The 53,661-nt window shown below is 37.1% G+C and overlaps 2 protein-coding genes across 7 annotated transcripts; both read left to right on the top strand.

Annotated features, from left to right (window-relative positions):
- Positions 1-14,459: 14,459 nt before the first annotated feature.
- Positions 14,460-22,065, top strand: LOC104436157 (phosphatidate phosphatase PAH1). Of its 6 annotated transcripts, none has more exons than XM_010048917.3 (11): positions 14,460-14,801; positions 15,391-16,987; positions 17,076-17,674; positions 17,762-17,835; positions 18,390-18,474; positions 20,107-20,193; positions 20,584-20,656; positions 20,843-20,886; positions 20,993-21,121; positions 21,199-21,297; positions 21,419-22,065. In XM_010048917.3, exons 2-11 carry the CDS (start codon positions 15,457-15,459, stop codon positions 21,473-21,475), a joined length of 2,778 nt encoding a protein of 925 aa, XP_010047219.2. In that variant the 5' UTR covers positions 14,460-14,801; positions 15,391-15,456; the 3' UTR covers positions 21,476-22,065. The 6 variants fall into 6 exon arrangements, with proteins under 6 accessions (XP_010047219.2, XP_010047211.2, XP_039167374.1 ...); XM_010048909.3 differs by having other exon boundaries at positions 15,379-16,987; XM_039311440.1 differs by having other exon boundaries at positions 15,363-16,987.
- An 8,218-nt stretch (positions 22,066-30,283) lies between these two features.
- On the top strand, positions 30,284-44,687 carry LOC104436207 (GRIP and coiled-coil domain-containing protein 2). Its single transcript, XM_039317980.1, has 18 exons — positions 30,284-30,622; positions 30,999-31,220; positions 31,545-31,640; positions 32,264-32,316; positions 32,462-32,558; positions 33,307-33,380; positions 36,050-36,167; positions 36,889-36,999; positions 39,046-39,122; positions 41,452-41,518; positions 42,035-42,100; positions 42,341-42,448; positions 42,555-42,685; positions 43,297-43,363; positions 43,485-43,541; positions 43,605-43,715; positions 43,954-44,024; positions 44,108-44,687. Exons 1-18 carry the CDS (start codon positions 30,473-30,475, stop codon positions 44,463-44,465), a joined length of 2,034 nt encoding a protein of 677 aa, XP_039173914.1. The 5' UTR covers positions 30,284-30,472; the 3' UTR covers positions 44,466-44,687.
- Positions 44,688-53,661: the final 8,974 nt, after the last annotated feature.

Here is a 53,661-nt window from a genome sequence, read left to right as displayed (position 1 = left end):
CTCACACAAACAACTAATTAATTGAATTTATAGTATCTACAAGGCCTCCAGCATAAGGCCCACAGGCAAAACATATAACGACGGGAACAACCTCAAAAACAAGTTTATAAAAATAATAGAAAAGAAAGTCATAAAATTTTGAAGCACCTTGTATGGACAAACTGATGATGATGATGCACTTATTTTATATGTCCATTATTATGCGGCAAACACATATGATTTATGGATATGACACTTTCGTAGTCATTACAATTTACTATGCGTGGCATCCTACAAGACATAAAAAATTAAAATAATCAATGATTAACATTGAGTCGATAATTAACATGTAGGAGGTTGAAACTTAGAACCTCGTTGGATGGTCGGGGTCACCAAGGGCAAAAATTTGGAGGTGAGACACCTTAAGCTGTCTTTCTTAGTGATAATCTATGGCATTTGGATGGAATGCAATTGCGGACAATTTCAAGTCAATTGAGCCTCATCTTTTGTTAGTTTGGATTCGAAAGATTGTAAGAAGAAGGGCATTACTTTACTAAAAGTTTAGGCCTTCCCAAGAAAATATTTTATTGTTTATTGTATGGAGGCTTCCTTTCTCCATCTTTTCATATAATTAGTCTTTTTGAAATGCTAAGGGATTCTTATAAGCTTTTGTACCTTATCTAATAAACGATATTCACATATTTACACACCAAAAAAAAAAAAAACATTGAGTTAATATGATGTTATAGTGAATATATATTTATTGTATATGTATGTTACATTTCTTTATTTGAAAAAAGAAAAAGAAAACTTTAGCAAAAGCAATTGACTTCACATTTGTTTTAATCAGGTTGACCCAATATCTATAGAATGAAGATAAAGAAGATCTCTATTGACTTGCGAAAATTCGCTAAACCAATGTTATAAGCTGTCTAATGAAATTTTCCAAATACTTTAGTAAAGTACCTAGAGCAAAAAAAAATAAAAAAAATTGAGTAGAAACTTCATAAACTCGAAAAAGAAAGGGCAGTTGTAGGGAGTTGACTCATTAAATTAATATTTTTCTGCTTGCAAATATAAAGGTAAGAAGTCATGGGTAAAGAGCCATATACATGAAGTACAAAAATAACCTCTTCACGATGTTTGGCTATCATGGATGTCAGGCTGTTCATGCTTTATCCGATTCTCACAAATTTCTCCATCTCTTTCATCTACAAAAGATTGCCTTTGATCAAAAAATTGATTTTCTGATGATTGTTGCATTTAGGTTTGAATTTAAGTGACAAACAAATAAGGAAAAAGCCTTGTCTCTCTTTTACCCACCCTGCGATGGACGTGTTGGTTCGCGCTTTCAACCCTCATCCGGGAGGGGAGGGGTTCGAAACTTCGTGCTCTCATTGTGCGACTTAAGTGGGGTGCCGTGGGAAATGGGTCCTCGTGCTAGTGCCCCCGGGTTTTACATCGCTGGTTGTCAGCTGTACGACGGTTCTCGGGTCATAGAAAAGAAAACAAACAAACAAGGAAAAAGCTCTCTCCATGTCAATTTCACCGGGGACATTGGTAGCAAATTGTCAATGCTAGCATTCGAGGTAATAATGGTAGCTAAGAAAGGGCATTCATAATGGCTAAAAGATGGTGAGAAAGAGCTTTCTTGTTGCCTTTGTCATTTAAATTTAAACTTAAATCCAGCAATGGCCGATTTTGTTATTGAATAATGTGCGGTGACAATTTGGCATCCACACAAGCAACCTAGAATTTTTGACACGATTTTTTTTATGAAAAATTTAATGGATGTCAAAATTGTCTCCCGAGTCAAACATTGTGCTCTTTCGAAAAACTTTTGAAAAATCACGTTAAGAATGTATCATAAGTAAAGAATTGTGCTATTTTTAATTGTGCTCAATATAGATATCTACAAGACCTCCAGCATAAGGCCCACACGGCAAAACATATAACGACGGGAACAACTTCAAAAACAAGTTTACAAAAATAATAGAAAAGAAAGTTATAAAATTTTGAAGCGCCTTGTACGGACAACTCATGATGATGATGCACGTATTTTATATATCCATTATTATGCGGCAAATACATATGATTTATGGATATTACACTTTCATAGTCATTACAATGTACTATGCGCCGCATCCTACAAGACATAAACAATTAAAATAATCAATGATTAACATTGAGTCAATGATTAACATGTAGGAGGTTGAAAACTTGAAACTTAGAACTTTGTTTAATTACCCCAAACTAATTTTTAACCATAAAAAAAATCATAGACCGGTATATTTGTGACAATTTTACTCTCTGTTAGTTTTTGTTACCACGGAAAACTACAAATCGGTATACTAGTGACAAAAGGAAGGTAAAATCCCAAACTAGTATACTCGTCGACCTAATTCAATAATTTGACGATAAAATTTAATGAAAACTAACGAATGGTAAATTTTTTATAAGTGTACCATTTTAGGGGTTTTTTTTTTGTGATATTAACCATAAATATTATATCATGTAATATGGTGTATATGAACGAGGCAGTTGTTACCATCTTTATTTGCATAATTGCATTGCTCAATTTTGGAATTCGTGGACCTAATAATTCAAAATGATTAACTATACGTTTTGTCAAGATTTTCACAATGAGCTGAAGTTACCTAATTTTAAATTGAAATAAAATATCAATTCCTCCATTGTGTTAGAAACTACGTTATTCTTTTGTAAAATTTGCATGAAGAGTTCAAAATGAGAAAGGTTATAGGGTCTCATTTATACAAACTAACCATGGAGGAGAATTCAAAAACCAGAACTTCTCATAACTCTGTAATGAAAATGGTTGAGCTTAACTTCTACTCAGCCTATACTCCTTAGTAAAAATGATGTCATAGAAAGGAAGAATTGCCTTCTCAAAGAAATGGCAAGAACCATGATAGAGAGTGGTGTTCCTATCTACTTTCAACTGAAGCAATTGTTACTACTTGCTATGTCATGAATTGAGTATTCTCGAGACTATAGGAGCAAAAAGAGAGGGCTCTTATCCATGATGAACTTGTAAAATATTCTTGAAGAGATGTTAGTCTTTGTGGTGCAATGCCTCTTTTATGGGATTGTTCGGGCAAGTCAACGGTGGAATAGTAGGTGCAATAATAATTCCCCTTCATAGTGGCAAGCAAGGCTCATGTGTTTTTGTGATGGGTATCAATGCTTTGGTTGAATATGGCAGGGTTGTTTTGGCTGCCGCCGATCCTCCATGTTCTTCGACTGGTTGAGAGGTTGGAATGATCTTGCTCTGTGTTTCTTCAGTAGATTCCTTAGGTTGTTGTGTCAAGTCGATCTTTGATCGTATGTAAGAGGATTTCCTAAAGGATTTTTGGGAGACACAAGGCTTAGGACTCAATTTGAGAGAAATGAAAAGATTGTGTAGAGGAGAGAGGGAAATGGTTAGAGTAATATGCGGAGAGCGATTTGAGATAAGAGAAATGGGTTGAGAAGAGCAATTTCCACAAGGAATTGTCATGTGCACTATCTCCTTATAAATAGGAGCAGTTTAACCATAATTAGAAGGTTATTCGCTATTCACAATAACAGTAACTTTCTTATTAATTTTTAAATGGTTAATACCACTAAAAACCTTAAACTAATATACATATGACAAATTTATCACAAACTATTTTTTTAACTATAAAAGACCATAAGCTGATAGGGGTGATCGATTTCCGATCTAGTCTAGTTCCCGATTTCTAGGACTAGAAACCAGACTAACTAATGATGGAGCCGAGAATCGGACTGAACCATCAATCAGATCCGGTTCCAATTCTGAGAGGCTCAAGGAAACCGATGATAATCTATTTCCCATCCCTTTTTGAAAAAAAAAAAAAAAGAAGTATTTGCTCTTTACTCGTCAAAAAGAACAAAATGCAACCAAATTTGTGTGAAAGATTAAGTATAATTTCACACACTAAATAAATATTATACTTAATCTTAGCCAAAAGGCCAAGAAAGGCATGCTTTGTTTGGAGTATGACTTGGTTTTTATGCACAACTCCTCTCACATTCTTTGTGTGCCTATTTGATATGGAACTCTTGCTGTGTGGCTTGTCTCCCTAGTCTCTTGTGGTATCCAACCTTCTATGTAAACACCTTTAATGGAGGACTCTTAGCTTGTCTTTATTGTTGTGTATAGTGAATGCCGATAGTCTCACATCGAATGGGCACACAAAGAATGTGAGAGGAGTTGTGCACAAAACCCACCAAACCTTACTCCAACCAAAGCATGTCTCTATTGGTTTTTTGTCTAAATGATTGCATCTCAACAACATTTTGAAAACTCTTAATAAATAAGAGTTAAAATTATTTAATTAATCATTTTAAAGAAATAAAATTACATTTTTTTATTATAAAATAATCGGTTCAATTTGATTGGGGTGATTCCACCCCTAGCATTGAACTGAATTGGCCAATTCAGTTCAATATAGGTGGTTCTTTTTGCTTAGCCCTACAAGTTAGTACATTTATGACAAATTTAGCCTTTATTAATTTTCGTTAAATTTAATTTATATAATGAAAAATCACAAATTGGTAAACCTGTAATAAACAAAAAGTAAAACCCTAAAGTGTTACACTTGTCAACTATTGGGTGTTATCTAATTTAGGAATTTGACAAAAAAATTAACAAAAACAAACTAAGAATAAATTTGTCATAAATGCACTGGAAACTAATACACCCATCAAATCTTATTTCAAAATATCCAAATAATTAAAACATTTAAAAAGTCAATTCAACGTAAAACGGTAAAAAATTCCATATTTATGATGGTTTGATGTCAAAATAGTCATAATGAAGAGAGGGAGATAAATAGTACAGTAATGATCACTATTTCAATTTAGATTTGTACCTGATGTTTGTTGTTTTACCTAATTTTTTTATCAAATTTCAACAAATATGAGTGCTATATATGAGGCTTTGCATATTCCAGGTTTACTTCTGATGAACTTGATTGCTTGCTTGTTAAGTGCCTTAGTGAAGATATCAGTGAGTTGATATTTCAAATCAACAAAATGTAAGCAAATATCACCATTTTTCACATGATTTCTAATATAATGATGTCTCATATCGTTGTACTTGGCCCGTGAGTGCAATATTGGGTTTCTTATCAAGTTAATAGCACTATTATAGTCACATGGAAAGGGAATATCTAAATTTCATTCGCCAAAGTCATTTAGTTGTTCTTTCATCAAAATAAATTGAGCATAGCAACTTTCCAATGCAATGTACTCAGCTTCAATAGTTGAAAGAGCAATTGAATTTTGTTTCTTTGAAAACCACCAAATTAGCATGCATGTTGGTAATTGACAAGTATTGGATGTACTTTCCCCATCAATCTTGTGCCATGTAAAGCTTGTGTTTGAGTATCCAAGCAACATAGAATCTGAATTTTTTGGAATATCAAAGACCTAACTTTGAAAACGATCCAATGTATTTTGTACTTCATTTTATAGCTGATAGATGCGATTATTTTAGATCAGATCGAAAGCATGCACATAGACAAGTTCCAAATAGAATATCAAGTGTAGATGCTATTAGATATAGTAATGAGCCAATCATGCTTCTATATAATAGAGGATCATTAGACTTACCTTTTTTGTCATTGTCAAGTTTGATGGTTGAAGACATTGGTGTTTCAGCCTTTTCACAATCTTCTAATCCAAATTTTTTCACCAATTCTCTAGCATCTTTTTATCGATGAATGAAGGTGCCAGCTTTTGTTTGCTTGATTTGTTGACCAAGGAAGAAAATGAGTTATTTTGTTAAGCTCATTTCGAACTTGCTTTTCATGATATTAGCAAATTCCTTGCATAAATTCTTCTGAGTGGATTTAAATATTATGTCATCAACATAAATTAAAATAAGTAGCACGTCCTTACTCTCCTTTTTGATAAAAACGATGCATCCACTTTACCTTTCTCGAAATTGTGTTCGATAAAAAATGTGCTTGGTTTCTTGTACCAAGTTGTGTTTGTTTGAATCCAAAGAGTGTCTTTTTTAATCGATATACATCCTTTAATATGCTTGGATCTTCAAAACCTAGAGGTTGCTAAAAAAAAAATCTTTTCTATAATATAGCCATTTAAAATGCACTTTTCACATCAATTTGATGTAATTTTTGAAGTAAGAGAAACATGCATAAGCTAATAAGAATCTTATTACTTCTAATCTCGTAACAGGAGCATATGTTTCATCATATTTGATACATTCCTTTTGAGAATATCCATTTGCAATTAACCTTTTCTTATTGCAAATTACATTACCTTTGTTATCAAATTTGTTTTGAAATACCCATTTCGTATCAATAATAGAATGATTTTTGGGTTGAGATACCAATTCTCAAATTTCATTAACTTTAAATTGATGTAGCTCCTCTCTTATGGTCTTGATCTAGCTTGCATCAGAGATAGCTTCATCAATTCCTTTTGGTTCCAATCAATAGCTAGGGAATTCATCAATTCTAATCAAATCCCTTCATTTATCTTCCTAATGATTTGTTCCTTAGGATGATTTGTTTTGAATCTCTAATCCTTAGGAATTGGCATTTGATCTAAACGAACTCTAATCGGTTGCTAATGTTGTTTTTTTATCATCATTTGGTGCAGATATTTGCATGATTTCTTCACTATTGTCAACTTGTGTACCTTTCTGGTTGTCTTTAAACTTTATGCTCATAGATTGTTCTACTACTTGAGATGCTTTATTGAACACATGCTTTGCTAGAAGTTGAGTACCTAAGAAAAATATCTTCACTTGCTCTTGCATTAAATTTCCCAACATTGACATTTGAATTTTTGAAAATTTACCATTTGCATCCACACACATGGAAATATGAGAAAATGGGGGTTTTTTTTTCCCTTGAAGATTTTGTAGGAGGTTTCTCCATCAACGGTTCTCTATTCATGATGTAACAAGAAGTGGCAACTCCTTCTACCTAAAAGTAGGTGGAGACACTACTTTCTATCATCATAATCATTTGCCATTGTTTGTAGAGAGCAGCATTTTATTTTAGCAATACTATTATGTTGAGGAGTATATGTTGTAAAAAATATGTTCTAACCCATTTTCATCACAGTTTTAGCGAAATTTTGGTTCTCAAATTCTCCTCCATAATTAATCCTGATTATTGTGACATTGTATCCTTTCTCGTTTTGATACTTCAATCAAATTTTGCAAATGACTAAAGTGCTTCATGTTTATGAGATAGAAACATCACCTTGTAAATCATGAGTGAGCATCAACAATCGCTAAGCAATATCTTCTTCCTTCAAGACTCATGGTTCTTATTAGTCCAAACAAATCCATATGTAATAACTACAAATGTCTATTAGTAGCAATAGTCTTTAATGATTTGAAAGAAGATCTCACTTGCTTTACCAAAGGGCATGCATTGGAAGAGTCACACTTTCCATAGTTGATCTTTGGAAGATTGTGGACAAGATCTTTTGATGATACTTTGGAAATTTCCTTCACATTAATATGACCTAATTTGTTGTGTCAAATATCACATTCATATTTTATGCTCATTAGGCATTGGGCATCATCAAGATTTTTATCAAGCGGATAAATATCACCATATCGTTTTCTTGTAAAAAGATTGTGATTTTTTTTTTTTTTGGTGACCCAAGGAACCCCGCATAGTTGGCAACCGGAGATAAACCATTGGGGTGACATGTGCTAGCCACCACACATGTGTCATCGGGTAAGTCGCAAAGAGACTCAAAGCTAGCCTTCTTGCAACTTGCGTTGCAAGAGCTTCGAACACTAGACCTCCTCGATGAAAGTCTAGCGCTTACCCAACTGAGCCACCGCGGCGGGTGGTAAAGATTGTGATTTGTCTTTACTCATGCCAATATATTTAACTTCCTCAAAGCTGATTTTGTATCCCTTGTCATATAGCTAACTAATACTTAGAAGATTACGGTTCAAGCTTTTGACAAGTGAAAGATCCTTAAGGATTAGATTTCTTAACCTTATATTTCCTTTACTACTTATCTTTCCTTTGTCCTTTCCTCTGAAAGTAAACAATGCATCCATCTACTGTGGTAAGATTTACGAATTTAGTGTTGTCTCTAGTCATATATTGTGAGTAGCCACTATCTACATACCACTTAAGTTTCTTCAAAATCACCTCCAATCAAGATGATTCTCATCTTTTTTTGGTACCCACAAAAACTTGGATCCCTTCTTGTTAGATTTTGAATCAGTATCAAATATCTAGTGAATCTATTTGGGTTTCGTTTACTTTATTGGGTATTCTTGTCTGAAATGACCATATTCACTGTAGATTGAGCAATCTAGAAATTGCTTGCTAGTAGATTTTGTAAAGTGTCTTGCATAATGATTTTTATAAAGATGTATAGGAGGTTTGTTTAATCTCTCTTTGACTTTTGGAAAGGGATTCTTCTCATCATTATTTTCCTTATGTCCTAAACTATCGAGAGAATGTGCTGTAAAGTTTTTGAATCGAGAGAAACTTCAAGGCTGATTTTTGAAATCTCTTCCTTGAGAGTGCTATTTTTAGCTTGAGAAAGTCTACGTTCACTCATTATGAGGTCCATATTCTTTTTCAAGTCATCAAGAGTAATTTTATAACAAAGATTCAGTTGGAAGATCTAAAACCTGTTTTCTTTAAATCACAGGTTCTTTTTGAAGTCTTTTTGTGTTCTTCAAACATTTCCTTCAAAAACTCTTGCATTTCTTCATAAGATAGTTTAAAATCATTAAGCTCATTTTCTTCTTCCCTTTCATAATCGGCCATTTGGTAAAGATTTGCCTCAAAACTATAACCAGATTTGCATTTAGTGTCACTCCATATTTTAGCCTTCGATGCTTATTATTATTATTTTTTTCTAATTTTCCTTTTTTCTTTTAAGAGATGGACAATCCAGTTTGATATGATTTGGTCTCCTACGTTCATAGCCGACAATCTCCTACGTTCATAGCCGACAATGTTCTTACCTTTAACTTTTTCTTTGCTTTTGAATTGCTTCCCATCATCAAAAAATTTAATTGGTCTTTTGCCTTTAAAGTTTCCTCCTTTCTTAGAACACTTTGAATATTCTTGTCAATCGTGCCATTACTTCATCATCATCTTCACTCTTTGATGATGTTTGTTCACCTGCATCATCAATATTAGCATTAGAGGCTATATAGCTTTCTTACCTTTGGAGTTGCTTTCCTCATTCATGTGTCATCAACGTGCCTATTAGCTCATCCATTGAGACGGGTTGATGAATAGAGAGACTGTGTAGTAAAGTTCTTGAATTGAGAGAAATCTTGGCGTTGATTTTTGAAATCTCTTCCTTGAGAGTGCTATTTTCAGTTTGAGAAAGTCTATGTTCACTTATCATCCATGAGGTCCATATTCTTTTTCAAGTCATCAAGATCAACTTTTTTCTTTAAATAAGATCTAAAACCCTTTTTCTTTAAATAAGATATTCTTTTTGAAACCTTTTTGTGTTCTTCAAACATTTCTTTTCAAAACTCCTTCATTTCTTCATAAGATAGTTTAGAATCATTAACCTCGTTTTCTTCTTCCCTTTTAGAATTGGCCATTAGATAGAGATTTGCTTCATCACCATTACTAGATTTGGATTCAATGTCACTCCATATTTTAGCCTTTAGCGCTTGTTTCTTCTTTTCCAATTTTTCTTTCTATTAAGAGATTGACAATCTAGTTTTGTATGACCTTGTTTCTTGCATTCATAGTTGATAATATTGTCACCTTTTAACTTTTTCTTTGCTTTTGAATGGCTTCCTATCATTAGAAAATTTCATTGCTCTTTTGCCTTTAAAGTTTTCTTCTTTTCTGCAAAAGAACGCTTCAAGTGCCATAACTTAACACAAAGAGACACTGAAGTGCCATAACTTACGAAAGTGGAACTGGTGCTACTATCATTTTTGCTTACTTGAATTTTCACATGATTATGGGACAGTAAGAGCACAACAATGAAGATCACAAGAGTGGAACAATATCAGTTAGCAGTATAGCTCAGAGTGGAACAATATCATTAATCATGCAAGGAAGTGGGAATTTCAAGCACAATATAATCAAATGGGTCCAAAGCATCCAAGATGGGGCTCCTACAATTTGAAGAGTGAATGCAGAATGAGGGCACGGTTGGTAGTTGATTTGCAAGGAGAAAGAGTAAAATTCATGTTTCCATGTGTTTAAATGCATTTTCATCCTAGGTCTTTGGGTCCATTTGGTTCAACTTTGGGGAATGCAAAGCTATTTCCCAAAGTATCTTTGACTGAAAGTGCATTTGATGAAAATAATTGCGTTTGGATAGTTAATTTTTTGTGCATTGTTTGTAAACCAACTCTGAAATAAAATAAGAAAAAGTGTGGACGTGGTGAGCATTGGTAGAGGAGACGGGGATCATTCGAGCTTTGTTGGCAACTATCAAAGGCGACCGTCAGCCAGGCAAGCTTCGACTGATGATCCTTGTGGGAGCACATCTCGTCAACTAAAGCTGAGTGAAGCTTAGATGAGTTGTGGCCTTTGAAGTTGTACAATCTTGACAAGTTGACATTGTGAATCTGATCAACAAGGCTAGAGTGATCTAGTTTTTTTTTTTTTTAATTGGGGATTTACAACGTTGAAGCTTCATTCGGCGAAGCTTCATCGGCAACTTTTAACCCTCAAATCTAGAGCCTTGATAAACTCAAGAATGTTAACCCTTAGATCTGGAGCATAGCAACTAGCCTCTCCTCAACATGGCCTTCAAGCATGGCTCAACCTTAGGCAAGGGTACCATCCACCAGTTGGGCTCCTTGCCGTTTAGGCGCCTTGGTGTGCCTATCATCTCCACCAGGTTGGGTAAGGTGGATTGTGTTTCCTTGGTAAATTCTATCACAGCTAGAGTACAATCCTGGACCAATCGCTTCCTCTCCTTAGCAGGGCGTTTGCAGCTTATTAAGTCAATACTTCATTCCATTCAGGTCTACTGGGCAAGTGTCTTTATCCTACCCTCCTCGGTTCTCAATAGGATAGAGAAGATATTCCAGCAATTCCTTTGGAAATGACCAAATTTGGGTGTAGGGGGGGCTAAGGTTGCTTGGGGTGAAGTTTGCTTGCCTAAAAATGAAGGTGGCCTGGGGATTCGTTCTCTTCGTGAGAGCAACAAAGCTGCCATGCTCAAACACATATGGCTCCTCTTCATTGATAAAGAGTTGTTATGGTGCAAATGGATACATTCCACATTCTTAAAGTGGAAGAACTTTTGGATTGTCCCTCGTCCTAAGTTTTGTTCCTGGGCTTGGAAGAAATTGCTTGATCTTCGGGGTCTTATCTAGCAGCAATTTCTGTGGTGCATTGGTAATGGACTTTTAGTCTTGTTCTAGTTTGATCCCTGGCACCCGGGCAACTCACTTAACAACTTCTTCTCCAACTGGGAAATCTTCTGTTCCAGAATCCCTCGGCCAGCTTCGGTTGCTATTGGCCTTTCCTCATTGGCCACCCCCTCCCACGTTTTTACCTCACTTGCGAACTGGGGTGACCGTCTCCTAATCCTTAATCTTGACGATGACCGCCTTTTATGGCTTGGTCATTCTTCGAGAGTGTTCTCTGTTGCCTTTGCATGGAGTTTATTTCGGCCTAGAGGACAGGTGGTCCCCTGGTCCTCTTTCATTTGGAATGCCTCGCTGCCACCCCGATATCAATCTCACTTGTGGCTAATTACCCGGAATCGATTGCCAACCCAGGTACTCTTGCTTGCTTATGAGGGAATCCCGCATGCATTCTGTGCCTTTTGTTCTTCTCGGTCGGACTCAATCGACCACTTATTTTTTGGGTGTCCAAAAATTGGTACCCTTGTGCTTTACTAGGCGGCTAAGTGCAACCTCGCTTGACGGAATAGGTCTTGGGTTGAGAACTTAGATTAGGTTGCAAAGCACTTAAACGATGGAACTTTTCACCAATCTCTGGCTCGCTTTGCTTTTGGTGCCTTATGCTATCTTATTCGGAAAGAGATGAATAACATCATTTTCCGTAATCAAAATTTTTTCCTCTCGGCTTTAAAGTTGCACCTCCATAAAGCCATTCTAGACAAGGCTCTAACCTTCAAACATGTTTCGGACACTCCTAGAAATAGAAGACTCCAATAGAGCTGAGGAATCCATCCATCTATTTTTTATTAATCTTGTTTGCCTCTTTGGGATGGTGTTTATGGCGTCTCCTTTAGTGGATGCTACAAGCCAGGTCGCGGTTTCTTCAGACATAGTAAGAGGTTATCCCAACCCTCCTTTTTCTCGGAGGTTCTCCTTGCTGGTGTGGTTATGGATTCTTCGATGAAAGAGCTGCTTCTGGCTTGTCAGAGGCATTGTTAGGGCGAGTTCCGGCTATCTTGCTCCTTCAAAGTTGCTGTCGTGTGACCCTCAAATGCGGTGTTGTCATCCCCCTAGTTTACTTTTAGTCAGTGACTTGTTTGTTATGTGAGCTACCATTGTTTTGGTGGTTGCTTGCCTCTCCCCTCTTCTATTGTTGGCCAATGTTTTTAGTTGTCTCTTTGCTGTTGTTTGGCTACTTTGTTTATGTTCTTTTGCTGTTTGTTGTTTCTCGCTCTCGACACCCGGCCACTCGTCTTGACTTGTTATGTATTCATGAGTGTAAGTTTTTTGGTGCCGAGAACCCTTACTGTATAGCTGTATAGCTTCTTGGTTTAAAAGTCAATATATCTCTTACCATTTACCAAAAAAAAAAAAAAAAAAAACTTAGGCAAGGGTCATCAAGGTGGTGCGACCTTAGGTGAGGCGACACTAAGGTCTTGTTACCTCAGGTAAGCTTCATTTGGACTTCAGGCAAGCCAAGTGACATATTTGGACTCTAATGTCGCATGAGCCATGCAATGGGTAACTGAGGCCATGTGACCCTAGCAATGCAACATCGGTTTCATGGGGCCTCTTGTCGACGTTTATCCATCTCCTCCACCTCCATGAACTCCTAGATTTGTGAGGAAACGATGAATAGTCCCGAGGGCAAAATCGGATTCTAACATTATTAGTGGGGCCAATTTGGGAAAGAAGAGGGTTCATTTACCTCAAAACTTGCCTTCCAAAAATATTGAAAGCCTAAGGTAGGTCTCCACATGCCTTGAGCTTTTCAATGTTGCCAATGCTGATATTTCCCTCAAGTAGCCAAAGAAAATTTGCCACCCCCCTAAGCTTTTTATCAATGGGCTTTAGAGGCCCAAAGTCTATTAAGAAAGCTAAATCAAGTAGGACCTTTATTGTGTTTACTAGTTCCCATATTTTGATATTTGGCTAGTTTTCGTGTCTTTAAAGTTTTGTTTAGTTCTCGTGTCTTTAAAGTTTTGTTTAGTTATTGTGTCTTGATTTCTCTATAAAAAGAAGTGAATTCTCAAATGTATTGATTCATAATTGAATTTGATAATGCATTAGAATTCCTCCCAAGTGAGCGGATTTCCTTTGGGTTCTTTATCCAATTAGTTGGTGGTAAGCATTAGAATTTGATAATGCATTAGAATTCCTCCCAAGTGAGCGGATTTCCTTTTGGTTCTTTATCCAATTAGTTGGTGGTAAGCCTTGAGTTATTTATCCCTAGCTAGTAGATCATTCTTTTTATGCTTTGGTGGTGAACTTCATCTATCTTATCCTTACTTTCATCCAAACACATATCATAACACATTATCCATTTAGAAACTTCCCAACAACTACTTCTTCCCTACACTTACCCATCATAAATGCTTGACATCCTGTAATCCTTACCACGCATCGGATAGTGGCTAGCAAGTCAACAAAGAGATGTAACTGCTAGTTAGTAGAGCCGTTTTGAGATTTGTAAATAATTTTGGATAAATGTTGCTATATAATATGAGTTACCTAGGGCATGCATATAAAAACCGCATTGTTAGAATTTACATCGCTAATAACGATTGTTTCCAATATTGCTATACTTTTACTTTCCTATTCGAAATCGACCAACGAATCCTAACAACTTTTGCCATCCAATTGATCTACACTTCGTACATAACTATTTTGAGTGAAACACTACCAAATAAAATAAAATAAAATAAAACCAATCACTGTTGAGGAAAAATGATTTTCAAGGAAAGCAAATATTTTTCGACGAACATATCTTCCCCCAAACGAAGACAAGTTGTTCCCGCTCGCACGAGCACCTAACTCTCTAAGGCGGCTAGACTTGGAATTTGACCCCAAAACAACGGGGGGGCAGAAGGACCCAAGCGTTGGCACCTCGGCATATTCCCCAATTCCCAAGGCACATGGTCGCCGCTGCTGAGCAAATCACCAACTCCTCCACGCTCATCCAACGGTTCAAACCTCGAGGCATCCACGGCACACGCAAGCCCCCCGCGCGCAATGACGAAACTACCCCTGGCCTCACTCCTCCCCACTCCCCCCTCTCAAATTTTTCTGCCGAATATACCCCCTCCGGGACGACGGACTACACAAGGAGGAGACTCTCCGGTCCGGGCTTACCTATTTAATGCCTCCCGGCCATGGCGATTCGTGCCTCCTCCTCCTTCGTCGTCGTCCTCCTCCTCGAATTCTCTCCCCTCTTTATCCGAAGCAAGTCCACCGCCTCCTCCCCCCGAAAGCACGAAGCCTCCAATGAACTTCAGTGACCCACGTCGATAAAATCTACAATTCGCAATCGAGCGATTCTCTGTCTTTTCCTCCCTTTTTGCATGTGGGGGGGAGGTTCTCGAAATCCGGCTTCGTACCCAGGTGCGAGTTTTCCTTGCGCTTGTGGCGCCGGTCGTCGTTGGATCTTGCGAAGTCTTGCCTGGTGAGTTCCTCGTGGCAATTGATTATCTGGTTTTGCTTCCGCTATTCTGTTCGTTCGGTGGCAGCTTTAATTGACTTGGGTGGCGCTCGCGACCCCGATTTTTTGCAATGTTTTCGTGGGTCAGAGTCGTTCATTTATGTCGTGCTCTCTTTTCGTTCTGGGGTAGATATTATGCCATTTAACGTCTCGTTTGGCTGCCGGGGCATTATTGTGCGACAACTCTTGGGTAGGGACATTTATCTCTGGTCTTGAGGGCTGATTGAAACGGCCTTCGGGGGTTCTATCTTTCAAGATGAGCGCTTGAGCAGCTAAAGAAACTATTTTGAATCATGGGTAGTTTAGTTTAGATTGTGATTAGAAGTTCATCATTGGGTTTTACCTTCCGATGCTGTTGTGTGAGTTATATATGTTCCTCTATTTGGCATTTGCTTGCAGGTGGAGTCAAGAAACACGCTTTTAGTCTGGGACAGTGGCCCGGAATCTTCTTTGTATCTGCTGTGTATTCATCGAAGTAATTTATGATATTTAATAGGGATTGCTTGCTTGGTGAAGTCCTAACAGGATTGCTTGCTTGAAGAAATCGTAACAGGAATCGAGGATATTGTCTGCATAGTAAGCCCCAGTTATTTCGTGACGTTAGCTGCGGAGTGACCAAATGAATGTTGTGGGAAAAGTTGGTAGCCTCATTTCACAAGGTGTATATTCTGTTGCCACCCCTTTCCATCCTTTTGGCGGTGCTGTTGATATCATTGTCGTTCAGCAGCAAGATGGTAGTTTTAGAAGCACCCCTTGGTACGTTAGGTTTGGTAAATTTCAGGGAGTCCTAAAAGGTGCTGAAAAGATTGTTCGAATAGGCGTTAATGGCGTTGAAGCCAACTTTCATATGCTTCTTGATAATTCTGGTGAAGCTTATTTTATAAGGGAGGTTGATTCAAGTAAAGAAAGCAGTAGCAATGGGTTTGGGAAGGAATCAGGTAACATGGACATTAAATCGAGTTATGACAGGAACAAGAATGTGGTTGGAATGTGCAGACTTGAGCACAGCGTCTCTGATTCTAGCACTATTCAGTTGCGAGATGAATTTGACTCCCCAGGACAACTTGATCGGTCAGAATCTGATGGGGGGAAATTTTATGATTTCCAAGATTTCCAAGATGAACAATCTTCCCAGGATGGTTCGGTCGACTTATCAGAATATGGGCCTAACCCAAATGGAAGTTTGGATGGTGACAATTTCGCAGAGTCTCAGAGTGTGAATTCAGAAGTGGTTTTGATCAGTGTGGATGGTCATGTATTGAAGGCACCTCTCTTGGCATCTGAACAGGATACTGATAATGTTGAACTTGATACGCCTCAGTTTCATCTCGGTCCTGGTGAAGGCACAGAATTTGTTGAAGGCACCGAGGAGTTTAGTTCACATGAAAATGCTTGGGCTTCTAACTACCTTGGGAATATGAACACATCAGCTGTTGAAGTTGTCCGCGTTATAAATAAGACTGATAGTGCTTCTGGCTGTGACCTTAAAGTTTATGGTGGAGAAGGTGAACATGCTTCTGAGGATAAAGAGCACCAAAATGCCAAAGATCATAAAGGAGACAGAATGAATCGGGAAGATATTTTTAAAAGCTGTTTAGAGCTACCAGAATTGGCAAATCAGAGTTTGGAGCCTGACATTACTAGTTCCTCGGCAGAGGCAGATAATTTGCTAGAGGAAGTCTCTCAGGGTCTTCCGGCAGTTGCTGAAACAAAAGATAACCAGAATATTGAGGCCCAAAACAATGATGACATATCCCCATCTCCCTCTTTGGGTACTGGGGCTTCCACAGAGTTAATAGTTGATGTTGGACCGGTCAGCAATGGGACATCACACAAAGACATCCACATATCTCCATCTCCCTCTTTGGGTACTGGGGCATCCACAGAGTTAATAGTTGATGTTGGACCAGTCAGCAATGAGACATCACACAAAGATAGCACGGGTTCTGTCAGTCTGGCTGACAGTTCTCTCAGTCTTCAAGAAACTGAGGTTGAAAAAATCACTACATCAGTGGTAGTTGAAACTATGGGAAGTAGTCCAGAGGGTCCTCAACTAGTAGAGGGTTGCAGTAAACTTGAGATGGTGGAATCTCCAGCAGAGGACTTGGGTGAAGGGTCAGAGAGTTCACCTGATAGTAAATTACACAACAGTTAAGTGTCTTTAACAGATCACCATCATAAATATTGTTTCTTGTTTAATCGTTAAGAGGTTGCTCATTTTCTTTTTTATTTTTGCAGAACTTGAGATATCACTCTGTCGAAATGAACTCCATGCTGGGATGGGTTTGGATGCAGCTGCTAAAGCATTTGATGCACACCGCATATGTGCGGAGGAATTTCTGACTTCGATGACATCGATTGTGAAGAATGAAAATCTGGTTGCAAGATACAAAGACAGATACCTGTCGTGGGAAAAAGCTGCTCCTATTGTTCTAGGGGTAGCTACATTTGGTCTGGACATACCAGTGGAACTGAATGACACAATCCCTGTAGAACCAGAAGAGGCAGTGAAGCCTGTTGATGAGGATTCTGTACTTACTCCTACTTCCTCTGGACGTAGATGGAGACTCTGGCCTAATCCATTCAGAAGAGTCAAGACATTGCAGCATGAAAGCAGTAATTCCTCAAATGAGGAAACTTTCCTCGACTCCGAATCTGCTTCCCAAAATGTTGCCACAGAATCAACATCTGTAGCAAATCAGGATGTCAAGTCTACCCTCAAGCAACTTATAAGGACAAATGTCCCGACTAGCGAACAGATAGCATCTCTGAATCTAGAAGAAGGTCAAAATAAGGTTACTTTTAGTTTCTCTACCAGAGTTCTTGGGAATCAACAGGTATGCCTAAGACACGGCATTTGGGTTCTTTCCTCTAATTTCATGGTAGATTTCTTCTCCGATTGGTGATCTATCTATCATTTGTAGGTTGATGCTCATATCTACTTGTGGAAGTGGAATGCAAAAATTGTGATCTCTGATGTTGATGGGACAATTACCAAGTAGGTCTTTTATACAAGCTAGACTACTGAAGTAGCTCTACTGCCTCTTGTTGTTTGGTGTTGATATTTATGCTTCTCTTTGAAGTTTTACTGGGCACTGCCATTTATTTCCTTCTTGGGTCTATGTTCTTTTAACTTTGTTACAAAATTGCTTTTTCTATGAGATGGGTCGTTCTTATATCCTTTGGTTGCACTTGTTTCCTTTCAAATTTTCCTTCCGTCACAAGGCTTACACAGTTATGGTTTTTTTCTTCTCCCCCTCTGTTCAGGCTACATAGTTAGTTGGGTTTTACATATTATGTGGAACAAGAGACATGCCTTCTTCCTGTTGAAAATGATTTATTTAAAGATCCATTATTTCTCCCTCTAGAAGAGGGATTCTCATATACTTGGAGTAAAAACTGGTTTGATCAAACAATGCAATTAGAAGGACATGCTCATTTGCTTCTTGGAGCTGTTGTCAAAGATTAACTGTAATATTGTCATTGCTGATGGTCTGACCTCAAGTTTATATTAGTTACATATCAGACAGACTTATGAGTTTCCTTTTGTAGGTCTGATGTTCTTGGTCAATTCATGCCTTTAGTTGGAAGAGATTGGACACAATCTGGAGTGGCCAGACTATTCTCTGCAATTAAGGTATGCTCATTTGTTATTCGTCTGTCTTTGCAAGATGCTATTCTTCTTTCAGCTAATAAAATCTGTGGTGAAGGACATGGCCCTTCATGTTTTCGTGGCCTTTTTGGTCATTCTAGTCATAGTAATTGATATACTGTATTAAGCTTTTAAATCTAAGTAATACATTTACAACCATGTTTCCCATTCCCAAAAGTTAAAGCTATTAGGAAATGGGACTGCATTGTATATTCACAATGAAAGTTCATTTGAAATCCTATATCTTTTATGTATTAATTGGTGCAATTTGTTAGAAAGCGCAATCCAAAAGTTTACACTAATAAGTGGAAGAGACTGCGTGAATATAAGGCCTATTGAAACCTCATCCACAAGTGAATTGAGAAACATTACTCCCTCTCACGTGCAAATCAGTCTGAGAATGTCACGGAATTGAATTAAACTTGGTTTTGATACTACGTTGGCAGGTCCAATCCTAAAGTTTAAGCTAATAAGTGGATGGGGACTATATGATTATAAAGGCCCATTGTAATCCTATAAATAAACAATGTGGGATACACTCTGGAATCTTTTTGAGAAAGCGCAATCAAGTTCTTTCATAAATTGTCCTAGAATCCCTAGTGCGGCACTCAAAAATTGCCTATAAGACTGATTGCCCTAATTGAAGTGTTTAGGATTTGATTGCAGTTTTTAGTAAATATTAGAAACTTGACTGCAATAATTTAAAGATTGAGGACTCAATATTTGGTTGCATTTTGTACAAAAAGCTAAGAGTGGCCCTATTTTTCCTTACAAAAAGGATTTTTCCAAATGCTCCTTGTGTATAAGTTGTTTTTTGCATTTGAAATGAAGGATGTAGACATAACTAAATCAAACAAGCAATTGGAGGCAGGATCCAATAAAAAGACTGGGCAGAATATAAAAATGGGGGGTGTTGTATTTTGTACATTAAGCTTAGAGTGGTCCACTTTTTCCTTATAGAAAGGCTCTTTCTAGAAGCTCTTTGTGTATAAGTTGAATTTTACATGTGAAACAAAGGACGTGGGCATAACTAAATCAAACAAAGCAATTGGAGGCAGGACTTAATAAGAAGACTATAGGCAGAATCATATAAATCGGGACGCCTATTCACACTCTTGACATTAAACTTAAATTGTTAGGATATGAGTCCACAATTTCTTAACATTATGACACTCACTGAAATCTTCTATTATTCAGTAAGTATGTTGTAAGACATACCGTCATGGAGTAGTACCTTGAAGTCAGATCTTGTGTTAGGAAAGAACACGGGGAGTCAATGCTCTTTTGGAGAATGTATATAAAGGTACTCTCAAGAATCTTCATGAGATGGGGTTCAAACAGCACTTTAGTATGTCAACCACTGCCTTTGGTATTCTAGAAATAGTCATACGACTGTAATGTTGTTGAGCAAGGCTAGTATGGACCACTTCTTTGGATAGCTCTTTACAGTAAATTGGGCTGTTCAGGTTGGATAATCCATGCAGCTAAAATTTAGGATTAGTTTTTGCATTTAGATTTGTTCATATTGCAACTTCCAACGTTCCATTAATACTTGTGAAACATGGTATCTTCCCTTCAATAATGTGTTTATTGATTTGAAATTTGTCTTTGTGGCAGGAGAATGGGTACCAACTACTCTTTTTGAGTGCCAGGGCAATTGTTCAGGCTTATCTAACCCGAAGTTTCCTGCTTAATCTTAAACAGGTAAAACATTAACCTGATACATTTTCCTGTTTTTGTTGGCCTTCTATAATGGGAAAAGTAAGAGAGCAGGTTACTTGGGAGTCTGGTACAGCCTTGGTAGTTTACTACAAAATCATTATAGGGTTAGCGTTGCACATCTTTTCTCACGAGAGTATGTTAGCTCTATTTGTGTTGACATAGTTTCTTGGGCCTGGATTCTAGAGCACATAAAGGAGGTCATTTCTTTTGTGACCTATTTCTGTCATTTAAATTCTACTATGTCTTGACATTCCTTTAGCCGTTAAGATGCCTGTCTTTCAACATACAGAAATATGAAATTCAGATTGGTTTTGCTCTACCTCCTAGCATTTATGATGAGTTGATTCCACCTTGTCCCTGATTTATTTGTAGGATGGAAAAGCTTTACCGAATGGACCTGTTGTTATATCACCGGATGGATTATTTCCATCATTATATCGAGAAGGTGATGTTTTATATTTGAAATTCTCTGGTTGCCTCCAATAACTTAGTGATGCATTCATGTTTTTGATATTTAGATAACATTCACTTTTGTCATTGTATTCTACATCTGGATCTTTGCTATATACTATCCTCATCTTTTCAAAAGAAATGACTGCATGGTCCTTACCATTCTCCAAATTCTTTGCAGTTGTTAGAAGAGCGCCACATGAATTCAAGATTGCATGTTTGGAGGTATATATCAAATCAGCCACTTAGTGGAAAGAAATAATTCCTCTATGCTGTAGAATATCATTTCCCAGCAAATTTGCTTTACGAGTGGAAAGTTTGTTCTTTGCAGGATATAAAAGCACTTTTCCCTTCTGATTACAACCCATTTTATGCGGGTTTTGGGAACAGAGATACTGATGAATTGAGTTACAGGAAGATTGGGATTCCAAAGGGGAAAATTTTCATCATCAACCCCAAGGTAACCATCCTTCTGGGTGCTCTAACTTCGACTGCTCATGCTGCATTCTCACTTGATAAGTTACCGTGCCTCGGCAGGGTGAGGTGGCCAGTAGTCATCGCATTGATGTCAAGTCATACACATCCTTACATACCCTGGTCAATGACATGTTCCCCCCAACCTCATTAGTCGAGCAGGTAAAGTACCCCTCTCTCTCTCTCCCTCCCTCTCTCTTTCTCTGCGCATGTGCCTTGTGCGTGGAGCTATTAATGCTTTTGAGGTTTTCTTCGTTTCTAATAGAAATCTATGTGGTTCCAGGAAGATTATAATGCATGGAACTTTTGGAGAGTCCCATTACTGGACATCGAAAGTTAGTTCGTAGCCTGTGTATATTTCACCAACTAGAGCACCGGCCAGAAGTCTCCTCTGAAGCCATCCTACTCTAATTATTCTAATTCTCCAGCATCTCGCCTGGATAATGAGTCCTTTTTGGTGGGCAAAGAGCCCGCCATTGTGTCGAGAATGGCCACAATGTCCCTTGTCACTGTATTAGGTTACTCAATTATGCAGGGAAGCATCTGGGTTACAAATGCCGATCCTATTGAAACTGTGAAGTTGGCAGTTTTTCGTCAACCACAACTGTTGATCCTATTCAAATTGTATAGCAGGCTAGTTCAAAAATACATTGTCTAAGAGCGGATTCATGTTGTTGGCGCCTCAAGCTGTCATGTCCGATCATGAAAAGTTGACTGTTCTTGGCAACACTTTGCTTCCTAATGTTCCAGTGCATCTGTTGAAGCGGGAAATGTCCTCTAGAGCTCGATAGTTTATATCTTTTTCTACAAATAGGGTCGTCGTCACTTGGAAAATTGTACTATTGTTCCTGTTGAAGTCTCTACAATCTTGCACTCAAGTCTATAAAGTTCAAAGGTCCGTATTTCCTACATGAAGCATTGCTTTATCTATTTTCAATCTCTGTTTAGGACTGGAATATGCTTCTCACATAATGTTTGATGCTTAAGTCGAGATTCATTTTGAACATTTATTTAGCACCACTTCTAAGCGGGAGCAACTCACAACAAGATTTGTGAAGAGTGGGGCATTGTCTGAAGTCATTGCTTACGTTTTTGAAACTCGTTAGTGATGGAAGTGAGCTTGACAGCATGCAAGTTGTTGGACATCTTTAGTAATGCATGTAACTGTGCAACAGAGTATTTGTGCGAGATAGAGATCTACAAAAACATTTTAAATTGGTGCTTATTCCCCGATCAACTTAAATATACGTCGGACTCCATTTAATCATTTATCGACAATTTAATCTGCCATGCTCATAGGCCCAAGATTATATGTATATGCCATTGCATTTATGATTTGATGTGTCAACCTTGGTGGGTCTAATTTGTCTATCTTTATGGCTAAGTACTCTGAAATTGTGCTGAAGTAATGTTGTCGAATATATTGGGTTAAGGAGTTAGTTTCTACCATTATGAGTTTATAGCATGCTTCATTTATCATATAGATGAACTCAAAGTTGTATTAATGAATCATAGGAAGACGATTCCTGGCCATTCTATTCTTTGAAACCAATTATGTACATACCCTCAGATTTGTAAGATTATTTAAATTTCACCATTAGACTTAAACGCATTTAATCTAATTCCTTTTTCAGTTCCCGGCGGATAAGCACAAGGGATCTAAATATAAGTGCAATCAGATTATTAACTAGAGCCACATATTTTCTCAACCTCCTCTCTTTAGGAGCTCGAATGTACGCGATGCAAGAAGTCTCTGTAATAGGTGCTATGTATTCTATAAATGAGTCGATCTCTTGTATACTTCTCATGTGCGTTAAAATCTCAAGCCCATTTTAGTCAGCTCGGGCCATGAGTGGCCTATAGCAAGGGCGAGCTTGAAGGGAGAGACAATCGGGTGGTGCCCCGCCCAACCCAAAGAGCCAAGTTTGGATCCGAGTCGAGGCGTGTGCCAGGCCCTGTAGAGGATCGGCCGTGAGAAAATAAGGATGATTGCCTAATCCATTCTGCCTCTTTTGCATCTCTCATCTAAGAATACTCTCTCTCTCTCTCTCTCTCTCTCTCTCCAGCTAGCTATCTCTTTCTTTATTGTTCCTGGCATTAATTTAAACATTGGAGGGTCCTCTTGAGGTTAAACTTAGGAGGCTTTCTTCTCTTACGTGGTGCAGTTAGAGACTATCTAGGAAAAGGCATGAACAAGCACGGGAGAGCTTGATGAAAACAGCACATCATCAACTGCATTACCAAATCGACATGTTAATTGAAAAGCCCGTTTGTTTGAAGGAAAACTATTTTTAAGAATTTGTTTTTCGACTTTTCTGGTATTTGGATGATAGAAGACCAATCGATTTACAAAAACATTTCTCATAGACTAAAAACAACAAGCTTGGATTAGGTGGAAACAACTTCCTTTTTTAACAAGAAGGAGCACCCTTTCCCTGAGCTACCAAATAAATAAAAATTAACTATTTTTCTTAAATATAATTTTCATGAAAATATTCTCATTATCAATGAAACAAATGCACCCTAATTGTCAATATACCAACATAATTCACCTAGACTTGTGGCAACAACGGAGGTGTGGACTTAATAGCTCGGTTGTGTCCAAACTTCAGGATTTCATTTTTGGTCAAAGTTGATTTCATTGGTTCTTATTGTACGTTTATGATCCTTCAAGGAAGCAGGTGCCACGAATCAACCATCGATAGTTACAATGGGGAACTATGTTTTTGAAAGGAAGTTTGATGGCAAGACCCACTCCATTGCCGAAGGATAGTATGCATGGTAGTTGTGACAAAAGGCTACATTTGACAATTAAGATAAAAATCAAGATAGAACATGTTTTATTTTATCTATCTTGTATTTAATACTTGTTTAAGACAAGATAAAGTCAACTATAGGAGTGATATATGCTGGATAAAATTATCCCACGAGAGAAATAAGATAAAAGTGGATAGAACTTCTCATAGCTATAATGGAAAAGTTATATTTATCGAATAACAAACTTATTAAATTAACAAAAATGAAATTATATTTCAATATAAATAATATTTTAATTATAATATAAGAAATTAAACAAAATTATATTATATTTTAATCTTATTTTTATTTATATATACGACGTAAATTCTATATTATAATATAAATTCAATACGTAAATATAAATATATATTTGTATTTATTACATATTTTAGGTATTCTGCATTTGAGGTATAGTAATATAGTTTACTATTTAATAAAATTTTATTAGAGAATGATGGAAGATGAAAAAATTAAAAAATTAAAAAAGAGAGAAAAATAAAATAAAATAAAATAATCAAAATAAATTAGGCAATAGTATCATGAGAGATTTTAAGATATCCATTTGTGGAATTTTAGGCTTATTTATATTTATATGCGGTATATACTGAAAAATAAACACGAAAAATGTGAATGGATCCAATTTTATTACTAAGATTCACCAAATAGTGGATAAAATATAGTAAAATCCCTGGATTTCATATTCTATCCTGTGATATATCAGGTTTTCTAATCCTAGAATTAACGAACTAGAATAGGCTTTGAGCATTGGAAGTGGGCTAGGTAACGAGCCCAATGGGCCATAAGGAAACACGAGCCTAAGTGCTTAGTGGGCCGTGTGAAGGCTGCAAGCATGGACTCAATGGGCCAAGTAATGGGCCATGAGTTGGGCTAACATGGAAGAGCTGTGATTTGGGCCCGATGGGCCATGAATTGAACCTATTGGAACGAGGGTATGTATGCAAGGTCTGGCTTGAGTAGAACAAACTCTACTTCAATGGCGTGAGATTTTAGATTAGTCATGCATGAACTTAAATTAGGAAACTTCTCAAATTACGCATGATCATGATCCTTTGTAAATTAATACTAACATCCTCCTTGTAATTTCTCTTAGTTTTCAGTCCTAAGCTAAATTTTTGTGACATCAATATGCCATTGAGACTAAGGAAAGTTAGTAGAAGCCTCACATTTTTGTAAGGCCAAGATTTATAGGGACGAGGATGGAATAAAGTGAAAATATTAGAGGTTAATGACTTAATCAAGCAAAGATTAGAATTTAATCCCAATTCATCCCTCTCCTCCCCTTGGTGGGTGACAAGTGTGCTGCATGAAGGGATTTTATGCAAGAAGCAACCCTCCTACCTTCTCAAGGCATTCTTTGGTCGCTGAATGTCTTTCCCGGGGATCACAAAAATCATCATTGGCCTTTGTCATCATGAGTTACATGAGAACTCATCAAAATCTAGGAACATTCTCGAGGCACATCTGTCATTTTGTTCCTCTCTTCCTCCTCGGTTCAACAGAACACTTTCTCAATTTTCCTCTGCAATTCCTCTCGATTTTGGACTCTGGAAGCGTGCGACCTCGTAGATGCAAGCAACAAGCAAGGAAGCCAAACAATCACCAGGTAAGGAAACGGTGGGGGTTTTAATCTAGGATTATCTCCGGGTTACTGAGCAACGTGCGGATCGTGCGGGTCTGGGGAAAATCTTCTTCTGTCGACTTTGTTTTGGGTTCATCGTTGCTGGTTTTGGGGTCGGATGGGTGTTCTGCAGCTTGCATGCGGGGTTCACCGTTCACGGCTGGAATAGGGAGTGTAGGCGTAAAAGGGAAGCTATGGTTTGTTGTTGGTTCGAGAGAAGGTCGATGGTGCCCTGAGACGGTCTTGCATGTCAACCTAGGTAGGTTGGTAGCTTGCTTGTGAGTTCGGGAGTCCCATTCTAGTTTGGGAAGAGGTTTTGGTGATCAGTATGGGCTTTAAATGCGGTATATGGATGTGTTTGAAGTTTGAACAAGACTAGTATAGGGAGGTGTAGAGTAATAGAGGCCGAGTTGTAGGGATTCTAATAATGTAGGTGGTTTGTCCAGAATTGAGCGTTTCCGATCTCGAGATTTTTGTAAATTTCATACCGAAGAATCTGTTATGAGTTTAGACTTATGTTCTTCATAGAAGTTGTAGCAAATTGTGTATAATTTGTCATATATTTTCCTTAGATTTTCTAGAACTAATGTAAGAAGTGAAAATGTGATTGCTTTATTTTATAGTGATTTGTAGTGAGGAGAAAACAGGGGATATCAGTTTGTTACTTGATTTTTCTGTCATTTTTGGGATAGAATCAGGTCTTGCTCTCTTCATGAAAGTTGTAGGTTGGTCCTTGTGTATGACTACTAAAATTTGGTGGGTGATTGATTAAGTTTTGAGTACTAAAATGCCTGTTCTTAGTTTGCGACAGATTCTGGAAAATTTTACAGGTTTTAGGGGTTAAGTCAATGACTTGCTGCTCTCTGTACAATGAGAAATATGTCTACAATCTTTCATGGAAAATTTTTATGAATGTCTTTTCTAAAGCATATTAAAATTTCACAATTTTTGAAGTGATTTACTATAGTTTTGACCCTGATGTTCCAAACTATTCAAAACTATCCATTTTCTACTCCGATCCAAATTTTTATAGACACTTGTCGAAAACTTGTTTGATCCCTTGGGAACTCTATGATCTTTTGTACATAGTCAATTGATATGTTCTCTCTCTTATATCTGATGAGGTGACATTGAACTATGAATAGCTGAGAGTAGGATGGGTGTTTTATGAGACCTCGTATATGTCCATTTGAGGATTGAATTATAGGGTGATTTGGTGCATTAAATTGATGAGCATGCTGTGGTGTGATTATTTTAAGGTGCGATGCATGAAATGTGTAGAATAAACTGAATATAAAAGATTTACATCAGCTTTGTGATACCGGTGTGCATTGGGGAGTGGAATGCCCATGTTGTGTGATCATGAATGCCTTGACTTTGTGATACCGAGATGTCTCGAAGTGAGATGCCCCTGCTATGTGACTTGAATGCCTTAGTTGTGTAATGCTAAGATGTCTCGGAGTGAGATGCTCATGATTGGGATTCCATGGAAGTTCGGATGAGGGATTCGGAAGTGATTTGATCGGACGGGTTTATGATCGGGCAAAAATATGATTCGTGGGTGGATATTGAAACATACCATGAATTAAATACACTCGGCAGTGTGTACATGTGTGGTTTGTATTATATGTTGGCATTGGATAGTTAAATTAGAATTGTGTTTTGAAATTGTGTTTTGATATTGTTATGCTTTGCTTGGAGTGGATTACTATTGAATCTTGCATTTCCCTTAGCAACTAATTGATCACCTAGTTTAGGGCCGTATTGTTTCTTTACTGGGCATTGCTCATTCCTTCATCTTTTTCAGATCATTAAAATGGATGTCCCTCTAGTAGCATGGCATGGGGTCATTGCTTATATCGACACGTCCTTCCATGATGTCTTCAACTTCAACATTGACTTGACCTAGACCTGATATGAAACTACTCTATGGATGGATGATGGGTGTGTCGACTGGATCCCCATGCGGTTTGAGGCATGGTTTATTAACCACAAGGGAGAGCTATTCGGACCTCTTCAGTTTGGTGATGGTGGGCTTGGAGCTGGAGTAGGTGGTGCCTAGAGCACCTAGATCGTGTGGAAGCTGTTGATTTTTTATTTTTTTGAGTGGCATAGGTTAGCTTATGGAGTAGTGAAGTTAGGTTCCTTTCACCCCTTCCCAGACTTTCAACTAATACACTTTTGGTTAATATTATGTAAATATTCATATATGTATGTGTCATGGGCCGATTGTTTAGGATCAAGATCATGCAACAACTTAGGCTCTCTTGGATCGTTTGAGATCATTGGAGTGCCTAAGCCAAGCTTTTCTTGGATTGGTCACTTGCTTGCTTGCTCACCTGGATTGTAGAGAGATAAAATTTCTAAAGAGAGAAGTTCTGAACGAGAAAATGAAACTTTGATTATAAAATGGTCGGATGGTTACAATGAGGGGATGGCACCCCTTCTTATACTTGAGGTTCTTGGATTACAATAATTAATTGTCCTTCGATTTGACGGATAAGATCGTGTCTTCTAACCTACCGCCTAAAGGCATTTATGCCGAGAGAATTCTAGATTATCGACGCAATTACGGTCTTGCTCATTCGTAGGAATGTTTAGGATTCTCTAGTGGAAACCTTGGGCGATTTTGGGAGGTCTTCTTGGATCATGCACAATCCTTTGGTTGCAGGAACCTCGGTCAGGAACCTCATGATTGTGACTTGAGCGGTACATTGTAAGCTTCCCATGTTTATGTAAGTAAGAACAGGTGATGATCGCCAAGGCAATGAAATAGTGCTAATTCTATAATGAAGTGCTTTAAGTTGAATTGTTAATAGTAAACGACCGGATGAGATGACCATTCCTTAAAAGATTCCAAGTTCTTGTAATATTCATGTTATACATGCTAATCATTTTGGGTGGAATACCTTAGCGTAATTGCTGATTAAGATAGGTAATGTTAATATACTAATAATTAGATTCCGTTCATTTCGCGGAAAATAATTTCCGAGAAAATGTTTTCGGGATTTTCTGACATTCGTTTTACGGAAAATAAATTCTTTGAGGAAAATATTTTTCATGAAAGGAAAAAAGTCTTTTAAATTAAGGGAAAATATTTTCCACTTATGAAAAGAAAAATATTTTCCTCACTTGATCTCTTTTATCTCACATCTCTACAAATACTCGCTTCCTTCTCTCATTTCTTTTTCTTCTTTTCTTTTTCTTTTTTTGGTTTGAATTATTTTTTATTTTTTAATTCGAATTATTGTTAATTTCTTCTTTTTTTTTCTATTTCTTTTCTTTGTTTCCCATCTTCTTATTTCTTGGCTAGTGCCAAGTGAACCTCGAGCTCGTTGATCTCAAGCTCGCATTCTGCACTCTAGCTTATCATTTTCTTTATTTATTCTACCATGTAATTGTATATTGCTCAAGCAAAGAGCTCTACATGTTTTGTTTTTGTTTATTTATTTATTAGAATACAAAAGACGTAGGGAGAGAACAAGCCACTCAACTGGAAGATTCTCATGAGGGTTGTCTTTTCTCTTTTGCTTCTTTTTAAAATCCATACGAACATTTTTTTTAGAGTAGATGAGCGTTTAGCGACAATGAGAAAACAAAGATATGAAGTAAGTTTGTCTAGTAAAGACAAGTTCATATTTGATGGATTTATAAGACGGTAAGTGATGCATGTGTCACGGGCCAATCGAAACCTCTTGGACATGCTAACTTTCGGGCTGTGACATATGCCTAAGCGATGAAGTTTTAGAAAATATTTTTCGAAACATTTTCAGGTTTTAGCCGAACATAAGAAAATATTATTATTTTCCTGGAAAATATTGTCATTTTCCCGGAAAATGACTTTTGGAAAATATTTTCCAAAAATGGTCAATTTTTCGTGAAATGAACGGATCCTTAATTTCCGCTTGTGTTTAGTATGTGACACTACTGGAATATCACATATCCCATCCAATCATATCCTAATTAGAAATACGAACAAACAAACGTAGCTCAATGATATATGACCTACTTCGAAATGAGCTAGGTCCCTCCTAGTTACAAGCCCAAATCCTTTAGTTGCTTCTTGGTCCCAAGAAGCCTCGGTTTGTTCATGTCATAAGTTAGGTATGCCATAGCGTCAGATGACTCCAGAGAAATCCCACTAGCCAGAGAGATGAGGATGAGCTTGCTTATGATGATAAGCAGTAAATATGACTTAAATTGACATTCGTCTTGGGGCGACGGTCGACATGAATCCCTTACTTCCCCCTTTTCGCTGATCAATAATAATGCGATTCGCTCTAGTGGCCACCCTTCCAATATAGAAGGGGGAGGTGAGAGTTTAAATCCTCACATTCTCAGGGGATGAGGTGGGGACGCGTAAGTTTCAAGAGTGGGTTTCGACTCCCACGCCTTACAAGAGACAGGGCAAAAGTCTGAAAATGAGTGTAGAGTAGGAATAGAATATGTCTAACAAAAAAAGATAATAATAATAATGCCTTGGGATCAAAATTGAACTCTTCAAGAAAACACGGGGGCCGGATGGCCAAAAAAAGAAGAAAAAGGCAAACCGGGACAGATCATTAATCCCCCTATTTCACCCGAGCGGGGGCAATTTAGTAAAATGGGCACTTTGGCGCGAAACTGAAGGCGCAAGACCCGAACTGAAAAAACGTCCCCATAAATCTCATCACGCGCTCCGCGTCCGTGCAAGCCGACCGTTTCGTCGTTTCGAAATTCCCTTTGCACGCGAAGAACAATTCCAAACGAACGGATCACCGCCTCGGAAAAACCTAGGAGGAATCGTCCGAAATTCACGCTCGCGTTCCGACGAATTCGTGTCCTGATCTCGGGGGCGGAGTCGGGAAATCGCCGGCCGGCGGGTGGGGGGAGTTGAGAGTTTCGATTCGATTTGCGACGATGTCGTGGATCAGGACGGCCGTCAACAAAGCGGTGGAGGTCGGAGGGCGGAACAACTTGACCAGGACCGTCCGCGGCTATGCCGATTCGGTGGTTCATCAGGCCGGCACCGCGGTCGCCGAGGGTGCCAGGCTCCTCCAGGATCGCATTGTAAAACTTCCCTTTTTCGCAGATTTTCGTGTTCGGTATGATCGAAATGGGGAAATCGTTAGGCATTGATGCTGCGTACTTCCTGAATTTTGTCATAGATTGGTGATTTTCCCTAATGATATGGTCTCGTGACTATAATGAGGATATTGTTGTGTGATTATAATGAAATCGGATTCAGTTGGTTACTTGAGTCGGGTTTTGCTGGGGTTAGAGGTGATTGTAATTGAGCTTGCTACGATGCACATGATGTAGATCAATAACAATTGTTAACTGAGTCATTGCTCTCGTCGCTGAAGCTCATGCAGCTGAATTTGCATTGATGTATAGTTATTGCTCTTTACATTTAGTATTTAGACATTTGAATTTATCGAAGCAGGGGGGACGGGGTTTGCAAAGCTTTGAGCAGGCTGCGAAAAGATTGGAGGAAATGTCTGTTTCCTGTAGAGGACTAGAGAGAATTCTACTATTACGAAGGTGGTTGGTTGCGCTCAAAGAAACTGAGAGGGAGAGGGAGTCTGTGGGTTTGTCTGGAAATGATCACCAAGGGACCGAAAATAGCTCTGATGAGTCCATGGATTTGCCTAGGAGACAAACATTGGTGAGTTCTACCTGGTTCTTCATTGCCATTTCTTCAGCAGCCTGTAACTATTTCATATTAAATTATCCAAGCTAATGTATAGGATGTAGGGGTAGTGGTGTGAGCTGACAGTTGAGTGGTGATACTTGTTTCTGTTTAGTTATTCTGGTCATTTACCTATTTGTACAGTGCATGCTGCATCGCATGATTTTCTGTTTAGTACTGAAGGTGAAAATTGGCGAAAAAATGCTTGTTTTAGAATGTGAAATCAATATGGGTATCTGGTTTTTATATCTACTGTGCTTCTGTAATTTAATTTTAATATTATTACTTGATCGTGGTCAGGTTTATCACCATGATCCTGACCTTGGAGGTGAACCTCTGAATTTCCGTTACGTCTTTCTTCATAGTCAGGCACTTGAAGGCATAATTATGTCCATGGTAAGTGGCATATTGTCAGCTGTACAATCAGAATGATTTATGATTTACTGATGGTTGCAGAAGTTTTGTCTTACCCTAAGATAGTTTAACATCATTGCTGTGGAAGCATATTATTTGCATCCTTATATGCTGCTTATTAACTTTTATGATTTATTGCTGTGAGAATCTATCTGGTGAAGTAACCAACAGATTTCTCTGTATTTGAATTACATTGCCTTTTATACTGTCATCAAGAGTGAGACAAATGCACCTTTTTATTTGCTTGGTGGGTTGTCCTTTCTCTTAGCTGGTTAGGCATGTTATGAATATGTGTAAAGTCACAACCAGAGTCATGATGACTACTTTTGAATCATTTGAAAATTTTGAATTCTATATGACGACAAACCTTGTTCGATCTGCCACTCGAGGAATCCATCTATTCCTAATCGACAGTGTTGAATAATTAATGTCGATGCAATGCACATCCTGTCCAATTTTTTGTCACTTTATTATCTCCATAACTAAACTAACTCCAGCCAGTGGGCAAAGACTAGCTGGTAATGATTTAATTGAATTTGCACCTCTGGTCTGGAATTTGCTGATAGACAGAGTTTAACCGCAGCTTAACTGTTTTGTTGATTCAGATTCTTGAAGCACCTACACAGGAAGAAGTTTCATTACTCCTGGAAATTTTCGGGTGATTTAAACTTTATGATATTGCTCTTCATTTTTTCTTGAGTTGACTGCTGGATTGTCATTCTCTGATTAGGCACTTCTAAGGCCAATAAATTACCTTTTTTCATGTGCACTTGGAACGACATAATTTGTTTGCTCTCGTCCAGGCTTTGTCTCACAGGAGGAGTGGAAGTGCATAAGGCGGTTTTGAGCAGCATTCAAAATTTGGCTAATGCATTTTCTGGCTACCTAGAAGAAGTACTTGTGAGAACTTAATAACATTATCCTATCATGTATGCATCTTCATTAAAAATGTGACCAGCAGGATAGATTATGAACATTCAGAGTCCACCTGCATCTTTTTTCCACAGTATTCACAAAGGATGATTGAATGTAGAACATAATTGACTAAACTCTCAATTCAATATGCTCTAATTGATGTAATGTCCTCATATGTTACACTGTCATTCAAACTACGATACCATTTGAGTTGCACCTGTGTCTAAGTGCTTGTCAACTTTGTCACTTCACTTGCTCAAAAAATGTTAAAGACTGTAACTTTCCGCATTTCAGTTAAATGTGCTTGGTAATCTGCTTTATTTGACCTCCTTGACTCTCTTGAAACTCCTCATGTCATAATACACCCCATATTCAGCAGATGGTTTAACTTTGAGATTTGTAACTACAAAGTAGATAAGTGAAAGAAGTTTGGGGACATAAGAAAAAAACCTCTCAATGTTTATTGCCTTACCTCTAATTTCCTTCTTTCTACTTTTTGTAACTATGGTTTCGGATGTTACCTCTCATACCATCTTTGTGCTCATAAACATTTGAATTCCCTTTTTTCTTTTTTGGTCAGAGATGTACATTTGGATTCAGCCTGAATTCTTTTTAAGGATAGAAATGCGCTATTAATCTAAACCAACCAGAAAAAAATTTGAGATACGTATATGCCTAGTGACAATACAATCATTCTTCAGAATTGTAGTTTGAAGCAAACATTTCACTTCAGGTGAAGCGAGAAGAGTTGCTACAATATGCTCAGGTGGCGATCTCAGGGCTCAAGTTAAATGCTGATGTTATAAGGTACATGCGACATACATATATTCAATCTGCATGCTGAGGAATTCCGCATATAATACTTATTTATTTATTTATTTATCTGCATATGGGTATCTTGAAATCATCTTCTGGCTGTGTCATATTGCATCTGGATGTGTCAGGACCATGCTTTGCTCATGTAGCTATAGTTAATGTAGGATGTAGTGCAGCTAATCTTAGGTAATGTTGTGACTTGCTCCATTCACTGTTTTTTCTTCTCAGGTTCTGTTGTCCTTAATCATTTAATTTACGCAATCATGTTGCTTTTTGGCATTTGTAAGTTGTTGAATTCTTTTTCTAAGTTATTACCGCCTGGTATACTGTAATATTATAGGAATTGTGGCCTGTCTCCTTCAATTCTCATGAATTTGTGGACTTCCCCTCCTCCTCCTCATTGTCCTGGATCTCATTATCAAGTTCTTCATCTGCATGGACACTTAATATTTTATTTTTTATTTTTAATCCTTCTTCCTTCTAATTGATGCTCCTAATTCATATCAACTCCTCCTATGAGCCCCAAGCATAAGTTGCCATTGCTTTAACCATTGTTCTTGAAAAGCTAAATCATGGTAGGACTTTTGACCTGTCTTTGTATGTTGCATTAGTTCACATGCAACTATCTTATTATGGAACCATCTGCTTTTTCACTACCTTTTACTAATATCATTATCTAAAGTTGAGTTTGCTTTCTAATATGACTATCTGTCTGATTCATCTTTTCAAGATACGTAAATGGGGCCTACTTTATCCTCTTGTCAGTTAAAATTTGATGATGGTAACACCATTTTATCTACAAGGTAGTTATCGCATATTTTTTACTCATTAAGAGTCAGGGGAGTTAATCCCTATGACAAATTCTGCAACAAAATTATGTTACCAAAAATCAGCTGTAAAATTTCAATGGTTGTTAAGTAAAGAATGATGACACATATCCATTAGAACTTTCCTTGGCATATATTCGTCGCTTTCTACTCTAGCTCATACAACAAGTGTCTTGTACTTTGAAAATAGTATAAAATTTTTTCCCATGTGCAGTATCATTCCCGAGTCCCCAGACGGAATCCTGACAAAAGCATTAATGAAAATTTTCCCCTAACAAAAAATTTTGGTAACCATGTTACTTCATCCCATTACAAATCTTGTCAATGGACCTCAGATAGAATCGGGCATCGGCATATGATCTGAAATATACTTAGATGGATAACATTCAAAGAACAAATAAGATCTAGTTTCATCATCATGCTCCCAAAAGACACAAACAGAATGGTGTTGCATTCCCCATTTGATTAATCTGTTTTTCAAAGGCAATTAACCAAGGAAAGCAAGCCATGAGATAAAACTGATCACAGCTTAGGATGTTTAGGTAAAGGCAAACAAATTATGCCAACTGATCTTAGTTAATGAAGGCTGCAGGGTAGCAAAAGCAGCTGCTTCTGTGAATTCTTTAGAGACATATAAAGAGCACTGCGAAGAGACATTTGAATGTGCAACAATTCATCTGAAGATGCCACACCCCAATCCCAATCACCTTTCTCTGTTACAGAAGCTACTTTTAGAATGCCTTTGCAAATGAGAATCATAGATGATTCTACGGCCCAGTCTTTGAACCGGAGCACCTTCAGGATGCCAGTAATCATGCCGCCGAGAGACCCTCTCACCATTGCCAATTTTCCAGTAGAAGTGTGGTTGAAGGAAGTCTCTCATCTGGAGTAGTTTCCTCCATGAAATCTGGAATTTTAAGGCTCCAAAGCTCCTGCCTCGAATGAGATAAGCATCAGCCCATGTAATCCAAATAGGTCCAAATTGCAAAGCAGATGCCATAGGGTCTTCATAATTAGGGCAGGATTCCACAATTCCGTATCGATCAAGCTAAGTCCTTTGTACCTTTTTTTTTTTTATATATATATATATATATATATATATATTGGACTTCCTTACCCATAAGTATGCATCACCATTGTGTTTCAATAGATGAATATTGCACCAATAGTTCATGGTAAAGTGTTGCCCCACATTGCTTGAATATGGAGTTTAGATGGGCCTTATGTACATGTGGTTTCGCTCTACCTAAATGGTTAAGTTTTTGGGTGGGACAGTTTAACATGGTATCAGAATCAATTTTCCATTGTTCATTATGTCATTATCGATACCTAAATAGTTTGTTTGGCATGTGGTTCTTGTGTTTATTATCCCATGTTCTTTAACTCCCATTGTCATTATTCATCCACTTCACATGTGAGAGGAGGAGATACTTTTGGTCATACATTGTTCAGTTTGGTACTTTTATCATTGGATGAGAAGCAGAGAGCTAAATAACATGTAACACAATGATTCCTTTAATTGTTATTTTAGTTGCAAGCTCTTCTGGTAGAATGTGATAATCCTGTGTATGCTGTCTTCCTATATGTTGGTTTTTTTTAAGTCAGTAATGATAGGTCATGCTGGTACATCACTGCATGCTGGTACATCACTGCAGTGGAACCGATGGTTTAATTTACCACTCATTTTCTTTTATCTTCTGACTCATAAGTCTGTTCTTTCACAATATTCTCAGTGATGGATCACCTAATGGCTAAGTGCGTTATTTTGTTGTGCTTTGCCAACTCTTCAGTCTCCTTAACTTGCTTTTATGAGCTGTTTGTTTCTTGCCTCAGAATAGATTCCAAAACCTTCAGCCTGCAGGAAAAACTCAATAAGATGTGCTCACTACAGCAGCCTTTGAATAAAGATCATGACAAATTGTCTGAAGAAACAATTGTTGTGACAAAAGAGGTAAGACTGATCTTGACAGATTCGTGAAATAGGCAATCAGAGCACATTTTAGATGTCATTTGAATATCTTCTGGCTTCTATTAGTAGAGGACATTCTTTCTTATATTTTTACGAACTGTTGCCTATATCCAGAGAACTATGGTCAAAAGAAAATCTAATTGTAATTTGATGCAGGCCCTAGAGCATGGAACTTTTTCTCTACCATATATGCTGGTTGAATTCATTTAGTACTTGGTGTTGTTTTCAGAATTGATGGCATCAGTAGGCATCACTCAAGTTAATATAAGCTGTCTAGGCCTTTTTGGCTACTCCTTCAATTTGTCACTTTGCGAAATGCTTATACCAGTGATGGTTTCATTACAACACACTTAGTGCATTAAATGCTGCATTAGTTTAACCATGTATTAAGAGTTATTGAATGCTCATTGCTGGTTAAGTGAGAAGTTGGACACTTTGAATTTTATTTTTAGGGGGGCATTTTGACTAGCTTTTCTTATTTGCTCCTAAGATTTAGATAGACAAAATCTCATGGAAATTAAACTCCACATATTGAAAAACATCACTATTGAGAGTTTGGATTCTTTGGCTAGTTAATTTCTGTCCTTTGTTTCTAATAATTAGTGAGTCCTAGAAATTGTCTCAAATTCTTAACACGGTAGATTTGATTCTGATCACCATGGTAAGAATACAAGCTATTAGAGCAAATGTTCTTGTCTCGCAGGATTTGGAAGAGGTACGGTTGCAAATTCAACTATTTTCCATGATGGAGTCACTGCTACTTAGAAAGAAATCTTTGAGAAATGGGGATACTCCCCATCTTCATGTTGAAAAGGTCAGGTTTTACTATTAAGTGAACCTCATTCCTTGAAAGAAGTCCAAGTGTCATTATGAGAACTTATACTTTGTCTTTCATTTTGAATATTATGAACTCAGATAGATATATTGTTCACTCTCATTATTTTGACCTGTGAATTGGAAAGTTTTCAAAAAAGTAAAAGAGTCTCATGAATTCTACTTTCATGGGATATCTATGTGCTTGTGTGCCACCAAAGTGTAGTTGCGTTCTCATGTTGTTGGTCAATTTCTTGCCAAAAAAATGTGAAAGATTTAGTCTCTCACCTTTATGCAATGTTTATTGCCAATTGCTTTATTGGGATTTTCATCCTTTGTGCACCAGTGTCATTGCAGTAAAAATCACGATCTAACTAAAATCATGCACTTTTACTTAAATAAGGAGAGTTAAGGGAAGAAGATGGCACATGAAATTTATAATGGTTCGGCTTTAGTTTAAGCTTATGTCCACTTTCCCACGTTGACAGCCTTCTAGCTGGAATTCACTATAGTATCAACAGAAAAATACAATTTATGAGTGCAAACACTCAGTGAAAGATCCTTTGTGATTTTCTCTCTTGAATACAATTTATAGGATTGCCAACGAAAAACAAGTAGTCAAAAAAACTTCAGACTTTGGAATTCTAATTTTCACGTCCCATCCTTTAAATAGATTGAATGACCTTCTTAAATACTTCTCCACGCCACACTAGCCGTTGACATTTTCCGGAGGAATTTATTCCAATCAATCCGTTGGATGGAATCGATCAAAAAGATCTTGTAGCTATTTGAAGATTGAGATGGAATATTCACTGATTTTGGTCGTCCATACAATTAGAATTTAGGTTTCCATTAGTAGATGCTTCCCAAAGAAGAACTTGTCTTCAAGATTGATTTAATCAATTTGTGATTGATTCCATCAATGTATTTATAAAGAAAAGTGAAATCCTTCGCCAGAGAATTAGATGTTGTAGAACAAATTCCTAATAAGTTCATTCTGAATCCTTGTTGCAAGATCAGTAAGTTTGAATCTGATTTCATCCTTGCTCTGGACACAGTTTTAGTTTGGATTTTATCAGAGTGGGAAATACTTATAGAATGAATAGACTTTAGCAAAAGTTTTCAATATAACCTCAGAAGCATTCTGCTCTTCAAAATAAGAGTAAGAACTAGAAAGTTTTGTCAACTTCAAAACTTGGTAGAAGTTTTCTCAACAGGTTCTTGGTCAATTCACTGAATGGGATGCAATGGTCAAAAAGTAGACATGTAGAAAGATCATCATTTGTTGGCCGTCAAGGAGGTAGCCAACGAAGATATCGTTCTAAGCTTCAGCATTTTCAAATTAGACTTTTGCTGGGGCATATCCATAGTTGTGTAATGTGACCAGGCAGATGAGAGGACCTTATACATTGATGGCATTTGCCTTTTTCAAGTTTTGCTCCTTGAAGTGCAATTACAACTGCCTAGTCTATGTATTTATCTAATGTCAGTCTTTTGTGCCAACAGTATGACTTTGATGCGTTTTAATTGACCATCTACTATAGCAATTAAGTACACCAATGATGAGTTCCAAGACTCAAGATTGTCTTGTCAGAGGTGTCTAATGTTTAAAGGGAAGCTTCATCAAGTGGGCAATATTTTTTTTGGAACATACAATGCAAACAACGAAAAAGATGGTACTCAGGTTTCACCCAACTTGTTAGCTCAACATTTATAGGGAAACAAGGCAACTGCTCTTGCACATTCCATACACTGTCATGGTACCTTTGGCTTGCTTTTTAATGTTTTCTTGGATTTGCAGCTTATATTCTTAAATTTATGTACCGTGGATTAGTTGATGGGACAAAGCTACTACTGATGAGCTTCTGCTTGCTCTTATTCTTGCTATGACCACCTTGTTTTTTCTGTCTTTTATTCACCTTCTTGACTGGTTTATGGTACATGAGTCTGTCACGTCCCAATCTTTATATCTCATTCTTCATCTGGTTAGTCTTTTGCAGGTAAAACCATCCTTTCGTACACTTCACATGTGAACATTTCTCTGCAGGTTGATAAATTGAAAGTGTTATCAGAATCCCTTGCTAATTCTTCCTCAAAAGCTGAGAAGCGCATCTCAGACCACAGGTTTAGAAGCATTTGGATTTTCTTTTATATTTTCTTCTTAATACATTCATTCAACTTAAAGCACTTCTAGACAGTTCCAGAACTTGGTTGCACGTGAAAAAGAAAATTCTGAAGGTTTTTTAGTTGGATGGATCATTGTAGTTAACATGTTCTATATCTGAACGACTATCTAGAATTTCCTTCTAGGCATTTAGAAACTTCAGCAAGTGGGACTGTGATAGTTGAGACTAGCATAGTGGCTGGAGATGAGAGATTTAATCTTTTATGTAGTAACTATGTAACATTTCTGATTTTGGATTGCATGGTGTTCTGTCTCAAGTGTAATGCCAAAGGAACCTTGGGTGTGGTTCTACAGAAGTGATGCTTGAAGATATTTGTTTCTTTCCCCTACAATCTTATAGGAATTTACTGCACTTTTCACTCATGCCTTGTCAAATAAAGCCTCTTTGATCAATGACTTGTGTAATCAACGGTAATTTCCAAATATACTGTTGCTATCCATAGTTCCGAACAGCAACCAGACGTCCATTCCAATTTCTCATCCAAATTGGCCTTGCCTCTAAGGTACTAGTTATTAGGTGAACTAACTGATGAAGCTTTTCTTGGCTGTAAAATTATTTTAGAAGGCCCTAGCTTGTTGCATGTGCTGTGGTTAAGCTAAAGCTTGAATTGGGCGGGGCCCAACATGAAACTGCATAAATGATGAGGTGTATAGTTTTTCTTACATTGAAAACAATTGTAATGTTTCTACCTAGATATTAAATCATATTAGAAGTGGTAATTTTGCATCCATTGAATAATACCAACAAGTCCTACTGTTTTGCTAAAACAGATCTAACACATCTCAATTAACATGAACAGTTTCTGGTGGAATCAAGAGGGGTTGATCTCTTGAAAAAACCATTGCTATGGTGATCTAAGCTAGCTTCTTCACTTCATGTTTAGAAACATGAGGAAGAGTAGGAAAACCTATATATATATATTGTGACAACCTATTATGGTGTAAGTTTAGGCTCATGAAATCCTACTTTATGATCTCATATTCATCCAGAATACTGACATTTAAGCGTCATTCTCTTTCCAAGTTGGTGCCTGAAGCCAGAAGTTTCTTTATTTATGTGTTGTATGTCATGTTAAATCTTGGGATGCCCCATTAAATGTTAAAAGTGGGTAAATTTCATCCAAGTCCACTGAACTTCATTATTTTGCAATCAGGTCAGTGAAACTTAATTTCAATCATCCAGTGACAAAACTTTGAATATTTTGCAGTTGATGCACTTTGATTGGAATCCGACCAATTTTTTGTGCGAAATAATGACTTGGCAATCACGTGGCATATTGGAAGCCATGTCATTGCCACCTGGGCACTGCCTTGGCATTTCACATGAAAATTGATCAGATTCTGGTCAAAGTGCATCAATTGAAAATCTCATGCTAATTGTGAATAAAATCAAAGTTCAGTGACCAAATTGGAAAACAACTAAAGTTAAGTGTCTGCCAATGAAATTAAGAAACTTGGATGGTACATTGGAGAATCTAGGTCTTACTTTTTGCTCTTATGTACGAAACTCATGGGTATACGATGAAGCAAAGTCACAGTCAAAGTCACAGTTGTCAAGGGACCGTAAAGGATAGCTTTTCTAATTTATACTTTCAAACCTAGTTTCTCATAGGAAAGAAGCATTAACTAGCCTTGAAGACCATATTCAGTACATGTATCCTACCATATATCCTATGACCTTACACCTAATTTGAAAGAATGCTGAGATAGCCACTGGAGATTGCAGTACTCATGAAGAGTAATGCAGTGTGCAACATTAGGGCCTATGTGCAGGTCATTTTATGAGAAGTATGATATTTTACACTTTAAGCATATATTGACTTTGTTTGAGTTGTAACAAATGAAAACATACCAGGCATTCTTTCATATTTAGAGAGGCTTGTTTAGGGGAAGACAGCTATCAATCAAATGATTATGTTAAGGGTTGGAAATTTATATTGTTTTGGGACTTGGTGACCCTATTCTTTGATGGTTGAAATCTTGGCAAGGAGGAAGCTGCCAACTGAATAGTCACGAGCCCTTATTTAGATTAAGAAGCTATCATCTGGTACATTGATTCATCGTTGAAGAAGGAGAGCTAAATTGCGCTTCTTCAATGGCCAGGACCATTTTACTGGTGGAGAGTGGAACGTGTTTTAGTCAGAGTCCCTAATCATACATTTCCCAATCTGGTTATTCTTTAACTCTAGAATTTGCTTGAGCTGCAATACAGCTTATTTGCTTTGATATTCATCTGGTCGTTCTTCTCTTCTTCCATGTTCCAAGCAGATCTCACAAAGAAGAAGCAGTCAATTTTCGTGTGGCTAAAACAACAGAAATGAGCCAACTTGAGAAGGTAGTCCGTCTAAAGAGAAGAAAGCATTTTTTTTATTACTTTCAGCCATAAAGAGAGAAGATCATGATACGCAGATATCAATCTCTTAGTAGCTCAATCCAGTTTCGAGAATACTAGTGAAGGATAGCTTCATCTGTTCTGTGCTGTATCCATGGATATCTTTCTCACTCATCTTGTTACACCATCCACTAATCACTTATAGTTTACCAATTAAGTATAAGGTCAATCAATGAGTAAATTGTTACTGTGCCTAGTTCATGATTTCCCTCTTCGTTTACTACAGAAGTTCCCAGGGAATTCATTAAAGGAATGTTTCCAATAAAAGGAGTTTGTTCTTGCTTATCCCTAATGGTTTTCCAAATTAATCCCCCAGATACTCATTCTCTCATGAATACCTCTAACTGTTATATTGATATGTAAACCTCTCACATTGCTAGGTTAGCAGGCCATACTGGAAGAACATATGGTCTGTTAGCACATGACTCTTGACATCTTTTTATTTATTACACTATTCAGGAACTGGAGGTGGAGATCAAAGAACTTGAGAAACAAAAGGAAACACTTGAAGAAGAACTAAAAAAGGTTTGGTTTGTTCGAAAATTCTGAACTAAATGTAATTTTGGGAGAAATTAATCTTTTATAATTTCTGTCTTCTCCTAGCTAATTGAACACTTGAATTCTGAAGAATACAGTGATGGTTTCATGTAATTTAGATTCTTATTGTTTGATATGAAAATTACCTGTACAATCACCAGGAAATTCTTGATTTGCAAGCATTGAACTTGGATTTGAGTTCCATGGTGGCCTTTACTTTGGGTGTAGGTCAATGGTTCACTCACTGGTGTTCGTTTACACCTTAAGAATGCCAGAGAGGAGAGAGAGCAGTTTGATGAAGCCAGTAACCAGATTCTTGTGCACCTAAAGTCTAAGGTATTTCGTTTTGCTTCATGAATAATGCATTGCTTTGCAGTTTGCATTGTGTTTTATGGTTTGACACTGGATGGATGTTTAATTGGCTATCGTGGTCTTCTAATAGGAAGATGAGCTATCAAGATCAGTTTTCTCGTATAGAATGGAAGCAGATGTTGTCAATATGTGGATTGGATTTCTCGAAAATACGTGGACTCTGCAAACTTCGTATATAGAGGACAAAGAAAAACAAGTTAAGTATGTGATCTACTTTCCCCAATCAGTCAGCATCCTTTCAGATGTAGGCAATAAGCTCAGCCATTCTTTACAGCTTTTCTCATTAAGGCACGAGAAAAATGGAACTTTAAGGAATCTGCTCCAACCTATCCTTTTCTCCAGGGCAAGTGATGATGATGATGACATAAGCAAACTTCTTTTTTAATCTTTATATATTCAAGTAAATTTGGTTGGTTTTCATATCCTCTTCGAACCTCAACTAGGTTGTGCAAGGTCTATGTGATGTACCAAGAAAATTAGGCTGCAAAATGCACTCTGCATGAATACCCAAACTGTTGCCAAAATAAAACAGAAAAGCCAAAGGTCACAAAATTTATATAAAGGAGAATGAGTGTAGGGATTAGATGCACGAGGTGAAGTGTCTTAGATAATCATCTCAAGATGTGAAAAATAGCCTTGGTTGTGATTTATTCTTCCTTTTCCCCTTCTTTTCTTGAATTCTTTTGTTGTATGTTTTAAAAGCAAAGGCATAGAATCAAGTCTTTTCTTTCTTTCTAGCATATCTTCTAAAATTTTCGAGTATTCTTTTGGCTCCCCCTATCTAATGATTATCGCTAATGTGCATATTCAAGTGGTGAACTGGAGAGATACGGAGATTATCTTGTGAATTTGGTCATTCAGCTTCTCTCAGCTTACAAGGTATTGTTTATTCTGCTAGAATCTTGTTCCAGCATTCATGATGTTCAGCTTGATTTGCCATCTGGTTTTACATGTTCTTTGGTTAACCTTTTGATTCATCTTATTATATATTTTTGACTAGGAAGGGTTGGTGTGTCACTCGCTTCCATCAAAGAAACTGTGGAATACCTGCGCCAAAGTCCAAGGTATCAACTTGTGCTATATTTGGGATGTTTATCACATGGTTGAAACTGATCTATAGATGTTTTTGGCTGTCAGATCTGAAAAGAGTCCTAGTATGAATGAGCAAAATCCAAAAGAGAATAAATCAAAGAGAAGGTACGAGGAAGAATATCTGGATCTTGAATCTAAGGTAAGCTATCATATCATTTCTGCTCTCTCCCCTCTTTTGCCCAAAGCAAATAAGTTTTAGTTGATCAATCAAATCAATCGCCATTTGGAAGCCAAATGCCCTCATTGTTGCATCATATTTCTCTTGTTGGTCTTAACTTCTGCTAGAGATACTGAATTACCAAGTTAATTTGATAGATCTTATATTAAGTGTAACTAGCATGTCATATCTACTCAAGAGATTCTTTTTGATATTTCAGTTTTTGATGACCTTAAGCACAGTGGAAGCAATTAAAAAGCAGTTCTACATCCAACCCGAAGACACATTCAGGTACAATATATGTGTATTTTGGTTCATGGTGTTTCTGGTCAATAGAGAAATTCTTTTGAAAAGGGCATCCATTTTTCATGCAGGAAGGACCATGAAAAGGTTGAAAAGCTATTTGCTGCTCTCGAAAAGATAAAAAGTGAATTTGATTCTATACAGAGACCAGGTTTGGAAATTGAAACTCCTACGCAAAAATCACAAAATCCACTGACAAATGGCTACCCGATTAGTTCATCTTCTGTTTCGGGTAAGGCCTCCAAAAACTTTAGAGAAGATGAAGTAACGGATGGTTCTTCTATCAAGGTCGAGAAGACCTCGAACACGACTAGCAAACCTGAAAAGCTAGAATTTGATTATGAGAAGGCTGAGAGAGACCATTTAACCGATGAAATTGGCGACTGGGAATCTGATGAGCTCGAGAAGGAATTCAGAGCCATCCTTTGAGCAACTGGGATGTAAACTTCATTACCTGGCAGCAAACAAGTGATTGGTCCTATAGAGAGAATTTTTACCTAGAATTTCTGATGCTTGGCGATGAAAAAGGTGATAGGATGATGTAAAATGTACTTTTCAGTTCTGTAACGAGGCATGACCTTTTGTAAAATCACACATGCAAGTTACGTTCGATTTTTTAATATTTATACATTATAACAGGCTTTCAATGCACAATTAGTTGTTAAGTCCTTGAATTACAAAAGTGAAACTTGCTTTTTACTGTTAGGATTTGATACTTAAACATAACGAAATAGAGAATATAAAAGCGAGAGTGAAATCAAGGTATAAGGTTTATCTTGGTTCATTCTTAAACTATGATTATATCTAGTAGAGGATTCAACCATAATTAATATCTTGCACATTTCTATTACAATCCTCAATTACACGAGAAAGAAATTATATATATTCTGTAATTATTCATGGGTTGAAGCCCAAATTACTATTAATGTATGGGTTCAAACTATGAAAACTCTCTAGTAGCTCGACGGCACTGCCCAGAAGCCTTCGGACCTCTTACCTACTCACTAGGGAGCAAGAATTTATGCTTTCTTATCGATAGGAAATATGAACCACACCTCAATATTCATTACTATTTGAATATAATAATATGACTATCTAGTCAACCTATCTATTAATCAATTGTCATTGACCTAGTCCAGTCGAACTGAGTTAGATAATGATTTTCCTCGTGAAGATTGGCAGCAAAGCACTACATACTTGCACGGCAGAAAGCCACATTTGAAATTGTTTCTCAGCTCAGCGGATCACGCAGGTTGATTGGCGAATGAACACCTGCGGGCCAACACCTTTTAGCAGGGACCGCAATTTTTGGGAAGTGAGTCACGTGATCAGCCCATGGGCTTAAGTTTCTAAGTGAGATTTCAGATTTCACAGCCAGTGTATGCAGTGGCTTTCTATTGATTGGGATCTTTGATAGCATGCGCCCATCACCCAGAGAGAGAGAGGGTCTTCTACATGTCCTGCCCTCATCTCACCATGCAATGAATGTCGAATGAATAAGGAATGCGTGCTACGCATAAATGTTTACTCCTTATTTACATTGAATACATTAAAAGTTCCAAACACTTATTACGAAAGTATAATTGAATTTTCAAACTTCCAAAGAGTTCAATCAAGTTTTGAAACTTATATGAAAGTGCAACCAAGTAATACAATTTTCAAAGAGTGTAATTAAAATCCTTTGTCAAATTAATTCAATAAAGTCCTTCTATTAATTACATATTTTGAAACTTTAGGACTTGATTATACTTTCATGATGAATTTTAGAATTTGATTGAATTTTTTCAAAATTTTAAAACTTGATTGTATTTTCGTAATAAGTTATAGGACTTAATTGTACATTTCGAAAATTGTGCAACTCAATTGTACTTTTATGATAAGTTCTAGAATTTTCACTATACTTATTCCATGATTCACCTATGAAGTCTATTTAACATGATCACCACAGAGCCATCCTGGCGTCATCCATTTCCACCACCACCAGTGCCCAAAATGGTTGCGGCCATCCCCCTACAATGGAGAAAAAGACGAATCGATTGGAAGTCTTTTCGAGGAGTAAAATCGTGGATCAATAAAACGTGTTTGCAAAAGGAGGATTCGTTCTTAAAAATGAACAACTTTACCTCGGACATGAAACGGTTCTTGTCTACTTCTTTTCATGGGTAGAATCGTCCACGGTGATTGGCTTTTCCTTAAGGAAGCGCGGTGGCAGCAATGGAAACGATCGGCTCGTGGACTCCGGAGCCAAGAAAGGATCATTGGAAAGGCAGCCGTGCTGTTTGGGCAGAAAGTGCTTATCACGATGCACGGAAAATCACTGTCGCTGGGGCATCTTCACAGTGGGAGGATTTCATTCCCCAGGTTGTAGCAAGATTTTCCTTTTGACGTGACGCCTGCTGATGCTTTCATTATTGACGGGAGATTCAAAGAGACGGGGGCACACTTCCCCCCAATTCTGGACTTGTCAATTTTAGACCAGGGGAGTGTAATAGCTCTACTCGGTCGTCAGACACATGGTAATAATAGAGACGAGTACATGTCTGAAGTTTTTGCCTACGCCATAGCGGTGCATATCTTTTCTTGCATATGTCAAGACATCCAACAAAGATATTGTGATAATTGCAATAACTGCATCGTTGCTCTTGCCTGTCATTTGGCCAAGATGATTCTCAAACCAAATACCTTTCATTAAAAAAGAGATTTTCTTCGGATTTATTATTTATATCCGATCTTAAGTCGTTTTGAAAGGAGGTTACAAATTCTAATGCAACCACGATATAATAAATAATAAATCTAAAGCAATTAAAAGTAAATGTGCAATAAGGATTTGTAAAAATAGCCGAAATTGAGTATATTGATGTTTGTTGTCCCTTACAATAATGTTTTCTCGGTTAATTATATAGTCTAGTATTGTGAATAACCGTGCTCAAACGATTATCACTTCAATTTCAAATATCTCGGAATCTTTGGTACCGCATTGATAACTATATCGTCTTTCTTGTCACCTCTTCGATATCGGGCTCTTCAAAAACTGCTTTCATGTTTGTCCTTTCGTTCATGGGCGATACTCAATACCGAACCGTCAATATCTTTAATAGCAGGTCTTACTCAGACTATTGTGAGTCTACTCTCTTGTGTATTGGGCTTGGTGGGCATCGTTATCCGTCCATGGCCCATTAGGCCCATTGTGGCGCAACACCTATGTCAATCATGTTACATTTTTGCTTGTGCTATTCATACTACCGTGTCTGTGATAGTTGGGGCATTTAAAGTTTTTGCACGTGATTGATATAGTAGCGTCTCTACAGATTTGATGACGTAAAAGTGCACCAAAAGTCCCCAACCTCAGATACAGAAGGCAATCAATTTTTTTTTTAATTAGTTCAATTAAATCCATAACCTTTTTAAGAAAACTTTGCCTAAAAAATTCTCTATGTGTCACTTAAACTATTACCTATTTAGTATTTCAGTATAGTTTCTATTGGACTTAATTGTGCTTTCTAGTATTAGTTTAAGCATAATTGAATCGATTGAAAGATTTATGTCTTAAATTGTACTTTATGTGTAAATTTGTACGACTTGATTGTAGCAACTAAAATGTTTAGAACTTTATTGTATTATGTATATAAGATTTGAGATTCATGGGATAATTTTTTCGAGTTATGTTCGTGTTAATTCTCCTCCTCCCAAGAAACAAACAAACTCCTCTTTTGATCACTAAGAATGTATTTAGTAATTATTTTGTTCTCAGGAATAATTTCTGTTTAAAAATGATTCTTTTTTAGTTTATTCTCTAAATGAGTTTTTGAGCATTTAAAGGCATTTGATAACTGTTCAAAATTTATATTCCCGGAATAGAAATTTTTTAATAGTTTTAATATATTTTTCTCTTTTTTCTTTCTTCTTTTTACCTTTTCCTTTTTTCCATCCCTCTTCTTCTTCTCTAGCCGATTGTTGGCCATAAGGTGAGGTTCGGCAACCTCATAGGAGCGTAGCTAGGCTAGGGCGAGGCTTTGGCAAGCTCACCGAACCTCGCCTTGTAGGTCTCCAGCCACGGTGAGCTCTAATGAGGTCGTTGGCCATTGGCGGCCACCGCAATGAGGAAGAAAAAAAAAGAAGAAAATTTGGCTTGATCAAGGAATTGTTTTTGGAAATAAAAAAAGAAATTTTGTTTCTTGATTTTGTTCTAAATCTATTTTTGAAAATAAAAAATTCATCAAACAGATTTCTATTATTATTTTTTATTTCAAGGAATAAAATAATAGAATCATATATTATTTGGCCAGTTAACAAAGAGACCCTAAGTTTCCCCCCACTGTGTTAGTCAACTAAACTAGTGATTATTTTGTAAATTCAGAAATTGGGTGTACTCATCAAGACTCGAATTTCTACTCTGCAATCCTAGTTTTTTTTTTTTTTTTAAATTACCTTTCTTTTGGATGCATAGCATATCTACTATTCAAATTTTACCTAATCATCCATGGGACCTTGCTTTTGTTTCTGCCGGCGGTCAACAACCATCAATAGTTCAAACTCCGAAAAAAACACTCTAATAAGATAAGTAAACTAACAACAAGCTTGTCAATCATTTTGATTTTGACCGAGAGTCAAATGTGGACACCCATACCTCCGACATATGCATGCATCATACTAGCTAGGCAACAAAATGCATGGACAACTTACATTCTAAAATGAACGAAAAACAAATATAATAATGATCTCTCTCTCTCTCTCTCTCTCTCTCTCTCTCTCTCTCTCTCTCTCTCTCTCTCTTCACCACGTTTTGAGAAACGAGCTCAATGTTCAAATTCCAAAGTAATTTGCTTGAGGACAAAACACCAAAAACAAAATCAGAAGAAAATTTTGCATTTGTAAATATCCAAGTGGGCATTATTTTCAAATATTGTCCCATTTCCAATGTAGTGTGAATTTGCTATTTCTGATAAGTAAGGATGGCAATTTCCAACCCAGAACGAGAGCACGACTTGAATACAACACGAACTTCTTGAAAAATATTCAAGTCCAACATAAACTAACTTGAAATTGACATAAATGATATGTTTTCGCTCGTTTTTAATAAATAAACATTATGTAAGTACACCATAACATTTTCTTAACGAAACAAAATGATATGAACATAACATGCAAATATGAATTGCCAATGCTAGTACCAAGTGTCCATGAGGCAATAGACATATTGACTGAATAACAAGAAAAACCTTGGGTGATTACTCACACGTATCATTGAATGAGATGGAATCCATATAAGTCCCATTGGATCTAATGGTGAATGTGATCTTAGGTTCACTGGATTAGATGCACCCAAGTATCTTTTATATGAGAGGCTTCGAATGTAATGTACACATCTAATTAAAAAATCAGTTCTATGTACATCCATTCAGAGCTTACCTCGCTAGATAAAAACAGAATACAAAAAGTTGTGCGGTCACATAACATGGAAAGTGTTCCCCATAATTTTCGAATTGTTCCCATCATAACCTTTGACTTCACTCTTTTCACGTGTTTACTTAGACCAATTCATGCGAAGACTCCTGATAGATCCATTTGCTTGTTACATTGAAGCTTCGACTAAAAACAAGAGGCACTGTCGACATCTCGGAAGACGAGATTCCTGAACATCTTGAACATGCAATGTATATTCCAGATTCAAGGTACTTAAATTGACAGATGTGGATAAAAGGAATTTGAAAAAATTGTGCATGGGCTGCTTTCAGCACCAGTGGTCTTAGCCACTTATCCACTGCACAACCCACTACATAATCAGAGATCACATCATACGTGTCAAGCCTACCGTCACCTCCACTCTCTCTCTCTCTCTCTCTCTCTATCAGTGTAGTCCCATGTTGGCAGCACATAAGCCACATGAGGTCGCATATACAAATAGGAATTTGAACTTTGTCATTGATTACCTCAGGCTAGGGGTGAGCATGTTCTGGGTTGGAACGGTTCACTTTCTAACCTTAGGATCAACCTGCATAGTATTTGTCCTCAATTTTTAGGATCGAGGACTAATCCTATTGAGCTTGAGACCAATGACTGGACCGACCCAATAGATTCAGTTCGGTTTCAAGGTCAATCCAGGATCAACCGATAATTTTTTATTCATTTTTTGTACTCCTTAAAAAAGCGATTGAGGATCGAACTGACCCAATTGGTTCGGTCTGGTTTCAAGGTCAACTCAGGACCAACCAATAACTTTTTATTTCATTTTTTGTACTCCTTGAAAGGGCAACCGAGAGCTATACTGACTCAATGAGTTCGATGATGAGTGAGGTTAGCTAAGAAAAGCAAGCGGTGAGGGTCAAGTGGGGCGAGTATCGAACAAAATGAGCATCGAATGTCGAGCGGAGAGCAACAAGCCAAGTGAGCATCGAGCGGCGAGCAACATGAGTGACCCAAAACGAGCAAGGCGAGTGTCGAGTGGCGAGCGGAAAAGTTTTTTTTTTTGACAAATTGAAGACTAAGATGACAAATAAGATAGAAGAGAACGAATATCAGAGGAGGATGCCATAAGGAACTGTTTATGCCTTTTTGGACGTGGTAAAAACTCTTCACAAAAACATTTTCCTCATTCGTAAATTATGACTATTGATGCCGTAAAAGACATTAAAAATCTAAGTTATTAAAGAACAATGTAAAATTACTTGAACTCCTTACTAAAGAGCTGTTTAATGTTGTTGACGCTATTTATTTTAAGATTTTTCTATATAAAAAAATATAAGCAATATATATATATAGTTAGGGTGGGTCCGGGTTGGACTAACCCGGAACTCTTAGGACTGAAAACCAACCCGCACAATGCTAGTTCAGGAATTCTAGGACCAAGACCAACCCAGTCTCCATGGGAACTGGATCAGAACCGGCAGGGTTGGGCCGGTCCAGAATCGGTCCAGGTTGACCTTAGACCGATGCTCACCCCTATCTCAAGCAAGCGCTTCAGTATCGAACTTGGTACTCTGATGAAACAATTTAACCGAAGGACTAACGGTAAACGTTTTGATAAAGCATGGGAAGATTTCAGACAGAACAAGTAGAAAGACAATTTTGATTATCGAAATGGAGCACGAGTACATGAGCCCTCATTGGCACTATCCCTTATTCCCACTGTGAAATATTATTTTCTAATAGCTGGGACAGTGTTATCTGGTAAATGTAAGACACCATTTGCTTCCAAAATAAAAGAAAGAGGCATCAAGCAGACACACACACACAGATACATATATATATGTCGGTAAGAGTGGACAATTGAATAGTTTATATTTTAAACGTAGCTACTAACTTCCTCACATAATCAATTAGCAGTAAATACCATCAATCAATGTTAGAACGGTCAAGACAGCGTAGGAGAGAGAAGACTATAATGATAACCTTTTAAAAATACAATATGTACCCGTTGTCTGTTTTATTGCCAATTTCTTAGTTTGTGCTACTTTCACGATTTTTATGACAATAATGGCAATGTCTTCTTATCATCAGTGAGTAAAAAACTCTACTCGAAAGGATTACATATTCCAAGTTCACTTTTGATGAACTCAAAAGTGCTATCGTCCAGTGCCTTAATAAATATATCAGCCAATTGATGCTTAGAATCAATAAAATAAATACAAATATTATCCTTATTTACATGATCTCTAATGAAATGATGATGCATTTATGCTTTTCTTAAAAATGCATAGTTGAATTTTTTGTAAGATTAATAGAGCTAGTATAATTACACATAATGGGTATGCTTGAATTTTTTTCTTCAAAAACACTTAGTTATTGTTTCATCTACATGAGTTGAGCACAGCAACTACCTAATGCCATACTCAGACTCGATGGTTGAAAAAGTAACTGACGTTTGCTTCTTCGAAAACCATGAAATAAATATTACAACCCATTAGTTGACAAGTATTAGAGGTGCTTTTTCTATTGATTTTACACATTGTGGAGTTAGCATTTGAGTATTTCGATAATATGATATCTGATTTTTTTGGGGTGCCATAGACCTAACTTTATAAAAGATCCATCAAACTTAATGATCCATTTAACGGCAGTTAGCTGACATTCTTTCAGATTTAACTGAAAATGTGTACACATGCATACTTTGAATAAAATATTAGGTCTAAATGATGTTAAGTATACCAATTATCATATCATACTTCTATAGAGCTTAGGGTCAATAGACTTATCTTTTTCGTCTTTGTCGATCTAGGTGGGTGGAGACATTAAGCATGTCAACCTTTTTGTAATTCTCCAAATGCTAATTTCCTCACAAATTCTCTAGTATATTTTCCTTAAAATATAAAGGCGCTAGCTTTGGTTGGCCTAATTTGTAGACCAAGGAAAAAGTTTAGTTTTCCTGTCATGCTCATTTCAAATTCGCTCTTCATGATATCAGCAAATTCCTTGCACAACAGCTCATTAGTGAATCCAAAGACGATATCATTAATTTGAATCGATAGAATACCATCGTTTCTTTTTTATAAATAACATTGTGTTAACTTTACCTTTCTCTAACCCATTCTCAACAAGAAAAGTACTTAACTTTTCACAACATGTTAGTGGTGCTTATTTGAGTCCGTAAGGTGCTTTCTTGAATCGATACACGTCGATTTTGCTTAGATCTTTGAATCTAGGTGGTTGCTTTACAAACACTTGCTCTTTAATGTAACTATTTGGAAATGCACGTCTTCACATCCACTTGCTATAATTTGAAATCATAAAAACAAGCTTAGGCTAGTAACAATCTAATAACTTCTAGTCTAGCAACATGAACATAAGTTTCATATAATCAATAACTTTCTCTTGTGAATAACTTTTTGCAATCAATCTTACTTCATTGCGCACAACATTACCTTTATCATCAAGTTTCTGTATGAATATCTATGTTATTCCAATGATGGGATGATCTCTGGGATGAGAAATAAGTTTCCAAACTTCGTTGATTTTGAATTGATAAAGCTCCTCTTGTATTACGTCATTCCAATTTTCATCAACGATAGCTTTGTCAATTCCTTTAAGGTTGATTTTGAAAATTAATGCCAAGAGTTCATCAACTCTTTGAATAAATCTTTCGTCAATTCCTTCAAGGATTTGTTCCTTAGGATGATTTAATTTGAATTTCTAGTCCTTCGGTAAGGTGCATATTTGGAAGTTCGTGCTTCGTGCTGCCGAAGTTGTTGGACAAAACTGGTTCTTCAACATTATTAGCTTGTACACCTTCCAGGTTATCTTCAAATCTGACATTTACGGATTCTTTCTCTCTATGCAAAACTTTGTTGAACACACGATATGAGTGACTAAAAGTTGAGTAACCAAGAAAAATACCCTTTTTAGCTTGTGGTTCAAGCTTACAATATTGTTGTTAGCATTTTTGAGAGTGTAACATTTGCATTCAAAGAAATGAAAGTATGACATACTTGGTTTTCTACCTTCGAGTAAGTATTTCGTAGGGTGTTTCTCCAACAATGGTCTAAAAGTACTCGATTCATGATATAGCAAGTAAAAACAACAGCTTCAGCCTAAAAGTAGGCAAGTGCGCCACTCTCTACATTTTCCTTGCCATCTCTTGGAAAGAGCGATTCCTCCTTTCTACAACACCATCTCACCGAGGAGTGTAAGT

The sequence above is a fragment of the Eucalyptus grandis genome, chromosome 1, assembly GCF_016545825.1.
Source record: "Eucalyptus grandis isolate ANBG69807.140 chromosome 1, ASM1654582v1, whole genome shotgun sequence".
Taxonomy (NCBI): Eukaryota; Viridiplantae; Streptophyta; class Magnoliopsida; order Myrtales; family Myrtaceae; genus Eucalyptus; species Eucalyptus grandis.
Note: the sequence above shows the minus strand (reverse complement) of the source record. Positions and strands in the feature narration are given on the sequence as shown.

Coding starts and splice junctions, on each gene's coding strand:
- LOC104436157 (XM_010048917.3), top strand. CDS start 15,457: ATGAATGTTGTGGGAAAAGTTGGTAGCCTCATTTCACAAGGTGTATAT. Junction 20,194..20,583: donor TCCTGCTTAATCTTAAACAG/GTAAAACATTAA, acceptor ATTTATTTGTAG/GATGGAAAAGCTTTACCGAA. Junction 21,122..21,198: donor TTTTCATCATCAACCCCAAG/GTAACCATCCTT, acceptor GTGCCTCGGCAG/GGTGAGGTGGCCAGTAGTCA.
- LOC104436207 (XM_039317980.1), top strand. CDS start 30,473: ATGTCGTGGATCAGGACGGCCGTCAACAAAGCGGTGGAGGTCGGAGGG. Junction 31,221..31,544: donor TGCCTAGGAGACAAACATTG/GTGAGTTCTACC, acceptor GATCGTGGTCAG/GTTTATCACCATGATCCTGA. Junction 31,641..32,263: donor AAGGCATAATTATGTCCATG/GTAAGTGGCATA, acceptor TTGTTGATTCAG/ATTCTTGAAGCACCTACACA.